This window comes from Nuphar pumila, chromosome 9 (assembly GCF_984573655.1).
Source record: "Nuphar pumila chromosome 9, dmNupPumi1.hap1.1, whole genome shotgun sequence".
NCBI classification, from domain to species: domain Eukaryota; kingdom Viridiplantae; phylum Streptophyta; class Magnoliopsida; order Nymphaeales; family Nymphaeaceae; genus Nuphar; species Nuphar pumila.
The window spans coordinates 114,211,893-114,283,981 of record NC_143257.1 but is presented as its reverse complement, the minus strand read 5'-3'; the positions used below and the strand labels follow the sequence as shown (position 1 = coordinate 114,283,981).

Here is a 72,089-nt window from a genome sequence, read left to right as displayed (position 1 = left end):
TGAAAAAGTTCTCTACAAACAATAAAAAATTCAACTCTGACCATCAAATGAAATTTTTTTTGTAGCCTCTGTAACAAACAGACAAAGTTGGATTTTCGTAAGATGGAACCAATTTAGGAACTGGTTACCAATTACTTGCATAAACTATATATTGGAATGCGTGCTTTTATGAATGGATGTTAGACTGTATATGCATTGTTAAGAACCAAATTTTCTATAAGAAATAATGTGCCCATTCATGAGGCTTGAAATGAATGCTATGTGAATGAATGTACTTGCATATATGGCCTTTTGTTGCTTAAGGGACCAAGGTGTTCGTATTGCGAATTAATGGCAATATGAATGGATTGTTTATGTTGCATTTTTCTCTTATGTGACTGTCATGATGATCATATTGATAATGATGATGATGTAAATGTAATGGATGCATGCAATGTTTAAGAATTCTATCATTACATTTATGCATATGCGCATATGATTGACAAGAATGAAGCATGAGCATGAATTTGAATATAATGTTTTAAATATACATCCATTGGCCCCACAGTGGCCGCCCTTATATGGATTCATATACGGTGTTGCATGTAAATGACTTAATTTAAGAAGTAAAACATGTAACACTAAAATATGGGCTTGCAAGGAGAGGGCAAGTGGTACTTACGGCTTCATGGGAATAAGTTTTGAGCATAGAAGGTTGCTCTTTCCAACCATGAAGATAGGGAAAACCCTTTGCAATAGACTGCAGCGTGGAGGAAAGAAACTCATGAGTGAAAATCTGACGCATCGGCATGATGGTGTTGAAAGCATTTTCTCGATATGCTCATCGCCCACCCGTAGGACTGGTGAAAGGTGTCTGATTAGGCCAAAACTACCAATGTATGAAAACACCGTCTGCGCCACGGCCCTGATCTAGGTATAAGCCTGTGTTTGTACCCAAAGGGCTAAGAAGCAAAACCTAAATGTATGTGCATTAGATAGGAATCACATGCATTATCTAAGAATGAAAAGTTAATTAAATATAAGAATTGACTCATGCATAAGATCAGCTTCTGCAGTGGTAAGCGCACGCATTTTTAATTATTCATGTATTTTTTTATTTATGTTTGAGTGAATGACTGTTTGGAGTTAGTTTTACAAATATATGCTTACTTGAGATATTAGCAAAATATGTTTAATTTTGTCGTATTTACTTTTGTTAAATGCATGAAAATTTAAAGTAATTCTTGCTTATTGGTTTCAATTTATCTGTTTTCTATAGATCTACCCTACTGAGACAAGTGTTGTCTAACCCTATGAATTTTAATATTTTCAGGAAGTAAGTGAGCTCATATGCGATGACAGGAGGTTGCGACGGAGACCAAGCCATACCTTTCCCAAACCTCCAAGTGTTTTGGATTGAGAGCAATTTTAATTGCTCAAAACTCTGATAATTAATTTGATTTGTTAAATGAACTTTATTATTAATGTTGAGATATAATTAGACTTTTATCCATTTATATTTGTTCATTTATTTTAAACTTAATGCATGTGTGGATGTAATTGTAAACAAAAATGTAATGCGTCAAGTTTTGTCTTGTTTGATTTCTCCGCTGTAATTTTATAAAAGAATTTAAAACTATTTCAAAAAAAAATCATGAATTTTGAGATACAAAATTTAGGGTGTTACAACTTTAATGGCTGCCACACTTACACGTTTTCAAAGGTTTCTCTCTGGGGTTGTGGGTTAGAGAAGAAAAATAGATAAGGGAGAAAATAGGAGAAATATGAGAGGAGAGAGAAAATTAGAGAGAGATGGAATAGGAGAGCATGTGGAGACCCTCTCACCCCTTCTATCCATTCTAATTGAGACGCTCTCTCCCCAAAATTGTGTGGATTGGGAGAGAGTCCCCAAGCTTTTTAAAACTTTGTGTTGTATCCCTATTTTACTTCTTAATTAAATTTTTTTTTAATTTCCTACTTTAACTTTTACTAACCAACTAACTTAATTAATTAAAAGGGCTAGAGAGTTGGGGAAGTCCCACCCTTTTTTCATAATTAATTGTTTTTTACTTAATTAATTAGCTTCAAGTGAGTCCCACCTAGGGCCATCCCACCCTATGAGTCTGATCTATTTGAGATTGGATCAAATGACCGAATCAAATCCGGTCCAAACTCCTTAATTAAAAGTTCAAACCCAAAAGCTAATCAAAACCTATATTGGATCCGGTTAATATTGTTTAGATCCATCTCTAATATATCCAAAATCTATTATAAAAATATCAATGATCCAATTATAACTTAAATTTAAGATTTACACACATGTATTAGACATAAAAATTGCATCTTTATTTATTTTAAATTATGAAAAAATTGTAAGTGTTACATTGGGGGTAAATGGTGTGATTGGATATAAGATCTTCTTGAAGCCTCTTCCATGGAAATTAGTGTTAACGGTGTTTGGGGGAATTTTTTTAGCATGCATAGAGGCTTGAGGTAAGGGGACCCACTCTCCCCTCTACTTTTCATTATTGTGATGGAAGCACTCACCTAAAACAAACAAAATTTTTAGAATTTATAGTTGCTTCTTCAATGTGTCTTTGAAGTTTTGTGCCTTAAGATAAATGCTAGCAAGAGTCAGCTGGTGGTTTTCAATGATGATGGACACTTAGCTATCCTAGGATCTATTATTTTTGGTTGCCCCATTGGTACTCTTTCCCTTGATTATCTTAGACTTCCATTGCATTGGATAGACAATGGGTTGGTGTTGAAGGAAAGATAAATGCCATGATACATTCTTACTCTGGAATATCAATCTTTATCTCCATCAACGAGGGTGATGCTAGTGAGGCATGTTCTCGTTAGTGTCGTGATAATGCATGAAATGCATATCATTTTATCATAAATTTATGTATTTATATGTGGTTTTATGGCCTAAATATCTATGTTTGTGATGTTTTAGGTGCAAAGAGGCTTCGATTCAAATTTCACTCCAAACCGAGCTAAAATAAAAGAGGTAGTGCTATCTCAAGGTAATGGGATCAATTTTTGAGGAAATTTATATCCAAATCTGACCCAAAGCTTTCGCCATGGACCTTGGATCAAATCCATACTCGAACCCATTCAAGATCTGAAAATCCAAGGTGAGAAAAAATGGAATCACCCTCAAAGATGGCACCTAGAGGTAAGTTGTAATTTTAATAAGTTGAAGGTGGTTCTTGAAAATAGCCTGAACTAAGTGTTGTTTTAGGAAATAAGTAAAATATTTCATTTTAAAAGGAAGCTATAGCAACCCTAAGAGCCATCCAGCAACCATGGAAGTCGTGCCCTCCTCTTCCATCTTCTTCTTTCACATTTTCTTCTCCCTCCTCTTCTTCTTCCTCTCCATCGGCTTTCTCTCCTTGTTTTCTTTTTCTTTTTGGTTTCCTCCATGATTCTCTTATATAATCTTTGTGTTCTTCATGTTTTCTCTATTCTTCTTGTTGTATTTTGTGTATAATCTTTGTAGGTACAATCCCTTGGAGCTTCAAATCGGAGTTGGCATGAAAAAAGCCAATTACCTTCAGCAAATCCCTTGGTGGCCGATAACTCCCATCTAGCAATCGTCGGTCATCTTTTCTTCTCCACTGGGCTTCCCCTTTGTAGATTTGGCTCTGGGGCATATGCAGCAAGAGGACATCGATGTTGCAGCAAGGGAGAACGTGGGTACATATTTTTGAGGAAGGTGGACTGCTTTTTCTTCCTAAAACTCGTCGGACAACCCTTGAGATAAGTCTTCTCATCCATTTCTTATAGTTAGGCATGGAATAGGTTTAATTAGATTAGGTGTGTAGTTCATAGTTAGTTTGTTAAATCAATTTATTAATTAAGTTGTTTTCTAATATTTTAGGAATTTTATTGAGATTGATTAGAATTAAGGTAAAAAAAATGAGATTTAATTGAATAGCGTCAATCGGGCATTAGCGTGTAATTCGGTTTTGTCGTGCCTTGTTTCATTTTGATTGTTTATTGATTAATTTCAATATTAGTTAGATTGAATTTTAGTTTTATTCTTGTTGTTCTATGTTAGATTCTTCCATTCATCATCATTTTAGGTTTGATTTAGTCGATCTTAGTCGAGTTCTTGCTTAAGTTAGTGTTAGGTAATTATATCGTGCGGTTTAGTTTTTTTTTGTATTTTTAATTAGTTTCTAGCAGTTTGTTATCAAGTTTATTGATTGTCTCTTAGCTTAGAATTGATTTTAGTATAGTATGCATTATGCATTATGATTAGTAGTTGATTTATTTTAATTAGTCTTTAATTGCCTTATCATTAGAAATAGTTAAGAACAGATATCGATAAAGTCAATTTTGTGTTTAGCTCATCATTTCATGTGAGTTTTTGTAGAGTTTCATCTAGGGACAAGGCGGGCACATAATTAGAGGCTATTGGCTAGGTCTATGATAAATTTTGAGAAGTTTTTTATCTGTTTTGACCTTACCCATCCTCTATCCAAAGTTGACAGGTTCTGTCGAGTTCAGGTTTTCTCGATTTGCAAATCAGGTAGAATAGCTTAAGTTTTTCCCTTGTTTTCGGGTGTTGCTTTGTGTTTATTCGACATAGTGGTGTTGGTTAGGTCTGATACGTGTGTGTGTTTTGTTTTTTGACAAAAAAATAGAGGTGTTTTTTTTTTGTTTTTTTTAGTTGTGACCATTAGTACAATCTCATTGTTTTTGCTTTTGTTTTTGGGTAGTGTTAAATTAGATAGATTTATTGTTGATTATTTGATTAGTTGATGCTTTCCTTTCAGTTGTTTTCAAACTTAGTTAGGTCTAATTTGTTGAGTTTTTAATTGTTTAGTTCCACTGGCTGTTTGGTTATTTTGATAATAGTCTTGCTCGTATAGGTATAATTGTGTTATTTTGTTTCGCAGGTAGTTTCTCTTAGAGGTTGCTACTTATGGAGGAGGATATCTATCATTGCCTCTTTAATTGAGCACGAAGAGATAAAGTCTCGAGCTTAGTTTAGGAATTGATTTCATTTTAATTGTGTCTACTTTTATTGCATTATAGTTGAAGAGATAGTGTAATTCTTTTACTTTCTTTTGAAGTATTAACAAAGTGAGGTTTTTAAGTGAAATATTATGCCTTATTTCTTGTTCCTTGAGAACACGATCTGACTTGCTACTCTACATGAGTGCAATGATTGGTTTTAAATTTATTATTTGGTGTGCAGTTCTTGTTTAAAAATAATCATTTGCAAAATCGCACCATATTGCCTCTCATTTTATTCAAATTTTCTAGATTCCCAAAAAGGTTGAATAGGGTGCTACAACATTTTATATGGGTAGGTAGAAATGAGAACAAGTTGCACCTTATAGCTTGGGAAAATATTTCATGCCCAAAGGAGTTAGGTGGCTTGGGTATAAAAGAAATCAGAGATAGAATTAGGCATTTCTTTTTAAATGATTGTGAATGTTGACTAGGGAAGATAAAAATTGGACTCATTAAGGCTAAATATGATATCATGGGTATGCCTTGGGGTGGGGATGGGAACACAAATGGTGTCCCTCTCCCAATATGTTCAATCATTAGATGGGTTTGATACAAACCTTGGAATTAGTAGCTTGCACAAAAGAAAGAGATAAAAGTATTCTTTTTAAAGAAAAAAAGTCTTATTGTTGTAGTGCCAAAAATTAACAGGTGCAAATTATAAGAGTGATAAGAAATCACCCTCATGTAAGAAGCACTACAACAACATAGCACAAGCAATTGCAGAAATAAAAGACCAAAAACAAACAAAAAAAACTTTGTGAAGATCGAAAGCAATATAGAGAATAAAGAAACAGAAAACGCTATCAAAACTAAAACATTGCTTTGTTCCTTCCAATCCAGTCTAGTGCCTTCCCTGGCCATTTCTGTCGAGCTCTAGAAGAAATTTTTTATCTCAACTGGTCATGAATTGCGTTGTGATCAGTAAGAATGTGAAAATCTACAATGGTTCCTTTCATTCTAAATAAGATACCAAGCATAGTACGCCCACACCCACCAAACACATTTCCATTTTCTGCCACAACCATCAAGTTGTGATGCAACAACAACGTCCCTAAAGAAGTTGAACTGGTTCCAACACATTTTGAAGTCCCCCCATGCTAGGTTAAGCAAAGCCCTAAAGTATGCACATTCCCAAAATAAGTGGGATATAGTTTTCTCCTCCTCTTTGCAAAGGATACACATGTTAGCGATGTGAACACTATGTTGCTGAAGTCTTGAGTCGGTGTAAACTCTACCAAGAAGAATCTAACATGCCATAAGGGAGGCTCGTAAAGGTAGGCCACTTCTCCATAGTGCCTTCCTAAGAAACCAAGGTGCAATTGGACTGGACAAGAGCACGTAGAAGGAGCTTGTGCTAAAAATACTTTTGCTACAAAGTGTCCATATGGATGCATCCTCCTTGTCAAGTGCCAACGTATAATTAACTTGAGTGATAAGGGTTGTCCATTGAGCAAATGTAAATTCTGATGGGCTTCTATGAAGAGTTAAGTCCTATGATACTTGAGGTCAGGACCAAACTTTTACTACCCAAGCATACATGCTTCTAGAAGCTGCATAAAGGCAAGGAAAGGCATCTCTAAGTCACCCATGTTGCCACCATGTGTCCTGCCAAAAGTGAGTAGAGTTGTCATTCTCGACCACAACTTGGACACCTAGAAAAAATCATCAAGGGACACAACCCACCATTTCCAAATTCTCGAGCCCTTTTTTCATGCTTGATTTTTGGACCAATTAGAGGGACATCCATGTAGAGCATACTTCTCTATAAAAAAAATGGCCAGCATGCCCGCTTTTTTATAAATCGCCCATAGCCATTTTGCCAAGAGGGCTTTGTTGATTTTAAGCATGCTATGAATCCCCAAACCACCAAGATCAAGTGGTTTTGAAATCAATTACCAACTCACCAAAGAGTTAAATGAGCCCTTTAATTTACCCGATTAAATGAATCTTTGAAATAGTCTAGTAAGCCTCTTTTTCACCTTGCTTAGAATCTTAAAAATCTGCATATAGTGTAGGAGCATTGAGGTGATATTGAACCTAATCAAAGAAATGTGAAAGCAAGCTTGTGGCACAAATTTGGATTTTTTTTATGACCCTATCCTCTAGGTGTGTTCAATGAAGTTCTCTAGTGACACCAAAATGAAGTGAAAGGTCAAGGTACTTCATGGGCAAGGATCCCGCTTCACATTCAAAGCATGAAGTAGCCATCATTTGTATCTCACCTGAATGATCATTCAAGACCAATATTTGACTTTTAGCGCCATTTATGTGCAAGCTGGAGATATAAGCGAAACTTCGAAAGCGAATCCAAAGAACCCAAAAGTTAAGTTCTGAAGCTTCGCTAAACACCAAGAAATCATCGATAAAAAGAATGAAAAATGGATACACTTTTCAAGACCTTGCAACCCATGAATTTACCATTTGCCACCGTTGAAGAGATCATAATCTTTGAAAACATTCAAACATCAGCGAATTTACAATAGTTGCACGATACCTCAATCATTTGTCTCCCGGACAAGACTATGTGGGAGAGTGGGCTTCCAATAAGGAGATCTGTCACAGATTGGTTAGTTTTGTGGAATAGGTTGATTAAGGATCAGAACTTCAAAAAGAGAGGTTTCCATTTGCCGAGTATATACATCTTATGTATAGTTTGTGAAGAACATTTATTCTAGGAATGCAGTTTTATACAGCAACTCTTCAAAATTACATGGAAATTCCTAGCATGAGTGTTGGGTAACCTAAAAAGTTGATGGAAGTAAAGAATCATACCATGATTCATATAGTAATTCATGCCACATCAAAGGTAATCAGTATGCTAAGAATAGTAGTTGTGATAATCAACAAAAAGGCGATAATTCAAGAAAAGAAAGTCAACGCACTAATTTTGGAAGTTGTTAAAATGATAGTTCTCAATATAATTATCAATATTGTTTTGATAACAATGGAAAGATAGAGGCACCGATCTTCAATCCTAAATTCATGGAGATCCCTGTTGAAATGGTTGTAAAGAGATCTCTAAATATTGTAATAGCTTAAATAGCATAGTGTGTCTCACTGCTTAAGATTTGTAAAGAGCTACTGTGAATGTAGGTGTATTAACACCGAACCACGTTAAATTTTCTCCCCTTTTCTTTTTTTTTATGGTATGAGAGTGTTGATCTAAAGGGGTTTCACCTCTTGTTCAGTCTTTCTCATAGTCAAGGATCCTTCGTATTCAATTCTAGTGGCTTCAGTCGAACAAGGATTGGGTGCTTCAGGATCTGGAATTACTGGTCAGTCTTCATCCAAATATCCTTACCCCTTCAACTTGACTTTTGGAAACTTTGTTACTTTAAAACTGAACCATTCAAATTTTTTATTATGGCAAATACAATTGCTTGGCCTCATTGAAAGCCAAGACATGATTGGTTTCATCAATAGAGAGTATCATATGCCTCTATTTACCACAACCAAAGAAACTGAGAATGTCCCAAATCCAGACTTTACTGCCTGGAAGAAGTCTGATAAACTTCTTAGAGGATGGATAATCGGGACTCTATCTGAAGAAGTCCTTGGTCTTGTAGTAGGTTTACAAACCTCCAAAGATGGATGGCATGCTCTCGTGACTGCCTTCGCTCATGAGTCACAGGAACGAGAATTCTTGTTAACTCAAAAGCTTCAACTCCATAGGAAAAAAGGGATGTCTATGGTTGATTATATTAAGGAATTCAAAAGTATATGTGATGAACTCACTGCCATAGGGAAGCCTATATCAGATCATAACAAAGTTTTTTGGATTTTGAATGGGTTGGGAAATGGTTATGAAGCATTCATTACAACAATGCTCAAACCACCAACACCAAGCTACAATGAGCTTGTTGCACTTTTATAAAGTCATGAAACGATAAGGGCCTTACATGCTAGTGAGAGTGGAATGAACTATAACATGGCATTCTCAGCTCAACGTGATCAGAGATCACGGTATAACAATCGATGGTAGCAACACCAATTCAATTCTTCAAGTCGTGGTTTTAATCAAGCGAGTAATTCAGCCAGCCGAAATAACCAGAATAAATCAGATCAGAGGCAAGGAAATCAGTCGTCTACTAATCCACATAAAGGAGTTGTCTGTCAGATATGCAATAAGTCGAATCATATAGTGTTAAACTGTTGGCACCAGTTCAATCAGGCATACCAAACATATGACATTCTGAAAGCTCTAGCAGCCATGAAGATTGTTGATGGCCAGGACCAGACCTGGTTTCCAGACACAAGAGGGACAAATCATTTGACAAGCGATTCAGGTAATCTTTTAAATCCTTCTCGATACTCTGGCAATGATAAGATTATGGTTATTACCCACACTGGAACTGCCAAAATCAAAACAAAACATCATGATCTTACCTTGAAAAATGTTTTGGTAGTTTCAAAAATCAAGAAGAATTTGATTTTCATCAGTCAATTAACTTCTGATATGTCGTATTCTATTGAGTTCAATGCTAATGGGTTTGTTGTCAAGGATCAGATATCAAAGAGGATGGTGGCTATAGGAAGTAGAGTGGGAGATCTTTATGGTCTTCAGACTCAGCAGCGTGCAGCATATTTCTCTTCTCGATTCATGTCTACAAATTATGAAGGATGGCACAATAGGTTAGGGCATACACATGCCAAAGTAATAATTTTTTTGAAGAAGAATAAGAGAATAACTATTTCTGCTAAAACCTCTATTTCTTCTATCTATGGTAGCTGCCAAATGGGCAAAATGTGTTGATTACCGTTTATTGATATTGATGAACATTCAAGTATTCCCTTTGAAAGAATTCATTGTGATTTGTGGGGGGGGGCGCCGATCATTTCAAACCAAAAGTTTCATTTTTATACTATTTTTGTTGATGAATGTATGCAGTATCTATGGTTCTACCCTCTCAAATATAAGTCTGAGTTGTTTGTCAAGTTTGTTGAATTTCACAAACTTCTTAAAAATCAATTTGAAGGACGCATAAAAATATTTCAAACTGATGAAGGGAGTGAATTCAATAGTATTATGCTAAGAGATTACTTGAAAAATCAAGGAATAATTCATCACAAAGCTTGCCTTAAGACTTCTGAACAAAATGGGATGGCAGAAAGATGACATAGATCTATCACTGAGTCGGGGCTTACACTTATGTTTCACAGTTCTTTACCTATTCATTTTTGGGTAGAGGCCTTCAAGACTGTTGTATGGTTGATTAATCGGTTGCCTACTCCAACCATTAACATGCAGTCACCATTCCAAAAATTATTTGGCAAGGTTCCTGACTATTCTTGTTTAAGGACTTTTGGTTGTAAATGTTTCCCTTTTCTTGGAGAATATACTCAAACTAAATTTCAACCAAAAAGTCTTCCATGTGTTTTTCTGGGTTATGGAGATGAACATAAGGGATATCGTTGTTTGTATCCTCCCACTGGTCATGTTTATCTCTCACGACATGTGTTTGACGAACAAATTTTTCCATTCAAAGAGCTCAAAAAATTGTTTGCCACCACGACAACTCAAGATTTAATTAGCTTTCAAGAGAGCCTTGACGTCACACATATGGATGAACCTTTACCTCTTTCTACACTTGAGCTGGTGATTCCTTCAGCCGAATCTCAACAATTAGTTGACTGTCATACTATGGTAGAAGACCCTGAGCCCGAACATGATATTGGATATACTACGGCTATCCAAGCCTCTAAGACCGAGCAAGTTAGTGGATCTACTCCGGATATAGATGAGCATGTGATTACTTCATCTGATGAGCATGGTGGTGAGTCGACCTCGCCAGGTGAATCGAGCAATCTCCATCACATGACCACCAGGTCTAAGGCTGGCATTATAAAACCAAACCCAAAATATTTTCTGGCGAAAACTATTTCGAGAGAACCTCAATCCCTCAAAGCTGCCCTCCAACATCCAGGATGGGTCCATGCCATGAGAGAAGAGATACAAGCTCTTCATATAAACAACACATGGGATTTGGTGCCATATTCTAAAGATATGAATGTTATACGAAGTAAATGGGTTTTTAAGACAAAGCTTCATAGTGATGGATTTTTGGAACGCCTTAAAGCCCGTTTGGTTGCCAAAGGCTTTGAACAAATTCCTGGTTTAGATTTTTTTGAAACGTTTCCCCCTGTAGTCAAGCCAGCTACTATCAGGATTGTATTATCTTTAGCCCTTCATAATCATTGGAACATTCTTCAGTTAGATGTTAAGAATGCTTTTCTACATGGAAATCTTCAAGAATCAGTTTATTTGGAGCAACCTTCAGGTTTTCAGGACCCGGCTAAACCTCACCATGTTTGCAGGCTCAACAAAGCTCTTTATGGCTTAAAACAAGCTCCACGAGCCTGGTATGATCGGTTTGGCTCTTTTCTCCTTTCATTAGGATTCTTTGCCAGCACTGCAAATCCTTCATTTTTTATCTGCAAAACCTCCAATGGTATGCTTATACTCTTACTTTATGTTGATAATATTATTCTTACTGGAGATAACACTAACATGATGAAAAGATTTATTATTCAAATAAGTTCAAAATTTGCCATGAAAGACTTGGGATTTCTGCACTGTTTTTTGGGAATTCAAGTTCATTACATTGGCAACTACTTGCTCCTTAATCAGCGGTAGTATGCTTATGAATTATTGAAAAAAGTGTCTCTTCTCAATGTCAAACCAATCCCTACTCCCATGGTATCTAATATCAGATCCCAGACTAAATCTGATGAGAGATTTCATGATCCCACCTTCTACAGGAGCCTCGTGGGAGGATTACAGTATCTCACTATGACTCGTCATGATCTTCTTTTAGTGTAAATCATGCCAACCAATTTATGCAGCAGCCATTTAGAGCCCATTTTGCCATGGTTAAGCAAATTTTACATTATGTGCATGGGACAATTAATTTTGGCATTCAGATTACTGCTCAGTCCTCCTTGGATCTATATGCTTTTTCAGACGCTGATTGGGTCCGGTGTCTGCTATCTCGTCGATCCACCACTGGCTTCTGCACTTTCCTTGGTGTTAATCCCGTGTTCTGGAGTGCCAAGAAACAAACATATGTTGCTCGATCAAGCACTGAGGCAGAATATCGTGCTATGGCATCTGCCACCACTGAACTTATGTGGCTCACCTTTATTCTTAGAGATCTTGGGTTGTACCTCTCCTCAAGTCCGAATCAAGCCTACCTTGCATTCACGCATGAAGCATGTCGAGCTCGACTATCATTTTGTTCGCGAGAAAGTGGCATTGGGATCCTTAATCACTTGCTATACCCCTTCCTCAAAACAACTTGCTGATTTGTCCACAAAGGCTCTTCCTCGCCACCAGCTTGAGGATCTATGCAACAAACTTGGACTTTGGATTAACTCCCCATCCAGTTTGAGGGGCCATGATGGAAGTAAAGAATCAGATCAGAATTCATATAGTAATTGACGTCATATCAAAGGTAATCAGTATGCTAAGAATGGTAGTTGTGATAATCAACGAAAAGGTGATAATTCAAGAAAAGGAAGTCAGCGCACTAATTCTGGAAGTTGCAAAATGATAGTTCTCAAGATAATTATCAATATTGTTTTGATAACAATGGAAAGATAGAGGCACCGATCTTCAATCCTAAAATCATGGAGATCCCTGTTGAAAACTGTTGTAAAGAGATTTCTAAATATTGTAATAGCTTAAATAGCATAGTGCGTCTCACTGCTTAAGATTTGCAGAGAGCTACTGTGGATGTAGGTGTATTAACACCGAACCACCCACGTTAAATTTTCTCTCCTTTTCTTTCTTTTTAAAAGTTTGCGACAATTGATCATTGCTAGGCATATGAGTAAAATGGGCAGGAAATGGAGCTGTGTGGCCGTGTTGGCTGCTTATTTATTTCTTGACAGTGAATTTGGATTGAGAGAAATAACAGAATTTTTAGAGAGGAATTTTAGCCTGGTGGGAAACCAAATCAGTTGGAACTCAAAGCTCGTTTATCTCTAAAGTGGCCTACGGTGGGGCCACAACTTTTCCACGATATTGCGTTTATTTCCTTTTAATGTCATACTATTTCTGGATATATTCCTTTATTGGATTTCTGTGAGGAGTGATAATACCTCATCACTTCCTTTATGTATGAGATAATTCTTTCAATCAATTTAATTATATTTTTCTTTCAAAAAAAAATACAGAACTACTGAAGCAAAGATCTTGGAGTATCCAAATTGCTCAAAGTTGAATAACAAAAGACCATGACTACCGCATTATGCATGCTTTTTTTCACTTTTGAATGGTAAGTTTGATGGTGTATACACACTGCATTTTTTTTTTAACATTTGAATGGTCTGACTGAGTATTTTCTACAGTGTCATACAGGTTGCTTGCAGTCAGGTGTACTTGTACATTCACGACCACTCACACATGGGGTGACATGACCCTTACTGTGCATTTAGGAGCTTAAACTTTGTCGTATAGATAGACATAGGCATGCTATCTCCCTCCAACAAAAGAGAGAGAGAGAGAGAGAGAGAGAGAGAGAGAGAGAGAGAGAGAATTCTAATGCTACACCTGATGCATGTTACATCATTTTAGATGGTGCTGTTACGGACACTGCAATCTAGAACCAAAGACTATAAATATAAATACATATATGTGTAGTAAGATGATTTGATTACTTGCACCTATAATGAGACGGGTAGCTCGCGGCTCAGCTCAGCTCAATCCGTCAAAGGCTTGATCAGGCTTGTAACTGAGTTCAGAAACCAAAAGTACAAGCCACGATCAATCTGACCACATAGATGCGTTCATCATAATTTGTTCGATAAGGATCAAATCTTGGATCACATTATTCCTATATAAAAATATGACCTTTTAATTCATGAAATTTTAGTGGTTTGTGGGCTGTTGATTTTTTAAGCCCCTAAAAGATATGCTTATATGTCACAATTACATGATTCAAAACTCATTTCCTACTAAACAAGTCCTGTAGATCACAACTATAAGGTAAGATTTACAAAAGAAATCTGAAGAAAAAAAACTGATTTATTTCATGGCTTCGATAGCACCAAATATTAACTCATATATAGGTTAAAATTTGCGACCCTCGTGGGTAAGGAACCATTTAATAAAAAGTTGTAGTATTTTTTATTTTTTTAATGTTATTTGCACATCTGACCCTCTAGATGTGATTTACATGTTTGGGTTAGTAGAAATTGGTACTTAGATCATGTTATTTTGTTGTTTATGTAAGATTTTGAAAGAGTGGAAAAATCAATAGCCTATAACGTACTAAATTATCAACCTTCATAAAATCACATTTCTTCATTGAAAAAATACTAAGCAAGAGTTGATTCCTACTATTTTGACCATATAAACACATCCATGGGGTTAGATTTGCTCAAACAGCCTTATAGTTTGAGTTCCATCTAGGAGGTTGAGGGTACCCTATATATATATATATATATATATATATATATATATATATATATATATATATATATATATATATATATATATATATATATTGCCTACTAATGAGCTAAAAATCATAGGTGCAAGTTGTATCAACTCAATCTAACCACAGGTGTTCAGCATGGTTTGTTTGCTAAGGATCAAGCCTTAATTCATGCTTTTCTGATGTAAAAATATGATCTTTTGAGTTATGAAATTTTGGCACATTGTAGGTCATTGATTTTTGGACCCCTTTAAGAATTTAATTGTCATAATCACATGATTCAAAACAAGTTTCTTACTAAACAAACCATGTAAATCATATCCATAACACTTGATCTATAAAATAAAATAAAAATGAAGAAAAAAGTGATTTCTATTAATTAGTTTTGTACCTTCATTAGTAACCAATATTTACCCATATATATATATATATATATATATATATATATATATATATATATATATATATATATATATATAAAGAGAGAGAGAGAAATGGGTAGGTGTGAAATTGATATGTGCTAAATAATGTGTTAAATGGGTTTTTCTGCCCTTTCAGTATTTTTTTCGCAGTTTTGACCCCATAAATATGTTGGGCATGGTCAATTTATGAGGAATCCACACCTGGATTACGTGTTTTTGATGAAAAAAAATGATATTTTGAGCCTCAAAAATTTACAAAGATTTTGGACCATTGATTTTTTTAACCTTATAAAAACTCACTCATGTATCGGAATCTAACACTTCAAAAGTTGATTCCTGTAAAATCAAGTACATAGATCACATCTGTATGGTTAGAATTTAAAAATAAGACAAAAAGAACCCTGAAAACTCATTTAGCACGTATCATTTTGCACCTACCCATTACTATATATATATGTATATATATATATCGTATGCTATGGTGCAGAGTAGATGGTTAGGATGTCTCTTGAAAACATGAGGTCAGATACTCAAATCCTATGTAAATTATCTATCTCAGTACAAGTTCAGGCTTGGCTCAACTCATTAAGAGCTTGAGCTTAATGACCCCAGGTCGAATATATAGGCCAAGCCTTTTTAGTTCGGCTTGCTTGCTTGCCTACTTGTCAGACATGGACATTAGATCTATGCAAATCGACAATGTGCCATCATAAGTTATTATGGTTCAATACCACAATAAATTAACACAGCTCTTTTTTTGTTTGGATTATCAAGCTAGGGTTAGGCAGACCCTTACCAGTTACAAAAGCAATTTAGTTGAATATCTTGACTGGAAGGAAACCAGTATGGGGTTTGTCCTTCCACACCACATCACAATCCAGGACCCCTAACCTTTCAAGATTGAATGGGACAGTGTTACACTCTTTAGGAATCCACTTGCATAGACAATATTGCTTATTTGCAAAGTAGTTGATAACATGCTCTTCAATTCTGGCTTGATGCAATTAACACAACTTTTACACACACACAAAAAAAAAAATCTTGTTTTTGAAGTATGACACCATATGTTTGTTTACTATAGTAGATTTAAATTAAACTCAATGTACCATAAGTGTCGATTTTCAATATGGTAAAATATCAACAGCTCAATATTCATGAGAATAAGCATGGTTTAAAAATTGACCAAAACATAGTGCTAGAGGAAATTTAACATACGAAAATAGTAATAGAACTTGTTTAACATGAACCAAAGGTTAGTTTTTGCATTTGGGGATTAGATCAATAATGTGCAGCATAAGTTACCATGTGTGTGTGCACGCACTCTTGCTTGTATAAATCTAACCTCCGAATGTTAGGTCTAATCATGCAAATGTATTTAACATGGTTTATTTGCTATGTTAGGAGGCTTTATAACATCCAATACACCACAAGACTCTTTGAGAGAAAAATCAATGGCTCGCAATTCATGAAGAATGGTTTAAAATGTTATAAAACATCATACTTGTGTCAACCTTAACACAGAAAAATAATAAATAAAGTGTGCTAGCTGCTACGTAATCTAAAGGTTAGATTTTGCTTTTGGAGTTAGATCCATGCAAATCAAGTGTACCATAACTTTATGGTGGTTTGGTATATATATATATATTGGCTACTAATGAAGGTACGGAACTAATGAGCTAGAAATCATAGGTGCATGTTGTATCGACTCAATCTAACCACATAGATGTGTTGAATCAAGCCTTGGATAGTGTTTTTCGGATGTAGAAATGTGATCTTTTGAGTTATAAAATTTTGTCATAATCACATGATTCAAAACAAGTTTCCTACTAAAACAAACCATGTAGATCACATCCGTAACACTTGATCTACAAAAAAAATGGAGATTTTTGAAGAAAAAATGATTTCTACACATTAGTTCCGTCCCTTCATTAGTAGCCAATATTAACCTATATATGTATATGAAGGGGCAATTATGTAACTCTATAAAATTCTAATGGAACTGTCTAGTCGTCGTCCTTCACCGAAAATTCAGCTTACGTGTTGGTGTTTTGTTTTATACAATGAGAGAGGGGGGGGGGGTTAAAAGTACACAAGAAAACACGACAGTAAGCTTTTCTTTTCTCTCCATTTTGCAGAACTGGCCATGACCACTGCAGGTAACCATTTACTGCACAGAAATTACATGGTACTGTGAGCCACCCTGAACAAACGCCAGCTCCCTCTCTCTCTCTCTCTCTCTCTCTCTCTCTCTCTCTCTCTCTCTCTCTCTCTCTCTCTCTCTCTCTTTCTCTCTCTCTCTCTCTCTGACCATCAGTTCAGAGGGCTAGCTGTGACAAAAGGAATGGAATGAACGTGTAATGGGTTGTCGAAGTCTGAGTGGTTGGAAGAAATAGGATATCGTTTGTATTTTTCTCAGCCATAATTGCACCATGTCTGAGACTACAGTGGCCGTCCTCCATTTTGGCTTTTCTCTTTTCAACCATATTATGTGTCTACTTGGCCAAATGCAGTAAAATCTCTCTCTCTCTCTCTCTCTCTCTCTCTCTCTCTCTCTCTCTATATATATATATATATATATATATATATATATATATATATATATATATATATATATATATATGTATATCGAAATAGAGCGTGGCACTCTTCAGGACACACTTCTTCGTCTCATTGATCCTTGGCTCCCTGTGGAGGAAGCGCTTCCCTTGGTCAATAAGTAACTGTATAATTTCCTGCTGTATGAAGTTGGGAGACGAATGAATTAATTTCTCCGTTATGGACACTGAGGATAAATACAAGATTTGTGTATATCCCACCGTTCATGGGATTGGTTACAAGGAAAATATAAAGAAAAAAAAGTATACAAAAATGAATATGGTAACAGGAGGTAAGAATCTATCGTGATCAAATGTAGCAATTATCCCACGATAATCGTGGATCTGGATCCAAGATAGATTCATGATACTCTCCCTCAAGTTGGCGAGTGAAGGTCCGTAACTCAACTTGGATATAAGGAATGCGAATTGATTCCTTAAGGCTTTAGTGAATACTCTGACAGTTGCAAGTGGGTGGACACATGCTCAGTATGATTATTCTTGCTTGAACCTTTTCTCAAACAACTAATTCGATAATAAAATACCGTATTGGAAGAAGTGTGAATTGTTGATTGACTATCACAATACAATTTCATTGAACCTTTATGATTGTAACCAAGATCTGTCAACAGAGTCTTTAGCCAAATGAGTTCACAAGTGGCAGCTGTCATATCCCAATATTCAGCCTCAGCAAAAGATCGTGATATCGTTGTATGCTTCTTGCTTCAACAGAAAGTGGGTTGTGACCCAAAAAGGTGAAATATTCAATTATCGATCATCGTGTCATGGGTGCAACTTGCCCAATTTGAACCGCATATGCCTTTAACTCTAGCTCAGTGTTAGTTAATAGAAGAATCCCTTTCCCAGGAGAGGACTTCAAATATTTAAGAACACGTAGGGCAACCTCATAATGCGGAAGGACTTGGGGTAGCCAGGTCACCCACAGGAATATTCCTGAGTCAAAGAAAATACATCATAGACATGTCTGATACGAGCTTACTTAGAGAAAAATCAAACGATTTTCCCATGGATCAAAAGTTGCATCTTACGGTGATGCCCATGAAGATCCTACGAAATATTGTGGTTTGCTGGGGTGTCTCATATACCTGACAGTCACACAACCTTATATTGTGTATTCCATCCATATTTTCAGCCAACTCATGCAAATCAATGAAATTTCATTTTCCAAAATGTCATCAATGTATATCAATATAATAAGAAATTTGGGGTTGGTCCGTCTGGTAAAGTGGGTGAAATCGGTATTACACTGTACAAAGTTTGCTTCTTTCAAGGCCGATGACAGTTTGTTGAACCAATTCCTGGACATTTGTTTGAGTCCATAAATGGACTTGTTCAGTCAGCATACCCGATGCTCCCCCTTAGAATAAAACCCGGGAAGAAGTTGCATGTATACCTCTTGATGGAGGTCTCTATGGAGGAAGGCATTATTGATGTCTAACTGAGAGACCGACCATCCACGAATTGAGGTAAGAGCTAATAGGCATAGCATAGTAGTCAATTTGGTCACAGGTACGAATGTCTCGTGATAATCGAACCCTTCTATCTAAGTATAGCCCTTAGCCACAGGATGCACCTTGCAGCGTTTAGTGGATCCATATTGTCAATGTTTCACTCTATAGACTCACTTACATCCAATGAGACGTTTGTCCAGACGCAAGGGCATGAGAGTCCAAGTGTCGTTAGCTTTTAAGGCTCCAATTTCAATCAACATTGCATCTTGCCAATGAGAATATTGCACAACATCATTAAAACTTCACGGTACATCATTAGAGAGAAGAGCAGACAAAAAAGTGACATGGGAAGATAAAATTTTAGATAAAGGTATGAGCTTGGCTATGGGATGTGATGTACCTGAAAAATGCCGACCAGAGATAATTAGTGAACCTTGAGTGGGCTGGGTTTCCACAAGGGTGCAAACATAGTCCATGAGGTAGGTTGGTTTAGAACAATGCCTAGTTGAATAATGCAAGGGAGCAAAACTAGTTGGGTCTGGATCAGCGTTGATAGTGGGAGGATTGGTGGACGCACTGTCAGAAGTTTGGATTGGGCCATTGGGACCAGCTGGAGGTGGAGATGCGGGTTGGATGCACACAGGTTCTTAGATGGAAGGAATGACGAGATGAGTGTCATTCTTTTCTACGAGACAATCCAAAGGTTGGGGCCAAGGTGGGCACATTTGTCTCAAGTGTCTTATTATGAAAAAAAATAAGCTTCATGAAAAATGGCATCCCAACTTGTAAATAGGGTATGGTTTTCAAGGTCATAGACTCGATACCCTTTCTATTTAAATGAATAACCAACAAATACACAACGCCTAGATCTATATGCAAATTTGTCATGAGATGGAGAGTGGTTCCGAGCATAACATAAATAACCAAAAGTGCAAAGATGTTTGTATTCAGGTTTAGTTTGAAACAAAGCCTCGAGGGGAGATTTGTTTTGCAACACTAAAGTAGGTATATGATTGATTAAATATGTTGTTGTGAGGATCCACTCTCTCCAAAATGAGATGGGTAAATTAGCTTGAAATCGCAACACGTGCAACTTCAAAATGATGCCTATGCTTGCATTCAATTCGTAAATTTTGTTGAGGTGTTCTCACACAAGGTCCTTGATGATATATCCCATTTTGATGGAAATATGTTTTCATATTTTTATGCCATGCATTCAACCCCATTATCAGTCTAAAAATGTTAGACTTTGCTTTTATATTGGGTCTTAACTATAGTACAGAACTTGCATAGAAGTTAAAATGTTTCAGACAAACCTCATGAGATAAACTCATGTACTTCGTACAAAATCATCAACAATAGTTAAAAAATAATATGCACTTGTGACGTTGTGGCATACCCACCTCAGATATCACAATAAACAAGAGCAAATGCTTCAGTATTAACACTGGAACTAATTGAAAATGGCAGTCTAGTCAATTTGGCTTTATGACAAGCATCACAAAAAATCATGGAATGAAAGCAAATTTCTACATTATTTTTATTTAAAAGAAAAATGTGGTCATGAGATGGATATCCAATCATGGGTTGTGCTTAAATGAAATGGTAAAGCCTATCTTGTAGTTCACCCACTCCAATTGGCTTCTGCATTGAAAGGTCCTGAAAGACACAAAAGATAAAAAAGAAAATGACATTGTAGCTCATGTAGTTGGTCAGATTTCCAACGAAAAGCAAGTTGCATCAAAAATTTGGAATATATAAAACATTAGTCAGGATGATGCAATGAGAAATACAAGTGTTGCCCACATGGCTGTCCAACGCATCTTGTGTTTTTGATTGATCATGATAATGACCCATCAACGAACACGAGTTTGTTATGTGCACTCAAGGTCATGTGCATTGCCTGTCTTCAGGTCGAATACTGTCACCGGTTAATGGTGATGAGACTAGCATCGCTCCCGACTTGTCTAAATGATGCAAATAGAATAAAAATCCAATCATCTTCTCCCTAACAAATTCATTGTTGTTGTCTGCCATGGATCAAAATCAAGAAGAATGATTTGAAGTTGGAGACATGGCAGCACGACCGCAGCAGCTGAAGATATGGCAACAACAGTGCCTCTACGAGCCGAGTAGACACGATAACAGTTAGTGTTGCGACAACAACAACGCCTTCACAAGTTAGGCATTCTGGTGTGAAATAACGATCACAAGGGGTCACCAAAATATGGATCGACTTCCTTGCTCTATTACCATATGAAGTTGGGAGACAAATGAATTAATTTCTCCATTATTGACACTAAGGTTAAATACGGGATTTGTGTATATCTCACCATTTGTGGGATTGGTTACAAGAAAAGTATACAAAAATGAATATGGTAACAGGAGGAAAGAATCTATCGTGATCTATCATGACCAAATGTAGCAATTATCCCACGATAATCGTTGATCTGGATCCTAGATAGATTCATGATATGCTGGAATTATTGAAAACCAAATTGGATTTACAAACTTCAAATTGGGTTTAATGAACAACCCTTCTCTACCATGTCACAAAGAGAGAGGTACAACCCTGTAGGTGGCCAAAATTAATATTTCGGAAAACCGAGATCACAAACTTAGAGGCATGTTTATAAGATCGATATCTTTAGAAGTTCATTTGCTCCACTTCAGGATTTTCAAAGATGCAAAACTAGGTTTGTATGTGAGTGAGTCCCAAAGATACAATTAGGTTTAGACCTCAAGAGTATTACTGCTTCGCAAGACCAGGTGACCTCTCTCACACACGAACTTGCAAGCCAAACGAGAGCCAAAATGATAGAAAGTTTGAGAATCAAAAAATCTAATAATAAAAAGATAAAAAATAAAGGGTTTTTATCAATTATGGCTAACAACATTTTGGGTGATAAATGCGATTGAATTGACATAAATCCAACGTTTAAAAATATGCGAAAATGACCATGAACAATCATTTACCTTTAACCAACGTCAAGGACCTTCAAAACCTTTCAACAATCATAAAGGCTCGTAAACCCTTTAAATACTCTCAAACATGTCAAATTAAAGTGAGAAACTGAAAGTCAAAGTTGGTTCAGTCAAAAAGTCAAGGTGGGCTTGGTTTAATCAAAACAGACCTAGGTGCCTCTGAACAAAGTGCATCATCAAAGTGCCTCACACACACACATACGTATGTGCAATTGGCACGTTCGTTCATATGTGTTGTGTAGCAATGTTCGTAAGCCACTCTAAGACACAAGGGTTTTCAAAGTATTAAAAATAAAGAAAAGACTATTTAAACCACAAAAAAATCCTCTCCCTCTTAAATATGAGACCAAACACTTTTCAAAGGTATTTTACTAGAAAACAATAAATGAATCAAATCTCTATAAAGAGCAAGTGATATGTACATTCTCATCTTTGAAAATAGTTTATTTTAAAACTTTTTTCAATATATTCGACTGGGGGTGGACATCCTGCCCGTCTCACGCCAGCCTGATTCAGGGTCAGCCCTTAAAAGCCTGACAGACCTTACATAAACCCAAGCCCACTAAAAGCCACACTCGACTCCTATCAGGCCAGACCATTTCAAGTCGAGTACTACGGTTGGTAAATGAGGCTAAAAATAGAACAAAGCAAGTTCGGGCTTGGCTCATTTACTAGTGGACCGAGCTCGTGACTTAGCTCATGTTCATGTTTAGTTGACCCGAGCTCAAGCTCTGCTCGGCTCTTAATGAGGTGAGCCGAACACGAGCTGGATCATGTAAAAAGTTTTCATGATATTTATATATAAAATACATAATATATATTACACTTAAAGTATATAATTTTTTATGTATTAAACTTAATAGTTCATATTTTGTATGTACATTTTTCATGCGTCCCTTTCTTTATATATATTCATTATTCTCTTTATATATTACTCTTAAAATATATCACTCATAAAAAAAATTTGTCTATAGCTCACCTGAGTTGAGCCAAAACTTAACATCGTGTGTTCTGGCTCAAGTCATTTGAGCTAAATGAGCTGCTCGTGGCTCGGCTCAGCAGCTATATGAACCAAAACGAGTTCATGATGAGTTGAATCGAACGGAGTTGTGAGCTGTTCAATTCATTTACCAGCCCTATTAGGTACCCAGGCCGATGTCCACGCTTACATGCAAGTTCAAAAAAATTTGTAAAATAGGACTTGATTTTTTTTTGTAATCAATAAAAATTATTATTTTACATTTTACTATATAAAATATATTGTTGTTAAAACATTGTGTACAACTACTAAAAGGAATTAAAATTTTTAAAATAATGTCCATGCAGTTACCTCTACGTGTCAGTCTGTCCAGGTCATGCCACCAAGGACACATGCCTAAAATGGACCCTATTTTTTTTGGGTGCTTCTATTGTGGTAGATCTAATCTCCAAAAGCATAATCTAAACCTTAGATCATCTTTAACATATTATATTTACTATTTTTACGTAAGATTTGACTCCAAGATGATGTTTTATAGCATTTTTAAACCACTTTTATTTTCATAAATTGAAAGCCATTGATTTTTCACTATCTCAAAAACTGAATCTTGTGATGTAATATACATGATCAAACCTTCTAGGATGGTAAATGAACAGTGTTAGACACATCTATATGGTTAGATCTAACATGTTTGTACTACCATATGGTATAGGTGTCATGGTACAGAATTAAATATATTTTCCCATTTTTTCTTTTGCCTTTTTTGGGGAGTTGTGGTTCAAGACTTCACGTAATGGGAAAAGAAAAAACAATTGAAAGAAGATATGGCACGTGTCCCTAAGAGTCCAAGATGTGTCCCTAAGAGTCCATGGGAATATGACATCCATAACGATTGAATTGCTTGGACATAGAAGTCTAACGTGCATTAAGGTGGATTGATTGGATTCCAGATGTGCATCAAATGGTTGCTTCCTCAACGGTTAAAAATTCATGGAACCCACCAATTTGAAACGTCCAAATCGTCTCATGTCATCAAGGTTTGATTGTTGCAATTAAAGATGAATATTGTCTTGAATATCTAATTAAAGATGAATATAGTCGATATAGGCTTCATGAATGAGAGAGAGAAAAAGGTTAAAAATTGAACAAAACTACGGAAAGTGTCTTTTTCAAAATCTATATTTGATCTACTAATAAATATGCTACCCCCTCCCCATTTCAGAGTCTCCAAACATCATTTGAATTTTTTATTAATGGAAGTAAATGATGAGTAATCATTTCAGAATTGAGGCACCCACAGCAATACATATATGGTTGATATTTGGTGCTATTGAAAGCACGGAATTATACGAAACTATTGAGTTGAACATCACAAATTCAGGCTTTATCGACTCAATCTGAGCACATAGATGTGTTCAAGATGGTCTGTTTGCTAAGGATCAAACCTTGGATCGTGTTCGTGTTATTTTGATTCAAAAATATGGTATTTTGGGTCATGAAATTTTAGTGCATTGTGATAGTTTGTTTTTTAAGCTATTAAAAAAACCTGCTTGTGTCGCAATTAGATTATTCAAAACTCATTTCCCAATAAACAAAACTTGTAGATCACATTCATAGGATTTAATCTACAGAAGAAATCTATGACCTATGATTTCCAGCTCAATTGTTTCATATAATTCCGTGCCTTCAATTGCACCAAATTATATATATATATATATATATATATATATATATATATATATATATATATATATATATATATATATAGAGAGAGAGAGAGAGAGAGAGAGAGAGAGAGAGAGAGAGATAAGTTGAAAGATGAACCAACTTGACCTTGTGACTTCCATCCATTTCAAAATTACCAGGTTAATAGTGAATTGCTAAATCATCATTATGATTTTACAACCACCACAGAATTGCTAACCCTTTTGTCAGTTCTGCAACCAGAACTTTTAACTTGTAGAATCTGCCCACTTAATTTAATACAGAACCAACCCCCTTAAATAATCTGGACCAATTGTCAAAGTTCTTAATCAGACAGAATTTATGTTGAAATTATAAGATGAGCCATCTCTCTCTGTCTCAATTAATAGAAACTGGCCATCTCTCTCTGTCTCAATTAATAGAAACCCTTAGCTCTCGATACAAAGGTAACTGTTTAGATTGAAAGCTGACCTCTCTCTCTCTCTCTCTCTCTCTCTCTCTCTCTCTCTCTCTCTCTCTTGTATACACATCAGCCCCATTGATCTAGGTCATCTTCAATTAATAATTGCCAAATTACCAAATCTAAGTTCACTAACCATAAAAATCAGTTTGGGATTTGGATGTCAGTACCTTCCATCAATGCACGAAATCAGGTAACGTTACAGTATCCTGGATGGGATGTGGCTGTCTTGCACTTATCTTTTAGGTTAACTGTCCTTATCTGAGAAGCCAAATGGCACCTCCCTCTAATTTGAAGAAGACTCCATCATTTGCCTTAAAAGCAAACAACTGATGCAAGGACAATCCTTTTGACCTGGTAGCCAACTAAAATTAAATCTTGTGTACTAAAATTAGAAAAGCTATTAGTATATAAGGTAGGCATTACTGGGAAGTAATCTTCATACAAATAAACAAATCCGCTATTTAATATAACAGAAAATCACCCTGTTGTGCGGCAAAAATGACGTGTTTTAAAAAATCTTTCGCAGTTTATCAAATTCATCGAATGGACAATACCACATATTCTCATTTTTTTTTACACTTTTACCCCTCACAAATGCGAATTTTTTATTTTCGCTCATCATGACGCTAAAATAATACCCACTGAACTCATCAACAAAATTACATCGGAGTTGCGATATTTCAAAAAAGATTGCAAAATTCATGATGAGTTTCACATGAAGGATTGGGAAATTTTGAAATATTTGTGAAAGATTGATATTGCAAAATTGCAATGAGTATCGCACATCGTGTTGTAAAAATATATGTAAGTGTTGCGGATGTCCGTAATTTGCAAAAATTCAAAAGAGTATCACACGATGTATTGCGAAATTAAAAAAAATTGCGAAAGTTCGATATTATAAAAAAATTTATTCACATAGCACCTGTATTGCAAAATTCATTTTTCATGCAAATTTTTGTCTCATATAAATGTGTGTTTATGTCTTTTTTTCTATTTTGCATTTGGAAAGAGCGGTAACCCTAATCTTCCTCCCTCTAGAACCCCAACCCTTTCGGCGATTCTTATGAACGTTGCTCACTCCACCTCATGCGAGGTCGTAGTATCCTTCTCTTCTACTTCTCTGGTTAGTTATTAAGGTGAGTTTCATACAATGTATCTATTGTTTTGTTATTATTATTTTTTCTTTATAATGTAGTTTTCTCTTTTTTTTATTTGGTTATTGTTGTGGACTTATTATTTATGTTTTACTTTTGTGGGTGTTACTTTATGTAAACATGTAATATTTGTCACCAAATTTATCGTTTAGGGTTTACAATCTTTAGGAATTTTCACATATAGTTACTTATTTTTATCTATTAGTTGTCAATATTCGGTGGTTTTGCCAATGTTTGTTTATGAGTATTTGATGCATTTTGAAAGTAGTTCATGACATGTTGTTTTGTATATAATATTTTTTCAATTAAATGCTCAATTTTTTATTATCTATAAAGTATAATGTCTGCTATTGAAATCATAAGTAGATCATGATGTCTAAACGCGATGCAAGAAAAGGAGTCAATGACCAGTCACCCGACATAATTGTGTTGACTGAAACTGAAAAGGTTGTTCCGACGAAGCCAAAATATAGTGAAGTTCTATTATTTTTCAAAGAAACTTTGTTGGTCAGTGAAGTAAGTATATTACAAGTTTTTTTAAATGTGATTGCTTGTTCTAATCGTATGTAGATTCTTTTAAAAATAACATAAATATATTTACCTATTTGATTCAGTACCTAGAAAGATTCATAGTGAGACTTATTAGTTTTCATATCAAAAAAATGGCAGAAAGACGTGATGAGCCGAAGACCATTTACATGACCATGTACTTTTTTGTGAGTCTACAAAGCAATGTTTCTCTTTTTTTCTAATAAAAACTAATCAATAAACATTGAAATTTACAGCAAATGCTCAAAACTCCCCTATATCGAGATGCATGCACATGTTTGGAGCCTGATCATGTATCGTATCTATTCTATGAATGTGACAAGGTATATGCTTACATAACATAAAAATTGAACTACACAACTACCTTAAAATCGATTTATGTTGCAAATCTTGATTCTTATAAACTGAAGGAATTATCACTGGGTTTTTTGAGAGATGAATATGGAAGTGAAGGAGTTAAGGTTATATAATTCGATAGAAACTGTAAAACATGTTGATAGAAATGCCGTAGACATGGTACATAATGTTATTACATATTCAATATTGTGCTTCTTTTGTTCAAGAACTCATTCAATTTAATGTTGTGTTACAGGTTTTTTAGGATGGATTGATTACGATATTTACGTAGAATGATCGACCACTATTATGCAAGATATTCCTAAGCAATCAAACTGGTAATTACTTTTGTACATATTTGTTAACTCATTTTTGTATATGTTTGTTTACTTGGTATATAAATGTTGCAGGTATGATTGTGAAATATGTCTTTTTGTATATGCAATACTTGAGATTAGGCGAACCATTAAATTTTACACAGATACATCATGCTACTGATCGTGTTTTATTTTTTTTCTATGATATTTGTCGCATGTTTACCGAGTAACCTTTATTCATTATCATGTAACTACAATTAGGCGTCGAATGATAAAGTTGTATAAATGTGAAAGAAAGATTGTCTGTGAGGAGTGAAAGAAAATGAGGGATGAGCTTGCGATAATGAAAGTTGAAGAGTCTAAGTCGAAAGATGCACTTGCGCTTATGGATGTAGAGACTGCATTAGAGAATGAGGTGCTGAATGAAGATGAGAGTTTACAGGAACTGTGGACACTCATGGGTATTGTTTATTGATAGTTATGTATATAATAGTGACTTTATAATTTTGACGGGTGAATAATGAATAAATTTTATAAAATTTATATCGACTATGAATGTGATGTATTGACTAAATTTTATGTGGATGACTATGTGAATTTTACACTATGAATGTAGACAGGGTATTATGTATTGACTATGGATGTAAAAAATTGTATATAAAATTTAAAATTTATGTGGATGACTACAGATTTTTTACTATGAATGCGGATGATGGCAGATTTTTTACTATGCAACATTGAGAATTTCGCACGTACCTTTCAAATTTCCTTTCTGATTTAAAAAAAATGAACAAAAATTTGGAATACCTTGCAAAATTCTTTCTTGATACGAAAAATCACCCATTACAATTTATTCTATTCAAAAAACAAGAATCAAATAACTTTATTCTTTGATATATACACAATTAATTCTCCTCAAAAAACATAAATCAAACAACTTTATTTCTTGCTATATACACAATTAATTCTTCTCAAAAAACAAAAATTGAACAACTTCATTCATTGTTATATACACAATTCATTCTCCTCAAAATAAAAGAATCGAACAACTTCATTTCATGATTTATACATAATTAATTCATAAACAACTTCATCACATCACACACGCACACATTCATTAATTTATACATAACATAACAAAGTTCAATTAATATACATAATAAAATTCAATAATATATAAAGTTTAATTAATATACATAATAAAATTTAATAATATATAAAGTTTAATGATGTACACCACAAAATTAATTGTCAAGCTATAAATCATTGTTCATATCGCTTTAGGTGGTCTTGTAGCTCCTTATTGTAATTTTCCAAATGAGTGATAAGACCACCTTGATAGTTAATCATCTCCCTCAGTGACAATTTTTTTTATTAAACAGTTATTTCTTCTCTTAAATGCTCTTGTGAAGAGTGGCAAGTAGCACTTGTTGTAGCCCCAACTTCCTCCTCGATGTGGACCTTATCTTCCTCTTCATCATTGTGTACATCGGCCATGAATTTGCTATTGATGTCTTTTTCACTATCGTACCAGACTTCCATTTCATATTCAAACAAAGTGGGGTAATCATTCTTCTTATCCTTTATTGTGCTATGAAATATTTTACTAACTACTCCAGGGCGACAGGGTGTTCGTTAAACAAAACCAAATTGTCGAACCACTCGGTTGGCTAGTTGTTGATCAACTTCGTTCATGTTGTACAACCAAATGTCGCTCCTTGCTATGTCTTTCACGTGCATAACCATATCATTATTGTCATCATCTACCGCATCTACGTAGGGGCACCACGTTACCTAAAACATAACAAAGATCATGAATACCTCCAACAAAAGAATAAACACCTCCAACATGTTATTTAAATAAAACTTACATATGCTTTGGTGATGTTCTATAATTATGCTATGTAAGGCACCCTATTGATATTAGGACCCAACCATTTTCGATCATTTCTATCATCTTTGTCATGTGTTTATCTCCATATTGCAACACGTGAAAATTCAGGAAAAGAGTTACATCTCAAGAGCCTTATAATGGATATGTGCTCCCATATTCAAACCTATAAGGACCAATACAAGAATTATTTTTACATCAATAATTTATAGATAATGAATGCAAAAAAATATCAAATATGAAATATGAAAGAATGAATATCTCTAACAAAACCAACATGCTTGCCAGTACACGAGTGTGCTTTGTGCCAAAAGAATCGATGCACGCGGGGTGGTGGAGGCTGATGTGGTTGTTTTACTCACATGCACATATTCAATAGTTATAGCATTTTCATTGATTAAAATGCAAGTACACAAACAAACAAATAAACACATGGCTATGCATAGCATGCATGATGCATATGCATAAACTAGTGATAATTATATGGAGTGTGGAATAAACATGATTTAGTAGATTAAGAACATGTAGATTATTCGATCAACAAAAAAATTTAAAGAATATGAAATCAAAAAATGGATGGTCTAATCAATATTTTCATGTGTCAATGTTGACTCCAAGACTTTTTGTTGTTGTTTATGAAAGACAACTCGAAGATGTTGTTCATAAATTATGCTTACACACACATACACAAAAACATCATGTGGTTCCTCAATGCTTACACACACACAAAAACATCAAGTCGCAGTATCTATGCTTATAAACATCACAAAAAGTGGCAGTATCTATGCTTACACACAAACAAACATTAAGTGGCTGTCAATAATTATTTAATGTAAAATTGATAATGAATATACAAAATAAATATAGAAAAGTATATGTCCCTCGACACCAGACATTGTTTGTTGTTGCGACATCTTACTCGATGCACGCACTCTTATCAAAGGAGGAGGAGGAGGAATTGCTTATGCACTATGTAGCCTAGCCCAACTCTCCTCTACCTCTGGGCCCTCATTCCTCTATCAGACCCATAATCACATCTACTGCCTTAGGACCCTCCACAATTGCCCCAACCCCAACCTCACTCTCCTTCATATTTGGGCCCCTACTCTCCTTCAATTTGTGCACAACATGACTGCCTCCATCTCCATCTTGATGCTACCACTACAAGTAGCTACATTAACATCTTGTTCAAGCTGGGTATTGAGGTTAGCAACAACCTTACCGTCAGCTAATGGCTTAAATTTTTTTACCAATGAGTTTTCATCTCCTTCCTTTGATGCTTCCAGGATGGGAGACAAATATTTGGCCGCAATATCAACTTTTCTTGCAGAATCAGTATGCCTTGTGGGTCAATTTGAAAATTTTAGCAGGTGATTTGTTGAAAATGCATACAACTGCTTGGATAGCAAAAGGGCTACAACCATAATTCAAACAAGCAACAAAGACATAATTTTGTATATTCAAAATGGGACAAATGAACACAAAAATAACAGTAGTGTAGTAAAATCGGCAATGCAGTAGAAATGCAGTAAAATGTCTAAAATCGAGGGAGGTAACTGACAACGCAGTAAAGAAATTTTCACAATAAAATAGACAATGCAACAGAAACAATAGTAACACAATAGAAATGCAGAAACAAAAACAACATACAACTGGTGTTTTCAAGTATAAACAAAATAGAGTAAACTTACATGCAATATTCTACCCACCGCCACCAACTGAAACCCACATGAAAATGTCCAAAAAACTGAAAAAAAAATAGTTAAATTGCATAATATACATGCAAAAACAAGCCAGTTTAGGGACGTAACTAACATATACAACCAATTTAAAAAAAACTATTTTTACCGAAAAAAGAACAATGAAAAACTATTCACCGAAAAACCTAGTTGTCGATAATGTTACTGAAAAAAAACTTGGTTGAGGGACGCCGATGAAGTCATTGTTGATGGTTTTACCAGAATGTTTGTAGGAGATTCACCAAAAAAATCACCAGAGGGGTCTGAAATTTGGGCTTTTTCACCACTGATGAACCGTCGTCAATGAAAGATATTCGCAGTCGCTATCCACCAGAATATTCACACGACTGTCATCAAAAGATCGTCAAAAGGATTAGAGACAACTGATTAGGGACCACAAGAACCCTGGGGTTGCAAAAATAGGGCATTCGGGTGCATAAAAGGGGTTGAGAAACGAGTCATCATTTATATGCGAATGAATTTAACAATAAAACTGAATTTCTCAATACCGATGCGAATAAGAACTTTCGCAGTATTGGACTTTCACAGACTTTTCATAATTTCGCAATACATCGTGCAATACTCTTTCAAAATTTTGCAAATTATGGACTTTCGCAACACTTGAAGGTATTTTCGCAACACGATGTGTGATACTCATCGCAATTTCGCAATTTTGGACTTTCGCATGTATTTCAGAATTTCACAATACTTCATATGATACTCATTCATAATTTCATACGGTACGGACTTCTGCAATTGTGAAACGGATGTTTGCAACGTGCCTTGTGATACTCGTCCGTAATTTCACAATTTTTTTAGAATTTTGCAATCGTTTTTGAAATATCGCAACCTCATATGTGATTTTGTTGACGTGTTTCATGGGTGTATTATTTTAATGGCATGGTGCGCAAAAAATTGAAAATTCTCATCTATGAAAGGTAAAAGCATCCATAAAAAATGGAAACTTGCTGTATTGTCCATTCGATGGATTTGATAAATTGTGAGGTATTTTTGAAAATGCATCATTTTTGCTGCATAGTAGTCATTTTCCATTAATATAAGGATTAGGTATTCAAGGGAGAGAATTTTTCACATAAACAAATCCCCATTTTGCTCAATTGGAAAAAGACCCCAAGCTTCAGGATGATTTCTCTTCTTGTTTTTTTTGTCAAATGCAATAATTCTGTCATTTAGGGCTTTCTCACTTGGGATGAAACATTCCCATGGGAAAGATGTAGTGAGGCCTGCTCATTAATAAATGTAAAAACAGTTTTCCTATCAAAACAGTGTCACATGTCGCCACGTGGGGAAGCACTTTCTCTCATTGGTGTCCCCTTTCATGGTGGAAAAGTGATAGGGATGCAGATGGGTCGGATCCGGAACAGCTAAATAGATGGGGAGTCAGATCCGGAACAGCCAAAAAAATGCAAAACCGCCATCCTGGATCCAACCCATTTGCATCCCTTAAAAGTGCCTTTCTGCGGCTGGGTGTGTAACACACGCCTCCTTAAGGACTCACTATTTTTCAAGGAGCTTATAGTCCTCCAAAAATATCAGGAAACTCCTTGCAATTCTCAAAAATCAACTGCCCGAATGTATCATTCTAATAAAAAACTTAGGACCTTGCCAGGCCTTGATCAAGCTTTAAAACATGGATCCAAAGTGGGACAGATCCAGCTGGACATAAGCAGATCCCCACCAGGTCCAACCGGATCGGATCAGCGTCTTGGCTCACATCCGACCAAAAAAGGTTAAAAGTTCTCATTTTTTTTTTCTATTTGTGTGTGTGTGTGTGCAGGCACATGTAAAGCACTAATTGAACACAGATCTGAATTCATCGAACTTGCAAGTTCAGGTGGTGTCCTTTACCTGGCCTGGACCCAACAAGACCAGGATCCATCCAAATTCGTCTCGCCGGATCCACCACTAGAAATGTGGGAGTGTTAAGGGCCAGACCTGGTCTAGACAACCTTATGCAAACACTGTTTAGTAATACAGACTTTATTGATATTGAATATTGGTAAACAAAAGAGTTCTTGGCCTTAACTGTGCATGAGAGACATTTGCTAAAGCTAAAAGTATGCAAAGAATTAACATGAGCTGAAGCCAAAGTTTTGCCACAAGTCAGGAAGCTTTGCTTGCTACAAGCTCGTCTCCTTAGGCACGCTGATCTCCAAGAAGTATAGGCTGTTCATTATCAAAATAAAGTGAAAACAAGTGAGCGCAGCAGTGAACTTTTCCACAAGCATAAGAATCCAATTTTAATTACTTCACGGAATAAGAACAAACAAACCGATTTAAGCAAATAAAAGCCCCTGTTTAACAGGTTGATGATGGACAATAGAATATTAGTGCAAACTTGCAACACGGATAGGAATTGGGATGGGTTGGAGCGGCATTTGAATCGTCTAGTAGCTTGGTTGTGAGCATTGACAAAGTGCAGGTTTACACACAAATAGGCAACCACAAGCACTTGGCAACAAAATTCAATTTAGTCAAATAAACCAAATTGTCAAGACGAATAAGATAGTTGGACTGAATAGAGCAGCACTATCTTAAAGTGAACTAAACTATCAAGCCAAATAAGATAGTTGGACTGGGTAGAGTTGCAGTATTCTCCAGCTTCACTACCAAAAGAGAGGAAAAAGAAAAGAACCAAATTGTGTGTCCTAGCTCATGAACAATCTATACAAGTCTTCCCAAGCTCTGAGACAAGATTAAGCCAAACCTAAGATCATCCAAACCCATAGAACACTTGCTCCATTCACCTCGGTCCATAGAAAACATGAACAAATCTGCCATGCCAATGCAGCTCCCAGCTCAGGCTTGGTCTGCATTGAATGGTTTTGGCTGGACGCTGAGCAGGTTCACTTGGGTTGGATCAAAGGAAACAGCATTTTCAACATCAAATGTTGTCTTACAAGACATAAATGACAACTCAAACACAGTTGAGTAATACCAACTTGAGCACCCTGATCCATGTAATATCTTAGTTTTATAGAAAGCTTGACTTGAATCCAAGTGCATGTGCCAACTCCAAACTTGACTGGTGTCAGGTCAAGTTGCATAAGTACCGGATCAGGTGACCATATCTTACAATAGATACAGCATCAAGATGCATGAAGTACTTCAACTACTGCACAAGAAGAAAAAACTAGTGTGGATAGCCCCACTAATATGAAATACCTGGCAGACATGGCAGCCATTCCTAGGAAAACAGCCTTAACAGCTTGTTTCTGACCTGCATAATCAAATGCCAGGGGAAGCATCTCATGCAAGGTAAGAAAAGCCATCACTCCCCCGACTGCCAAGAAACAAACACAGCATGTATTCATTAGTATCAACCTTCAATAAAAGGCATCTCATTGTCAACCTCAATGGAGTAACATCAAATACCTGATCCAAGTAACCCCTCCAAAATTTCTGGTGACAGGCTGCTTGGGAACAGATAAGCTGCAAAATATCCATAATTAAAATAAGTGATTCTGTAAGCAAAAAGACAGGCTGCTTGGGAATAGATAAGCTGCAAAATATCCATAAACAAAATGAATCTGTAAGCATAGACTCAAAAGAAGACAAAAACCATGCAGAAAACTGTAAGGATCCAGAACATATAAACATATATCACCTTAGATCATTTCTAAGCTTTGTGAAAAAGGGAGAGCAACACTAAGTTCCCTAAAATTTTAATCTGAAACATATCACTGAAAGATCTTTTCAATATATGCAGAGTTTCAGAACATATTTTCTGCACATTTTAGAATATGTAGAATGCTGTAAGCTGGTTGCCTAAAAACCAAAAGGGACCATCAACTGAATATGCATGGCACCCCTGAAGAAAAGGATGAAATGTTGGAAGGATCCAGATCCAAAAGAAAAAGGTGATTCCTTCATGTAGCCCGAAGCAACAGTGAAGGTTCCCTGGTCATGGGCATGGATAGATAAGGACACAACAAAACAAGGGGTAGCAAATGATGTTCAAAAAACAGTTTCTTTGCATAACAAGAAGCACAATAAGTTTATAATTTATGATAAAATGCATGTACTTAAAGAATGCAAAATGAATCATTGATGGCATCTAAAAACACAAAACCATCTTTTTATGATAAAATGCATGCACTTATAGAATGCAAAATTAAAAAATGATGACATTCAAACCACAAAACCATCTAGTTGCATAAATTTATATATTAATCCCAATAAAGCATGTTAAAAGAAAATTTATGATAGTCAACACAAAAACTAAAACATCTACTTATGCCCTAAAATAGGTCATTTCTATTTTTCATTAAAAAAGAAAAAAAATGTCCCTTGAAGTTTTCTCAAGTATTGGCATTAGTCTCAAAAAACCACAGAGAAAAAGAAAAATGTTTCAAGGATAAGAAACTTTAAAAGTTTACTTTTCTATTTCATGTACTGCAACAGCATGATGATCTTATCGAGATAAATTCAGTTTAAAGGACAATTCAAAATCTTAAAAGAATTTCTCTTCCGATTTTTTTTAAAAAGAACCATGTTCTTTTTCAAAAATATTGCAAGATTTTTGTGATATGTGATGGAGCCTTCCGCAGCTAAAAGTATTTTCAGCTCTAAAAGGATGAGAAATATGCAAACTGGCACCAATTAATATATCTGGGGTTAGATCTCCACTGTGGTAGTTGAATAGTTGTGGCAACCTAAATTACTAGAAAACCGAGGTGAAAAAAGTCCAAAACATAGGTGATAAACAAGCCCAAACAGGTGGTCAAATGGCTTGGGTCCTGTGTAGCCGACAAGGATATGATCACAGATTTGCATCTGTTTATATGGGACCAAACACTTAATCTAGTAAATAATTTTTTTTAAACTCCTTACTGAAAGTATTTGACAGAGGAATTAGCAAACCAAAGAATTTTGCCTACAAAGGATGGGAAATACCCAAAATGCCATTTCTAGTATTATCCATGTATCAGCTTAGTAGATATGGGAACCACGTTGATTCACTAGTCTAAGCAGATCAAATAGCTTAGGGTTCACTGAATGTGACATCTATGTTAATATGTACATGTATGTATGTATATGTATATATATATATATATATATATATATTGTGTGTATAGGTATTTATACATTTAAATATGTATAAATCATAGTCACCTATATCATTCAAGGTAATTTCTTGGTGAGGGTTTTTCTCGGAGATATTTTCAAAAGGTGAAAAATCTAAGGAAAATCTTGGAAACTTAAAAATTTTTAAAAATGTAAATATTAGTAAGAAAGAATAGGTTTTCTATTATTATTCTTACAAAAATATAAAGAAACAAGTTTTAAGAGTATTTAAATTACAAAAAGAAACAAAAATGGGAAAATTAACTGAAAATATATAAAAATAAGTTTTTTTAATTGCAAAAATATTGTGATATTATCGTGATATTATCACAATATTTTTGTTTTAGTGATATTGTGATAAGAAAGGTGTTTCTCTCAAGTACATTAGTATAATTAAAGATATGTACGAAGGAGTAGTAACCAATGTCGACACTTGTGGAGGGGTGACAACCAATTTTCCTATAACGGTTGGGTTACATCAAGGATCTGCATTAAGCCCTTTCCTATTTGCTATAGTGATGGATGAGCTTACGAGATCAATTCAATAAAATGTGTCGTGGTGTATATTGTTTGCTGATGATATTGTTTTGATTGATGAGTCTAGAGTTGGGGTTAATGCTAAGTTAGAATTATGGAGACAGACATTGGAAGCAAGAGGTTTTAGGTTGAGTAAGAGTAAGACAGAATATATAGAATGTCGGTTTAGTAAGCAACGAAGTAGTGATAGGAGTGTAGTGAAGCTTGGTGAGCAAGAAATACCGGTGGATGACTGTTTCAAATATTTGGGATCTATTATTCAAAAGTATGGAGAAATTGATGGAGATGTAAATTATAGGATAAAGGTTGGGTGGATGAAATGGAAAAGTGCAACTGGAGTGTTGTGCGATCGTAGAATGCCATTGCGGTTGAAGGGAAAGTTTTATAGGACGACAATTAGGCCTGTTTTACTATATGGTACGGAATGTTGGGCTGCCAAGAGATATCATATTCAAAAAATGAGTGTAGCTGAGATGCGTATGCTTAAATGGATGTGTGAAAATACAATAAAAGATAAGATTCGAAACAAGGAGATACGTAAGAAGGTAGGCGTTGCATCCATTGAAAATAAGATGAGAGAGAATCGTTTACGGTGGTTTGGACATATTCGGCAAAGGCCTAATGATGCTCCAGTTAGAAGGATGGAGAAATGAAAAATATATTAGTTAAAAGAGGTCGGGGTAGGCCTAAGAAGACTTGGATGGAGATGATAGGAAAGGATATGAATGCTTTGAACCTCACCGAGAGCATGGCATTGGATAGAAATTATTGGAGGAGAAGGATTCATGTGGAATGTTAATATATATATATATATATATATATATATATATATATATATATATATATATATATATATATATATATATATATCATATACTTATATATATATATACATCCGTATATATATAAGTATATGTATACATATATGTATATATATACATATTCTATTCTATTGAAATACCCGATAGGGGTATTCTTGTAATTCAGTCAATGTACTTTTTTATTTTTATTTTTTATCTTTTTTCTTTTTCCCTTTTACTTTTTCCTTTTTTTGTTTTTTATTTTCTTTCTTTAGGATGACCACAAGGGGGGGCCCTCTTGTAGTCGTTGGGGCCCCAACGGTCAGATTTCTGACCATTGGAGCTCCCAACGACTACAAGGGAGCCCCCTTGTAGTCTCTTCTTTAGTGCCTCCCTCCTCTATAAATAGAGGAGGTGTTCTCCTTCTTATGTATGGGTTTTATACCCCTCTCTTCCTTTCTTCAATAATATCCAACTTATGACTTTAAGTCATTTCCATATTTGAGAGTTTTTGTGTGTGCACATTCGGTGTTTGTGTTCTTGGCTCTAGTGGTCACTCTTGAAGAGTGACACTTGCTCTATTGGTGCTTCCGCCTCTTTTCATTACATGGTATCAGAGCTCGGTTGGTGATTGGCCTTTTCTTTGGAACGTGTGACTCATTTTTTGAAGAAAGGAAGGACTTGTTGGTGCCGATGGAACGTGACTCTAAAGTGGAGCTTTCTTTTAAGCTAAATGGGTTCAACTATCTCATGTGGGCCTCCGCTATGGAAAATCATCTTAGAGGTAAGAAACTTTGGGGTTTTGTTATGGGAACTACTCCCGAACCCTCTCTTGTTCTCCCCAAGATCGAAAATGAAGTTGAAAAGGCTTTAGATGGCGATGAGCGCATCAAAGCTATTAATGATCATCAATCCAAAATTGAGGATTGGGAAAGTAACCATGCCAAAATCTTGGCATGGTTTATGAACAATGTTGACCTTAAAAATTGTGCTAATATAGCCAAATTTAGAAGGGCCAATGAGGCTTGGTTTTTCCTTAAGGGTATGTATACCCAAAAGGATCTTGCTCGACAATTTTTTTGTCAAGAAAAAATCCGTTCCACCAAACAAATGGACATGAGTGTCCGGGACTATTTTAGCTCTTTAACTCCCCTTTGGGATGAACTTGCTCTTCTTGAGCCTAAGTGGGTGGCTCCGGAAGATATTGAATTAAGGAGGGAACAAATTGAAAAAGAACATTTCTTTCAATTTCTTCATGGTCTTCGCTCGGAGTTTGAACAAGTAAGGGCATCTCTTCTCCATAGAAGCAAAGCCTTACCTATTGAAGATGCCCTCGCCGAGATATGTCAAGAAGAAACTCGACTTGGCTTAAGCATCAAGAGTGATGAAGTTTTGGCCGTTACTAGGCTCGGATCAAATGTTAAAGCGTATAGACCTCCCCATTTTAACAAAAATAATAATGGGCCTAGAAGGGGAATAATATGCCATTATTGTAATGAACCGGGTCACATTAGACCGGCTTGTCCAAAACTCAAAGGAAAGGTTGCCGCGGTTGGGGAAACTTCTCCGAAGAAGGAAGAAAGTACCAAAGAAGGAGATATCAAAGAAACTCTAAATCACATCTCCGAAGTTCTCCAACATCTTCTCAAGACTTCTCCTTCAACATCCGGGGCCGCCATTGCCTACTCTTCATCTCCTCCAGGTATGTGGATACTAGACTCCAGTGCTTCTTTTCATATGACATCTCATAAAAATTCTCTTTCAAATATTTTTTCCGAACCTATATCTTCTTGTGTGTCAACGGCCGATGGTACATCACTAAAAATTGAAAGTATTGGATCACTTGATTTTAAAAAAAAATTTGTTCCTAAAGTAAGAATCATTCCTAAAATAAATTTAAATCTTTTTTCCGTATCTCAAATCACCGATCATGGATGCCAAGTCTCTTTCTCACCTAAGGATTGCACCGTGCAGGATCTCCAGTCAAGGAAGCTGATTGGGCAAGGCCATAGAAGGGGTGACCTCTACTTTATGGATTTTTTTACTCTTCCATCTAAGTCATCGTGCAATCTTGTAAAAGACAAAAGTATTGGAATATGGCATGAGAGACTTGGCCATCCAAATTTTGTAAAAATGTCTCTTTTTCCGTTTTTGAACAATACTTGTAAAGACAATCACATGACTTGTAAAGATTGCATTTTTGGAAAATCTAAAGCTATTCCATTTCCACAAAGAAGTTACTTTACCACTCGGCCATTTGAACTTATTTATTCCGATGTGTGGGGACCTTCCCCTATTTTGTCTAAAGGAGGTTTTTCGTATTATGTGGTATTTATTGATGATTTTACTCGATTCACGTGGATTTACTTCCTAAGTCGCAAATCCGAAGTTTTCTCCTTCTTTAAAGAATTTCATGCAATGGTCAAAAACCAATTTTTGGGAAATCTATCTATTCTTAGATCCGATTCGGGAGGCGAATATATGTCCAATGATTTTCAAAACTATTTGAAAGAAAATGGAATTTTCCACCAACGTTCTTGCCCCAACACTCCGCAACAAAATGGACTTGCGGAAAGAAAGCATAGGCACATAATAGAGACTACAAGAACGTTATTAATCTCAAGAAACATTCCAAAATCCTTTTGGGCCGAAGCGGTTCTAACCTCTACATATCTTATTAATAGAACTCCTTCGTCCTCTTTGAAAAATCTCTCTCCATTTGAAAAACTTTACAATATGTCTCCCGATTATAAAAGACTAAGAATTTTTGGATGTAAATGTTTTGTTTTAACTCACAAGAATGATAAACTTTCTCCTAGGGCTATTGAATGTATTTTTTTAGGATATGGCGAAAAACAAAAAGGGTATCGATGTTTTGACATACTTAAAAACAAGCTTTATATCTCTAAAGATGTCACATTCCTTGAAGAGGAAAGTGGTTTTTCGCACCAACCGAATGAAAATATTGATTATTCATTCTTATTTGACTTATTGCCTAAAGAAAACATCATAGATGATCATATTGATCCTAATGAATCCCTTAGTGAAGATCTTGTTGAACATCCAAGCGATGATCAAAACTTAGAAGAAAATGTTTCAAGACAAATTCAAGTCTACTCTAGAAGGAATGAAAGGAATCCTCCTTGTGCCCTTGAAAAATTTTCCCAAAATGAGTCCATCGAAGAGACCTCTCAAAGAAGATCAAATCGAATTTCCAAAATACCAAATAGATTTGTTTCTTATGATTCTTTTTCGCCTAACTTTCGAGCATGCCTACTTGCTCTTCACTCTTTTCATGAACCATCTCATTACAATGATGCTAAGCAATATGCTCATTGGAATGAAGCTATGCAACTTGAACTTAATGCTCTTAAAAGGGCACAAACTTGGGAAATCATTGATCCTCCCAATGGCAAGAAACCCATTGGATATAGATGGGTTTTTAAAGTAAAAACTAAGAGTGATGGTTCATTGGAAAGATATAAGGCTAGGTTGGTAGCCAAGGGATATGCCCAAGAGTATGGGGTAGATTATGATGAAACCTTTGCCCCCGTTGCTCGAATGACTAGTGTTCGATCCCTTATTGCTATAGCCGCAGTTAAAAAGTGGTCAATCTTTCAACTTGATGTCAAAAATGCCTTTTTGAATGGTAATTTAAATGAAGAAGTATATATGGAACTGCCTCCAGGTATGGATTTAAATGGAAAAATTTTGAAATTAAAAAAGGCTTTATATGGTCTTAAGCAAGCACCTAAAGCTTGGTATGATAGGTTTAGTAACGTATTAATAAATTTAGGATTTTCTTCTTGTTATACTGACACTGCTCTTTTTGTTAAAAGGACAGGTGACTCCATTATTATGCTTCTGTTGTATGTTGATGATATGATCATTACTGGGAATGACAAAAAGGGAGTAAATGATGTAAAGTCCATGTTAAAAGAAACTTTTGATATGTCTGACCTTGGTTATTTGAGATATTTTTTAGGGATTGAAGTGGCTTATTCCCCACGAGGATACATCTTATCTCAGATGAAATTAGCTGCAGAAATTTGTGCCAAATCAGGAATATCTGATGAAAAGAAAGTTGAGACTCCCGAAGTCATTAATGCAAAACTGAGACTTGAAGATGGTGTTCTTCTTGAGGATCCAACCCCCTACCGTCAATTAATCGGATCTCTCACCTATCTATCCATCACGCGTCCAGACATAGCTCATGCGGTTCATGCAGTAAGCCAGTTTCAGCATGCACCTACTTCGGTTCATATGGCAGCCGTATTGAGAATTGTCAGATATATCAAAAATACTATATCAAAGGGACTCTTCTTATCCTCTTCCTCCTCTCTTGACTTAACTGTTTTTACTGATGCTGACTGGGGAGGAAATCCCAATGATCGTATCTCAATAACGGATCTTTGTATTTTTTTAGGTGAATCCCTCATTTCGTGGAGATGCAAGAAGCAGCAGAAGGTTTCACTGTCATCCACTGAAGCTGAATATCGGGCCATGGCAATGACAACTATGGAAATCGTATGGCTCAAAAGTCTCCTTGCTGACATGGGCGTCCCCATTTCCACTCCCACCAAGCTCTGCTGTGACAACAAAAGTGCGATTTACATTGCTAGTAATCACACCTTTCATGAGCGGACCAAGCATATTGAAATGGACTGCCATTATGTTCGGGACGAATACCTCAGAGGGACTATCTCATTACCATATGTTACTTCAGAGCATCAACTAGCTGACTTCTTCACCAAGGCGCTCCCAACTCCACGATTCATGTTTCTCCTTAGCAAACTTTCGGTCTTCTCCCCGTAAAGTTTGAGGGGCGTGTTAAAATATATATATATATATTTATTTATTTATTTATTTATATATATATACATATACTTATATATATATATACATCCGTATATATATAAGTATATGTATACATATATGTATATATATACATATTCTATTCTATTGAAATACCCGATAGGGGTATTCTTGTAATTCAGTCAATGTACTTTTTTATTTTTATTTTTTATCTTTTTTCTTTTTCCCTTTTACTTTTTCCTTTTTTTGTTTTTTATTTTCTTTCTTTAGGATGACCACAAGGGGGCCCACTCTTGTAGTCGTTGGGGCCCCAACGGTCAGATTTCTGACCGTTGGAGCTCCCAACGACTACAAGGGAGCCCCCTTGTAGTCTCTTCTTTAGTGCCTCCCTCCTCTATAAATAGAGGAGGTGTTCTCCTTCTTATGTATGGGTTTTATACCCCTCTCTTCCTTTCTTCAATAATATCCAACTTATGACTTTAAGCCATTTCCATATTTGAGAGTTTTTGTGTGTGCACATTCGGTGTTTGTGTTCTTGGCTCTAGTGGTCACTCTTGAAGAGTGACACTTGCTCTATTGGTGCTTCCGCCTCTTTTCATTACAGTGGAAGACCCACAATGATTTTCTTTTTTGGTTCATATCGCCGACCCCAATTGTTTTGGGATGAAGGTGTAGTTGTAGTTGTTGTTGTTGTTGTTGTTGTTGTTGTTGTTGTTGTTGTTGTTGTTGTTGTTGTTGTTGTTGTTGTTGTTGTTGTTGTTGTTGTTGTTGTTGTTGATATTTTAAAAATTATTGGCTACCTTAAAATATCGGTATTTCTCGTGACATTTTCAAAATATCGCCGATATTGATGACAATGATATAAATACATATATATATCTATGTATATAATATGTTTACATATTTAAGGGTAGTATTTTTGTATATAGGTAAAACTCTTTTTTGTATTTTTTATTTTTATTTTTCTGTTTTTAATTTGTATTTTGCTGGTTTGGACAGTTGGTTGACTAGCCGTTAGAGCTAGTCTAATGGCTAGTCAATATAGCCATTAGACTAGTCTACAGGCGCTCTTGTATATATTGAATGGGATCTCCCCATTCCTCATTAATGCATTTTTTGTTCATTTTATGAGTGATTAATAAACAATATTTTTTATTTTGTGAGTGTTCTCTTGCCCTTAGTGGCTTGTGCTATTGACCTTATTGGCTTGTGTTTATGTCCTTAGTGGCTTTGTGTGTGAATCTTTCCTACTTCATTACAATCTAGTGCATACATATGCAGGAGACCCGTTCATGTTGATGAAAACTATTTCAAAACATATGGCATGAAGGATAATTATCCACACAAAAGATTATTTTATTAAGTGAACATATCTTGTTACTGTAAGATACATGCATAACAAGGTGTATAATATGACCTAAATAAGGTCCATCTACAGATGCAGCATATCTTGAGGTGTCCTATCAGCCGGTCATCCAATTCACATTCCACACCAAATGTAACAAAATGCATAAAACATTTGTATGCACACACCTCATTCTTGTAGGTTTAGATCCATCTAGATTATGTAGAATATCTTGTCTTGTCCTACAGCTAGCCGTCCAATTAACTTTCCATATCAAGATGTAACAACAGCATTGATGTGGGCTAGTTGCAAATAAAATCTTTCTTACCCGAAAAAAGATGAGGCTGACCCATATATTACCCTCTTAGACACCAAAGCCCTCTGTCATAGCAGACCTTTCTGTAGGTTAGCCTCCCTAGGCTACTAAAAGTATATAGGTTTTTCCACAATGATAAAGCTCCAGACCATCATTTTCAGTCTTCGGATATGTAGAGCTTGAAAATAACTTCAAAAAAAATCACTCATTACCCAAAGCAGACATCTGAATGTTGATATGTCCCTATGGGGTTTCCACAGCCTTTGGCCAAGCTGATGGCCACCAAGTGTCCAGTTAATGCACAGAATAGAATGTAGCAAAGCCAAGTCAAACTCAAGTTTCATCATATAATAAGCAGTCTCTTTCATCCACTATTTTCTGAACAGCTAACAGATATTTACAATCCAATGATGTTGATATATGGTGCATAGCCACATTGATGAACTGTAAAGCAAGATGGATATATGTCATGTCCAAAAATGTATTAGGCTTGTGGTGAGCACCAATATATCAGCAAAGGAAAATACCAAAATGAGACATAGTTACAGAGAAAGAAACTTCCTCTACATCAGAAGGATTTTCATAGACAAATAAAACAACTAAGATCTGCATAATCATCCACATACCTACAAGGATCACCCCTAGAGGCTCAGCGAGACCAGAAAGTGCTGCTAATTTGAATGCCTGCCACTTGCTGTGCTATGATGGCAGCACCAATAAAGAAGCAATCGTTAGATGCCTCAACACCCAGAAAGAATGAAGTGTTTACTGACCAAGAAATGCTATGCATTAAATATGGAACTGCTACTCAGGCATATTCCTGGCCTTTGAATTGACCATATAATTAGGAATCATTGTATATTGAAGAAACTGTGGTATTATCCCCCACAACATTACTGCTAGCTACCTGGGGCTATAAAATATTTACTGTTAAATTGAAAATAGTTGAAGAGGTTATCCGTCATCTATGCTAATACAATGTCTGGTCCCATTCTGTGATCTTCTCAACCAACTGATCAACTGGACAGTTCTTGGCTGATGGACGGGACAAAATTATATTTTCTTAGCATGTCACTCAAATGGTCATGTGTTTTGCCTCATGAAGCAAACAACTGTCATTTTGGCAAAAGAACTAAAATCAACAAATCAAGCCCACTAAAGTAGGTTTCTTTGATCAGGGCATAACTGAATTAGGTTTCTTCAAAAAAGCTCCACTACTGTTTGAACATCTCAAGTGAAAAACAATTTAAATCCAGAATACTACATAAACTTACAGAGCTAGTTATCCAAAAAAAAATTGCACCAATGCCGAGAAGAAAGGCTTCTAAAAAGAAACGTGCAGTCATTTGCGAGATTCATAAACCTGGGTATTTATGCTGATTCATGAAACCTTTGATTTTTCACAAAGTTTTATATTAAGCCCACTAAAGTAGTATTCCTTAGAAAACTAACATTAAAAGTTAAGTTAATTAATTTCAATATATTTATCTGGTTAGAAGGCACTTTTATTCAATATGTAACAAATTGGACCACTCCTCCGAAATGACCCATTAGTTGACACCAGAGAAGTTACCTTTCCGTAGCAAAATAAATAGGAAGTGCAACAGCAACACCCTGCAGAAAGAATATATAAATTGCTATATGTGAAAGAATAAAAGAATATTTTTTCTACATATGTATATTATAGATTGAACAGGCAGGTAATATTTAATCAAGTGTGTGCTAAAAGTTTATAGCCATTGAGAATAAGTCAAAGACATCGAAGGGACCAATCAATTTTAAAAATCACAGGCATTGAAATTTTATGCATCAGCATGTATCCTGTTAGAGTTGATGAGAATACTAGCTAATTTTTCAAGGGTATTTTGGCTCATAGTTTTAGCACAGCATTTTTCAGGGTTATTTTGGATTAGCCAACCTGCCTGTTGACATGCCAGAACCATCAAGCCTGGCCAATCAATTTGACCAGATGGCCTGATCCGTGGGATAGGCCAACAGACCTAATTGGGCTGCACTGAGCTGGGCAGCCTGTGATCCGCAAGCCACCCGACCTGTTGTCAACCACTACTCAAAGGGCTCAAAATAAGTGAACTGAATCTTGTTCCTTTGGACTAATTAACTGTCTACTCAAGCTAAGTTAGAAGATACCCAAAATCTTTTACTAATCAAGATGAAGAAGGTCCCCACATGCCATTTTTATAAGTTTGCAACAAATAGCTACCACCAAATCTAAACATGACTCATGGTTGAGACTTAACATATGCAAGAAAATATCGAAAGATAGCAAACAACTCAAAATAGCTATGCACAGAAAATCAATGCATATCAGGAACTCATGTCAATGCAATTCAAGTACTAATGTGTCCATCCCCCTTTGAAAATGTAATTTTAATTATTGACAGAACATAACAATTGGATAAAGAATTGTTGATTTTGTTTCAAGATTGGAAACCTTTTCAGGCAAGTACTATTGTTACAAAGAAACGACCTATAAGGCACAGTTGCAACTCAGAGACAATGCAATAAAATATGTGAGAAGTTGATGCACAATCATTCATTTTTACACTTTAAACCAGTGTCGGTACGATATGATACACACTCGTATCGTGCTACGAGTGTGTATCATACTCGTATCGGGTGTATCGTACGATACGCTCCTGTATCATGTCATATCGTACGACACAAGTGTGGCGCACTTAAAAAAGACCCAAAATTATTTTTTAAGTTTTGGGTTTTAAAGGCCGCTTGAGGGCCGACTTCTCACTTTGTGTAGAGGTTGTTAGAAGGAAACTCATATACCCTAAGAGCTATGAGATCGATTTGGGGGCCGATTTCTACTCAAGTAAGAGGGCTTTTGCGATTTTCTAAAGAGTGCATTTCCACCCATTTTTTCCACTCAAGGAAGTGGGTTAAGGTGAAAAATCTTTATTCTTTGCTTCTTATTGAGTGTTATTGGGAGAATATGGCATCGGAAGATTAAAAATAAAATGCAACTATTGCCAAAATACTTTTTTGGGTGGTATCTCTTGGGTGAAGCATCATTTAGCCGGGACACATCATAATGTTGCCTCTTTCAAGTCAAGGCAATTGTCAAATGCCGCGAAATGACAATGTCAGCAATTACTTGATGGTCTGATAAAAAAAAAGACAAGAAAGAGAGATGAATGAGGTAGAAATGGGGTATGTGGACCCTGGGAGGATGTGTATGACGAAGATAAGCTCCTTACTTCTGATCCTACAGCCCCTAGCATAGGATCAGAAGTAGGCAGTTATGCAGCGAAGGGGAAAAGTGTTGTTGGTGCTGATGTTATTGTTGAACTAGAAGAATTTAAAGAAATTCAAAGAAGAATTTTGCAAAAATGCAAAGAAGGACTTTCAACCATTGTTCCAAATTCTGAAGATGATGATGATGACCCACTTGCCAAAAAATAACATAAAATAAAGAGATCATCGCGCGGCAATTGGATGCAACACTGAGAAAATATTGTCTTAATATTTAGCAAATAGGCTCTAGAAGATAGTTTAGTTTTAGGATTTTTATAGTTTAGAACTTTATAGATGAAGATTGGCATATAAGACGTTGGTTCAATGCAAAGTTGTCAGTCGGGGAAGCGGGAGTGGGAAGCGATGCGGGAAGCGGAAGCGGAAAGCGGACTTCCAAAATTTTAGGAAGCGGAAAGTGATGGACGACTTAGAAGCGAACCAGAAATCGTTTCAGAAGCGAACAGGAAGTGAGGGAGAAGCTAAAAAAAATAAAAAAGTAAGAAAAATAAAAAAAAACACAAAAAAATAAGAGAAAGGAAGGGGGATGCGCGCTTCCCCTAAATTGGGAAGCATGCTTCCCCGCACGTTTTGGAAGTGCCATGTTTCGCACTTCCGAAACGCACTTCCCTATATAGTATGGCGCTTCTGGTAACCCTGGTTCAATGTAATGTTTTTAGTTATCATGAACTCTTAGTAGTTTAGTTATGACTTATGACATTTTAGTATGACTTGGATGTCAATTTAATATTGTTAGTTAAGACTTTAATTGTGTCTAAAATTTAAATTATGTACTAGTTGCCTTTTATTTACATTATCAGTTATCAATTGCACGGTTTGTTATTAATTTTAGCAGAAAGGGGAGAAGAAGAAGATGATGATGATGATGATTATTGAGGTTTTATATAATATTTTGTTTTTGTTTTTGTTTATGTAATATGAAAGTATGAGTCTTATGACATGTTCTTAATTGCAAGAGTCTTATGTAGCTCATAGAGCCATAAATGCTTCATATGTGATTTTATGGTTGTATTTTGTATAATTTAGCATGGTTTCATGTGTTATGATTTTTTTTAAAATTTTTGCTAATTTTTCCACATTTTTCTTGATTTTTTTTTTTGAATTTTGAAAAAAAAATTATTAAAAATTTACGATACGTTTACGATATAATACAAGCTAATTTTCGTCTGACCGATACAGGTAACGATATGATACTTACAACCTTGCTTTAAACACACATGCATGCAGCCAACATGCATGTGTGCACCAAAAAAATGATGCATACACATCCAAACACATGCACATGCACACAAATGCATGGATGCATAGATGTTTGCACACAAAGCACAAGCAAACATACAACCACAGCCACCCACCCACATGCATGCATGCAGAGAGAAACAGAGATATTAAATAAGATGAATGTTTTCTATGGAACTTCCTAAGATAAGTTTATGCATATATGGCAGATTTGCAGGAAGCTGACATAACTGCATTTGTTCTCTACCTTCAGGCAAAAAAGAAGGTACATAGCCTGGTGTACTATAATGTTTTTAGCAATGGGTCCTTCTGACATCAGCTAATAGCCACTTATGACCACAATGTAATACAGCATTGATATTCATAATCTAGGAAACATCAATCTCAACTTTGGAAAAACAACAGATAGTAAATCAATTTTATATTGTTCAATGTTCCTAACTAGTTTCATCTAACTGTGTTTTCCTAGAAGAGATATGGGAATAAAACATGTTGAATGAGTGGAATTCTGATCATTAGTTAAATTAAACTTGTTCAAGAAGTCAAAAGTGTTAAGGCCACCATTATCACACCAAAATTCCCCATTGCTTAGCGATTTTCAAAATCTAAAAGCAAAATTCAATTTAAACGGTTTAGGAAGAAAATTCCTAAGAATTAAGAAAAAAAATGATTCAGAAACAAGCCAGCTTCACCCAATCCAACAGATAAGTTGCATAATAATAAAGTTATGCATGTATGTGAGTGGGCGTGCGTGCATGATATACACACAATATATATTATAAATATATGCATGTGGGTGTATGTGTGCGACAATGAAATTCACATGACTAGGAACAAATGGGCATCCTCAAAATACTAAAATAATGTAGTGTTTAATAATATTTAGTCAACCAATCATGACTTCATATTAACTAAATTATGAAAAGCTTAAGATCATATAATTATGAAAATTACCTCTGGGATGTTGTGCAATGCAATAGCCAGTGCCAAGTTAAGGCCAACACGAAGTCCCTGTCCTCAGTAACAAGCAGAAACACAAAGGAGGCAAAAAATATAAATAATAGACTGTAAAAAAATATGGGTTCCACAGAAGTTTTATTTCCTCAATGTACAATTAGAAAACTGAAAAAAGAAGGTTTATCCATTAAGTATTTCAGACGAAAGAATTTGGCCTACTAATGTTCTTTCCTGTCATTAAAGTTTTTCAGAAAGCTATTTTCTCATCATTCAAGTTCATCATGCTTTTGGTTCACTGATCCTTCTCTTTATAAATATGATGCTAGCCTCCTTCATTCAACTATCCTTGATTGCAATCATGATATAACACCAATTCTGACAAACAAATGACTAAAGGAAGAACATATTTCCAGCCCGGAAGAAGATGGTAGACTCAGAGAACATCTTGCATGTCTTACTTCACTATACAAGGACATCATATTTCAAATGAATCGAGTAAAGAAGGCTCCAACACATTGTGCACATGCATGGGTTAAAAATGCATTCTTCAATATTTCAAAACTATGCCAACAATGAACTGATCTAGTGATCTATCTCTAAGCTTCTTGATCTTCTTCTAGTTTACAGTATTTTCTGATTTCTAATCGGCAGTCAATCCTAAATATTAGATTCTTAGTCTATTTTGTGTTTTCAAGTGAAAATTTTGAGTTTTTCAGAGTAGGCAAAAGAAAGGATCATGGCAGATTGTATAGAGTAGCAGAAATAGTTTATAACCACAGGAAAATTTATGATTTCTTCAATTATATTGTTGCAAGCATTTATAAATGTTTTCATTGGAACAAGCCAAGAAAATTCATTTGCTATGTCACATGGATACGGGTGTGGATATGGGGATTCGGTGATTTTTATGAAGTTTCCAATGTGACTAGTATAGAAGAATATGGAACAGGATGCAAAATTGAGTTTCCATGTTACATAGTTCATTTGTGGTAAAAAATAATAATAATAATAATAACAAACGGTAAGGATGAGCTAACCTAATGTGGGTGCTGCTTCTACAGGCAGGAGATGCATATATCATGAATTCATGATGTGATTGATGTCTTTTTGAGTTAACCAGGATGTGGCTTATCCAGGGAGTTGAGACATATATCATGTTGTCTTTTTGAGTCATAGAGTGAATATAGGACAGTTCCTAGCCTCCTAATGTGACTTATCCAGGTAGATGATGCATATATCATAATGTCTTTTTGACTCATAGAGTGAACAAAGGACAATTCCTAGCTTCCTATTTAAAGTTCTAATTAATTCTTCCATGCCAAATGTATTACAGTGCAAAAAGAAACTATGATCTTGATAACTTATAACAAAACCTAATGGGATGATACAAAGCTTATACCACAACCTAATGGGATGATACAAAGCTGTTTGCATATAAGCCAAAGACATCGTAATGGGACAAAACAAAACAAAGATATAAGAACGGGTTACTGGAAAAGGCTATAATCAGGAGCCCATTTGGATTACTGGCAGCCTTTTAGTTCATAGATGATCATCTTAAGAACCCTGTTTCTGCTTTTATTGTTAGAGATAGAACTACACCAAATATGCAAGTAATGCTTATCTAAATGTATATCATAATGAAAAAGTATATTTGTATCCACCTTCTGGACAATTAGTACCTTCTGGTTCAGCTCCTAGATATACCCTTTAGCAGGCTCTTTCAGCATGGTTTGAGTGGCTTAGTCTGATTTTTGCAGGCTCCTCTTCTTGTCAATTAGATACTGTTATATCCTCCTTGTGGCCATCTATTTCCTCAAATGAAGTGTTCTTATTAGCTTATCATGAACTTCAAGCCATATGATGATTACCATTCTGGTGCAACTGAATACAAAGATGAAAATTCAGATGATAGGACACTCATAATTGCCATATCATAGCTGCAACAAGTTGACTATTTTTCTATCTATACATCACACAGTCCACTGTATTAGTCAGTTTCAGCATTGCCCTACATCTCATATGGCTTCACTGCCAATACTCAGAATGCTTTTCTCAGAGTCTATGTCACCTGGGTACGGGTACAGGTACGGGTACGGAGGGTATGACACGGCAATTCCGAAAAATGTGGTTACGGGGACACGGCTAAATATATACTGAAAATTATATATTATATATCCAAAATATATATTATATATTGAAAATATAATATATAATATATAATATAGGACACAACAAATGCCGTGTCCAGGTACCAGTACCCATGTCAACTACGGCACCCTAAGTGCTGTGTCACGGTAACATAGCTCAGAGTGTTTTTCCTCTCATCATGGAGCTATTGGTTACTTATTGCTAATTGGAAGGGTGAGGATTTTGACTGGCGATATACAGGAATTCTTTCTCTTTGGGTGATTCTTCATTTTCATCAAGATATGAAAGCAAGAGTATCTCTCTCTCCTCTAGTGACACTGAATGCCATAGTATGTCCATTTTTTGACATTTATACCAAGATTGAGAAAATTTGTTGTTATGTGGAGTTCTTTCTGATGGAGTCATCACTTTACCCTCTATATAGGCTAAGCTTCAGTTAGTGGATTCTTTCACTAAGACACTACCCCACTCAGAACTTCAGGCAGTCCAATTTATATCACTAAGAGTTTGGAGTTTTAGTGTGCACACGTTGTGCTTGTCAGATATTGCAGGTACACTTCTTTTGCCTGTTTTCCCTGCTTGTAGTCTAAATGTTCTTCCTATTCCTGTCGCTTGTGATTGTCAGAATTGCAGGTACACTTTTCTTTGCCTGTATTCTGAATGTTCTTCCTATTCCTGTCACCCCAGTCCATTTTAAATCTTCTACCCTGTTCACTGTCTGCCTTGTATATTGTGTTCATTGCTTTCTCATGAGTTAATCAAACCTGTAGTTATTAAGTGGCAAATGTTTCTCAAGATGTCAGAGCAATCATGCCCCAACACCCACAAACCCCAACCCTGCCCCAGTCCCCACCCCGCTCCAGCTCACAAGACAGGACTGCAAACCCTTCTCCTCATTGACCTTTAAAACTGTAGTCACTTATGCATAGTCCCCCTTCTATGGCTTACCGTGTAATATGTGCACGATAATTTGTTGAACTAAAAGATGTTAAAATTGTGCTTCTAATATATATTCATATGTGTGTGTGTGTGTGTCTATATATATATATATATATATATATATATATATATATATATATATATATATATATATATATATATATAAAAACTGAAATACTCATCAGGGGTATTTCGGTCATTTTACTTTGTAATAAAGGTCAACCCCACATTGTACTTATTTTTTGTTTTTTGATGTCATCGATTGGGACAGCTCCAACTAGTTGTTGGAGCTGCTCCCAACCGTCACAAATGTAACCGTTGGGAGCAGCCCAACAGCTAGTTGGGTTGCTCCCTATCCTTTCTCTTGTTATAAATAGGGGTTCACCTCTTGTATCTTTTTCATGCTTTCTCAAGCATTGTGTAATACAAAGGCTATTATTTTTACTCTCTTGGCCTTTGTTGTGGGTGTTGTGGATTGATCCATAAGTGATTTTTTTGTACATTGGTTGTGTTCTTGTAAGCCCATAAGAGGCTCTTGTTTGCTTTTGTTCATATTTCAATACATGGTATCAAAGCCTTGGTGCTCTTAGGTTGTGATTCATTCAAAAAGGCCAAGAGGAGGACCGTGAAATTGGTGGAGCATCGGTTAATGGGATCATTGCATTGGAAAGCACACCATCAAAGTTCTCTTCAACAAATTCTTGCTGTCTTCTTTTTCTATCTCTCTCTCTCTCATTATTGTAAAAATGGAGGATGAAAGAGAAATGGTTGTCTTCATTCCCGTAACACTCAATGATACTAACTATGTGATGTGGGCATCCATAGTAAAACATAAAATATGGAAAAAGGGTCTATGGGGTTTGGTTAATGGCACCGAAAGAGAGACTAAACTTATACTTAACAAGATGGAAATGGAAAGGAAGTGGCTCTTTAAGGAGAAAAGATGTCTAAGGCCGTCACCGAATATGAAAAAAAATAGAAAGAATAGAGGATAGATCATTCAAAGATAATTCGAAGGCTCATCAATAGTGTTGGTATAAAAAATGCTCTAGCTTAACAAAATTTGATTTTGCTAGTAATGCATGGAAGTATCTTAAAGATATGTATAGTTTCAAGGATATAGCTCAAAAATATATACTATATAATATATATCTATATAGTATATATATACATATAGACATTTATACGTTAAAAGATAATATGTTAGTTACAAAATAAATATTTCAGACAAAAATGAGAAAAATGAAAAGCTAGTTTGACTCAACAGGTAATTCTTGAAACAGAAGGCTGATCCTTCAATTTTTTAAAAGTAGTTTATTTGTATCTACTTTTGCATCTCAAAGATGATGTCACTTTTACCCTCCATTGTACAGTTGGTTGCTTATTACTACTTAAGAGCATAGATGTCCTTTTCCATGTCATTTTATTTTATGGTAATACATCCATATTCAATGATGCAATAGGAAAAAACTTTCTACTTGCTGGTTGTTAAAATATACACTGTGTATGGATCTGGATCCAGATCCATACGCATGGCATGTTAAATGAAACACATGTCAAATTGGCTTCATTAATGGCATCCTTGTAATATCTCTGATATTACAAGGATCATTGTATACCTGTTTATTTTATATATCCTAGGGTTTGGAGGTCGAACCCTAATGTGTGTGCCGCCCCAGCCGATTGTGCATCTCTCTCTCTCTCTCTCTCTCTCTCTCTCTCTCTCTCTCTCTCTCTCTCTCTCTCTCTCTCTCTACTTTCCTGTGCATAAGTTGAACCCTTCATACGAAATTTGATATGGTATCAGAGCTCAAGGGTTGCAGAATCCTATTAGAGGCTGTGTTCAGCGAGATCTGAAGAAACAGCCGTGTTCAGCGAGATCTGAAGAAACAAGTTTATTTGGCTCCTCTTCCTTCCTTTTCTATTCTCCTCTCTGGTAACAGGTTCGTCTCTTAACTCGTCTCTTGTTCTCCTCTTTGAGTAATCCAATCTTTCTCTGCAACTCGTCTCTTATTCTCGATTCTTAACGTGATATCCCATCGTTTGCTACTCATAAACAGGTTCGTCTGCAATTTTTTTTATTATTCTTGTTCAACGACTGTCAGTCATCAACGACTGCAGCCATCAACGACTGTCAGTCATCAGTCTTTGATTTCCACTCTTAACGTATGTCAGTGTTTATTCATTCTTTGGTTCTAAAAAAAAAAATTTGGTGTCCCTTGTGCAACGCTTATAGTCAGATTGTAACAGTTTACAATCTCGATTCTGAATCTGCAAAAAAAAAAGGTTATTTCTAGATATTCGTAGCACAGGTACATGTCTTGTTGAAGTTCTCCTGATTAATTAAGTGATCTCAAACCTCTTTGTTTCTATCCATTCGTTTTGTTTGTTTATTCATTGTCCCATTGATATGGATTACTCATCGTCATCCGGTCCCTCTGCAAATTTCTTGAGTCAGCTCGTTACAGAAAAACTTACTCATTCTAATTTTTTGACTTGGAAGAGGCAAATCCTCCCTTTTATACGGAGTCAGGATCTCGATGAACATCTGGATGGTTTAGTTCCTATACCACAACGGCTTATTTTGCAGGAAACCAAGGATGAGAAGGGTGACACAATTACCATTTCTATTAAGAATCCAGAGTATACAGCTTGGAGGAAGCGGGATCAGTCTTGTTAGAATGAAACCCTATTATCGACAGTGAGAGAGGGGGAAGAGAGAGAGAAAGAGATAGAGAGATATTCCAGTGGAAAGAGGGTTCAGTCCATCGTGACTGCCCTCTCATTCTATTTATATTAAAAGTGTAAAACACTAGGGTACGAAAATACCCCTTTACAAAGTGTTAATTTACAATACATGAATCTGGATCTGGATCTAGACCCCATCCATTACATAAATGGATCGGGTCAGACATACACAATGAACAAAACAATGCCTTCTTTTCAGCCTCCCTCAAGTTGTGCATGGTGTTGGACCATGAACAACTTGTTCTTCAAAAACCAAAATCTATCCTTTGTTAACCCTTTAGTGAGGATATCAACAACTTGTTCTTTAGTTGGCACATACATAGGCTCAATCTCTTTGTCTTCAACCTTTTTCCTAATAAAATGCTGATCTATTTCAATGTGCTTTGCTCGACTATGGTGAATGGGATTGAATGACATGTTGATGGCACTTTGATTGTCACACAATAATAGTGACCGAGCAATCGGTTCTCCCATTTCTGTCAGAAGATGTCGTATCCATGTACCCTCGGCCGTCGCAGTGGCCATTGATCTGTATTCAGCCTCAGTGCTTGATCTAGCAACCGCCTTTTGTTTTCTACTGCTCCAGGATACCAAGTTTGGCCCAATGAAGCTGCAGTAACCGGATACTGATCGTCGTTCGTCTGGATCTCTCGCCCAATCAGCATCAGCATAAGTGACGATCTCATGGCCCCCGCCTGGATCTAATTCTTCCTTGCCTTTGTATACCAGCCCATCACCCACTGTACCCTTTAGGTAGCGAAGTATACATTTGACTGCCTCCATATGTGGCACACGAGGTTCATGCATAAACTGGGATACCTGATTAACCGAATATACTATGTTGGGTCTAGTAAAAGTCAGGTATTGCAACATGCCAACTAAACTGCGATACTTAGTGGGATCTGCATATATATCCCCTTCTTGTGAACTCAATTTCTGATGAATGACACTTGGAGTTGTTAACGGCTTACAATCTGTCATGCCTGCTCTGCCGAGAATGTCCAACGTATATTTGTGTTGAGTAAGGGTAAGTGCATCATTTTTGTTATCAACTTCTACTCCAAGAAAATATCGCAGCTCTCCCAGATCTTTCATCTTAAATCTCTGATTTAATAACTTCTTCACCTGCTCAATGTGACTTTTACAATTCCATGTGATGATGATGTCATCTACATATATCAACAAAAGAGTAGTAATTCCTTGTTCATTGTGAATAAATAATGAGTGATCCAGAAGAGACCGAGAGAAGCCATGCTGTTGTATTTCTAGAGAAAAACTGTCGAACCAGGAACGAGAAACTTGTTTCAAACCATAGAGTGCTCTCTTTAGTTTACATACATATTTTTTGGCGTCTCGTTCTGCATATCCAGTGGGTTGTTCCATGTAGACCTCTTCCTTTAAATCCCCGTGCAAAAAAGCATTTTTTACATCCAGCTGGCTCAATGTCCATCCATGTTTAATGGCTAGATTCAACACAATGCGAATGGTCCCCATCTTAACTACAGGGCTAAAAGTTTCATCAAAGTCTTGGCCTTCCTCTTGTATGAATCCCTTGGCTACAAGTCGAGCCTTGTACCTCTCAATGCTCCCATCTGGTTTATATTTTATCTTGTACACCCATTTTGACCCAACAACATTTCTGTTCAGTGGTCTAGGCATAATCTCCCATGTCCCACATTCATGTAAGGCCTCCATTTCTTCATTCATTGCTTCTACCCATCTTCTAGAGCTCGCAGCTTGATAGAACATGAGAGGCTCATCCTCTTTGCTTATGGATGTCAAGAATAACTGAAAATCTAATGAAAAATTTTTATAACTTACCCACCTGTCAAGCGGATGTCGAATCCGTGAAGATCTTCTCATATCCATTTGCTGCGAAACGGATGATCCAGATGGATTTGTATTCGTACAAGGAATGAATGAGGGCTCTTTCTCTCGCCGGGTGTACACAATACCCTTGTACCTTGTTGACTCCAAGTCATATGTGACAGTTTCCTCCGTTTGAGTATCATTGGCTGAATCCTCATGTGGCTCATTGTGACTGCAATTTTCTGGACAGTCTACTGTACCATTGGAGAAAAGTTCTGAATTTAACCATGGGTAGTATACCTCAATGTTGGAGCTTGAGTTATCAGTATCTACCATAGTTGAATTAGTATCCTGATCAGCAAAGTTCATTTCATCGAAAATAACATTCCTTGATATTTTGACACGCTTACTCAGGGGATCATAACACGTGTACCCTTTGTAATCTTCTGCATATCCTATAAACCTGCATTTCAAAGCCTTATCTTGGAACTTGTGCCTGAGTGAGCTATCAATGTGCACATAACAAACAGACTCAAACACACGTAATTCATGATAATCAGGTTGTATGCCAAAAAGAGAAAAGTATGGTGACTTATTTTCTAAGATACTCATGGGCAAGCGATTTATCACATGAACTGTGGAGTGGAAGGCCTCAGTCCATAATGATACAGGGAGATTGCTCTCGTGCATCATGCTCATGGCAGTCTCAACAATATGTCGATGCTTCATCTCAGCAATCTCATTTTGTTGAGGTGTATGAGGGCAAGACACTCTTCTCTTTATCCCATTATGTTGAAGAAAATTAACAAAATCACTCGAGGAGAATTCACCTCCTCCATCACACTGGAAATTAAGAATGTTGGTAGAGAAATGATTTTGAACAAAAGAGTGAAATTTCTGGAATAACCCAAAGACTTCTGATTTGTGCTTCATAAAAAATATCCAAGTATAACGTGAGTAACTATCAATGAAAATAAGATAGTATTTACTGGCAGAAGAGGAAGTAATTGGAGCAGGACCCCAGACATCTGAACAAATGACCTCAAATGGCCTTGAAGCTCTTTTATTAATGGAAGCAAAAGGTAAAGCATGACTCTTACATAGATGACAACTAGAACATTTTGTATCAACGACTTCTGAACTCAGACTGGACTTAGGAATAAGATTATTCATGACAAGTTTTTCAATGAAATGACGACCACAATGGCCAAGACGACTATGCCAAAGTCTTGGCTTATTACTTTCAGAAACAATAAATATAAAATCAGAATCAAAAACTTGACATTAGTGAGGCTTCAAGGATGAATACTTGGAATGAATGGAGGAAGGATCTTCTTGAGAGATGTACATGTTGCCCCATCGTTTTCCTTCAGCGAATGTCCTCCTCGTGCGAAGATCCTTGACATAAACAGAAGAGGGAGTAAATTCGACTGAAGCATTAGCATCATCAACAAGTTTTGAGACAGAAACAATGTTCTTTTGAATATTAGGAGCATGGATGACATTTGGAAGTTTAAGAGAGGACTTTGACATATGTATAATGGCATTTCCAGTATGTGAGATGGCATGATGAGATCCATCTCCTGTGACTATGCTATTCTTTCCAACATAAGGTGTAAGAGTGAAGAGTTTACCTACATCACCTGTAACATGAGTAGCTGCTCCGGAGTCAACATACCAAATTCATTTGTCATTTTGCTTCATATTCAATCCTGCCAAGGCTGCCAACAACAACTCTTTTACTTTTCCATCCTTTCTAGCCTCTGTTTGTGGAGCTTTCCCTTTGTTTTGAGGATTAAACCAACAATTTGCTTTAATGTGCCCTTTCTTGTTGCATAAGAAGCAGGTGGGAATGGGTCTTTGTCCCTGGATATTGGGTGTTGGAAGTATGCCACGACCTCCATAGTTATTTCTCCCTTGTCCTCCTTTTCCTTGAAAAGAACTTCCTCTTCCTCGACCATAACTCATTCTCATAGCCAGCACATCTTGTGTTCCGGAATTCCCATGAGAGACTTCAGAGGAACCGTTCAGATTCATCTCATATTGCAATAATTTCGCACGAAGATCTTCAAACTTTGGAAGTTTTGGTAAACATAGTAAGGTTGTCGTCATAACATGATGGTCTGGCCCCAATCCACTCAAGGTTTGTTGTAATTTATCTTTTTCACTAACAAGACACCCAACAACGGCCAACTGATCTGTGATGCCTTTCATTTTATTCAGGTATTCCATAATAGACATGGAATCTTTCTTCAGCATTTGAAACTCTCGCTTAAGAAACATAATTCTTGCCTCAGAAATTTGTGAATATGTTTGAACTAACGTATCCCATAGTTCTTTTGCCGAACAATCATCAGGAAGAGCAATAAGGACCTCCTGTGAGAGAGTGGAGGTGATGTATGCCACTAGCGATTGATTCCTTTTCATCCAGGCAACATATTCTGGATTCTTGTGAAGAACAACAGATTGTTCTCCTTTATCGTCGGTTTTTTCTTGCGAAAGGAATTCTGGAGGTGGTGGAATCGATTCATCCAGATGACCAGAGAGGTCCTGACTCTTTATAAACGGGATGATCTGTCTTTTCCAGGTTAAGAAGTTGTAGTTATTCAGTTTTTCAGAGACTAGTTGGCCGAGAAAACTTGAGGAAAGACATGAATTCCCATGAGTAAAATCTATTTGATGAATATGTTTGAACTGACACTTAGGTATGAAAAACAAAACACTGCTCAGCTAATATATGTAGATGACAGAGCACTCAACCAGTGAGAATACACGGCTGACAGATGACAGAAATATTTTCAGATGAGGGAAAACAGATGTCAACAGAGAGAGTAACAGTGATTAGCAGGGGACATTCGGCAGGCACTTCTTTTCAGAACCAACGAAAACAGAAAACAGCAGGGATTAATCAAAAGAAAATCACAGATTAACAGAAAGGGAAACACAGTGATCTGAAATGAAAAACAGATTCACGTTTAGCAAGGGACATTCGGCAGGCACTTCTTTTCAGAACCAACGAAAACAGAAAACAGCAAGGATTAACAAAAGGAAAACCACAGATTAGCAGAAAAGAAAACACAGTGATCTGAAACCATGTAATGAAAAACGGATTCACGATGGGAAGGAGTTACAAAAAAAAAAAGGAAAGAGGAAACCTGTTATCGTAAAACCGAGGTCAACCAGCCTCGTTTAGATCCACACAGATTGTCAAGAAGAAACCGAGGTTAGAAACCGAGATCAACCAGCCTCGTTTAGATGTTCCATGTGCCTTACGTTCCCAGATTCACGTTGATGGGCAGAAAACGAGTCAGCCCACACAGATCCACGCACCTGTGCCTTTCGTTTCCGGATTCACGCTGTGATTCTCACACAGCTTTACGTTGCTTTGAGATCCACAATACCACGCAGATTCACGCTGGGTCTTTCTTCACACAGATTCAAAGCTGATAGATCCACGCTGCTGACGCTGATGGATTCACGTAGATTCACGCTGCGGTTCACTCCCAGATTTCTGCTTTGATACCATGTTAGAATGAAACCCTATTATCGACAGTGAGAGAGGGGGAAGAGAGAGAGAAAGAGATAGAGAGATATTCCAGTGGAAAGAGGGTTCAGTCCATCGTGACTGCCCTCTCATTCTATTTATATTAAAAGTGTAAAACACTAGGGTACGAAAATACCCCTTTACAAAGTGTTAATTTACAATACATGAATCTGGATCTGGATCTGGATCTGGACCCGATCCATTACATATACACAATGAACAAAACGATGCCTTCTTTTCAAGTCTTTGGTTGCTTATATTACGTCAACACTCTCTCAAGAAGTGTTGGTTACTCTTTCAGATGATTGCACTGCGGCGGATCTGTGGAGTAAGCTGTCTCAGACATACTCTCAGATATCAGAAGCCCGAATCATGTACTTAAAAAATGAATTTCAAAGTTTGAAGAAAGGCTCCATGACAGTCATGGAATACATAGGCCGCTTGAAGAGTATTACTGATCAATTGGCGGTTATTGGAAGTGCTATTGCAGATAAAGATAAAGTTCAACAACTTCTTAATGGATTGGGTCCTGATTTTGACATGTTTACCACAGCTTTATCATGCCTTCCTCACTTGCCTACTTTTGACGACCTTCAAGCGAAACTTCTCCAGCATGAGATGATTATGAAACAACGGGCAGAAGGAAATGAATCAGCTCGTCCTCATTCAGTTTTGGCCATGGACACTTCTGTAGGTTTTGGACAAGGGAATGGAGGGCATCAAGGAGGCAGAGGTCGCGGACGTTTTGGGCAGGGAGGACGTGGTATCTTGCCTACACCTAATATTTCAGGGGGTTTTAATACAGGGAATCAGAGAAGAGTGCCCACTTGTTTCTTATGTAACAAAAGAGGACATGTAAAAGTTGATTGTTGGTTCAATCTACAGAATAGAGGTAAAATAAACAAAATTGAGAATAAATCAGCTACTACTGTGGACACAAAAGTGCCATCCTCTTCCACAGATGTGCAATAACTTTTGTTGTCAGCATTGTCACAGATGACGATTAAGCAAAATGAACAAGGCGAATGGTATGTTGATTCAGGTGCCGCCACACATGTTACGGGTAATGCGGGTAAGTTATCTCACTTATTGCCTTATTTTAAAAAACGTAGTATAGTTACGGGAGATGGAACTTATCACTCTATTAGTCATACTAGCAATGCACATATCCCTATGTCAAAGTCCTCACTTCACTTGTCCAATGTCCTTCTTGCTCCTAATATTAAAAAGAACATTATTTTGTAGCTTAACTTGTTGACGATATGAATTCTTCCGTCGAATTTACTCCCTCTTCTGTTTATGTTAAGGATCTACGAACGAAGGAGACGTTTGCTAAGGGGGAGCGACAAGGAAACATGTACGTCTTCAAGGAGATTCCTTCAGTGTCTTCGTCTTCAGTCCCAGTCCTCCAGTTGAAGTCGTCTAAGCATTCTTCAGTGTCTTCGCCTTCAGAGTCTTTGTTTTTTCCTTCATTGGAAATTTTTAATTCATCTCATTGTAATAAGTCAGATATTTGGCATAGTTGTTTGGGACATTGTAGTCGAGGTTTCGTTGAAAACCTTGTATCTGATGGTCTCCTTCCAGAGTCAAGTTTATGTTTATTTCTGATAATAATAATAAATGTTCTTCATGCGAACTCTGCAAAAGTCATGTTCTTCCTTTTCATATTATAAATAAAAGAGTTTCAAAGCCATTTGAGATTATTTGTTCTGCTGTTTGGGGACTCGCACCTATTCCTTCTCTTTCTGGCAGTCGTTACTATGTTATCCTTATTGATTCCTATTCCCGTTATACTTGGATATATTTCTTAAAACACAAGCATGAAGTTTTCCAAATATTTCGGGAACTCCATTCGATGGTCAAAACAAAGTTTGCTTGTGATATTGTGCATTTACAATGTGATGGTGGAGGAGAGTATTCATCGAACGAGTTTATTGCCTTTCTTCGGGATAAAAGAATAAGTCGGCAGGTTTCTTGCCCTCATACTCCTCAAAAAAATGGGGTTGCGGAGAGGAAACACAGGCATATTGTCGAGAGCGCGATGAGCATGTTACATGATAGCAATATGCCCGTTAGTCTCTGGACAGAAGTTTTTCACACATCTGTTCATATCATAAATCGTCTTCCTATAGCACTTTTGGATCGAAAATCTCCCTATTATACTTTATTTGGGCAACATCCCACTTACGATGAGTTGCGTGTTTTTGGTTGTGTATGTTATGTACATATTGATTCATCTTGCGAAATAAGTTTCAGGACAAGGCTGTCAAGTGCAGATTTGTTGGGTATGCAGATGAATACAAAGGTTATTGATGCTATGACCCTACTACAAAACGTATCAGGACCTCCAGAAATGTTGTCTTTGACGAACGAAATTTTGAGGTCAATGACTCTGCAGTGTTGTCATCTCGAGAATTAGAATTATATGATCCATGGATGAGTGCAGATCTTTTTGCTAATACAGGAGAAACATGTCAGACAAATTGTCCTTCCTTCGGCTTGAGTAGGAAGTTACATGACCCACAGATGCATGTTGAATTATCTCCAGTTGAGTCTCCAGTTGAGCCACCCCCAGTAGAACGCTTCTCTGGACAGATATACACTAGACGGGACAAAAATACAAAGCCGAGGAATGTGGGCAGCATCGCCACTGATCCAGCTCAAAGGCCGTCACGCATTAAGCATCCTATTCAACGATGGGTGAGTTATGAGACCTTCTCCCTTGATTTCCAGTTGTTTATGTCTCAGCTCACAAAACAGGATGAACCCACTTGTTTTAATCAAGCTCTTCAATCCCGTCATCAAACTGAAGCTATGAATGAAGAAATGGAAGCTCTTCATGACTGTCAGACTTGGGAAATAGTCCATCGGCCAGAAGGAAAGAATGTAGTTGGCTCAAAATGGGTTTATAAAACAAAGTATAAGCCTGAAGGAAGTATTGACAGATATAAGGCACGACTTGTTGCTCAAGGATTCACACAACAATATGGTGAAGACTACGATGAAACTTTTAGTCCCGTAGTCAAAATGGGTATTATTCGTGTCATCATATCCCTAGCAGTCAATCGAGGTTGGAGCCTTAGCCAGATGGATGTTAAAAATGCATTTTTGCATGGAACTTTAAAGGAAGAAGTGTATATGGAACAACCTCCTGGTTATGCCGAGAAGGATCCTACTGCCTGGGTGTGCAAACTAAGGAAATCTCTGTATGGGTTGAAACAGGCGTCCCGTTCCTGGTTTGAAAGTTTCTCTATGCAAATTCAGAGTTATGGTTTTAGAAAATGCTCTCTGGATCACTCACTCTTTATTTACCAAAAGGCAGACATTGTTATACTTCTTCTTATATATGTTGATGACATTGTGATCACTGGGAGTTCAGATAATCATGTGCAAGACGTGAAGCAGTTTTTAATGAAAATTTTCAAGATGAAAGATTTAGGGGAGTTGAGGTACTTTCTTGGTGTGGAAGTTGACAGACAACAAGACACATTGACACTCATGCAACAAAAATACACTCTTGACCTTTTGGAAAGAGTCGGAATGACGAATTGCAAACCAGTCAGTACTCCTAGTGTATTACATCAAAGGCTGAGCTCTGAAGATGGTCATCCTTGTGTCAACCCTACAACGTATAGAAGTCTCGTGGGGATGTTACAGTACTTGACCTTTACCAGACCTGATATAGTTTATGTTGTGAATCAGGTATCCCAGTTTATGCATGCTCCAACGGAGGGTCATATGGAAGCTGTGAAGCGCATAATACGCTATTTAAAAGGAACTATAGGCGACGGACTTGTTTATCGCAAGAACGATAATCTGCATAGAGGACATGAACTCATCACTTATACAGACGCAAATTGGGCAGGGGATCCAGATGAGCGACGATCTGTCTCTGGATATTGTGTATATATTAGACACAATTTAGTGTCCTGGAGCAGCAGAAAACAAAAGGCAGTGGCACGATCGAGTACAGAGGCTGAATACAGATCGATGGTTGCAGGGACGGCAGAAGTCACATGGCTTAGACACTTATTGAGTGATCTTGGGGAGACAATTATTCGATCATTTCTTCTATGTGACAATCAAAGCGCAATCAACATTGCATGTAATCCTATTCAGCATAGCAGAACGAAGCACATTGAGATTGATCAACATTTTATACGGCAAAAAGTCGAGATGAAGGAGATAGAACTACGTCATGTTCGAACAGAAGATCAAGTGGCAGACCTGTTTACCAAGGGGTTAACAGGACGTCAATTTTGGCTATTGAAGAGCAAGTTGTACATGCTCCAAAATCACGTACAACTTGAGGGAGGGTGTTAAAATATACACTGCGTATGGATCTGGATCCAGATCCATACGCATGGCATGTTAAATGAAACACATGTCAAATTGGCTTCATTAATGGCATCCTTGTAATATCTCTGATATTACAAGGATCATTGTATACCTGTTTATTTTATATATCCTAGGGTTTGGAGGTCGAGCCCTAATGTGTGTGCCGCCCCAGCCGATTGTGCATCTCTCTCTCTCTCTCTCTCTCTCTCTCTCTCTCTCTCTCTCTCTCTACTTTCCTGTGCATAAGCTGAACCCTTCATACGAAATCTGATACTGGCATCCCTTCCCCCTAATCATGGACTCATCTTTTGGGAAGACCATCAATCCCTTGTACAGGAATCAAGCAGGTAAAGTGAGGAGATGAATATGTGTCACGTTAGATGCATATATACCATATAAGGAGTTTACCAGACTCTAGAGTTAGATGTCCGGTTGATCCGAAAAGTAGATAAATGTTGTGGCTAAGGACACCTACCTTATGATGTTCAGAGCACTTTGTCCAAAAAATCATGACATGCACCTCTTCAGTTCTATCATCATAGTACTGCCTTTCTTTGATATTTGTCAGGCTGAAATAACCTAATTGTGACTTATTCTAGCAATACACACTAGATATCTACTCCAGTTGTCCTAGAATGCTCGATGGTACTACTGGCAAGAATCAATTCTCCTCCATATTTGATGCATTTGAGTGCTTCTCTGTATTTGGTGCATATAAGCATCTAGATACTAGCATGATAGGCATATAGTTGCATAACAGCATACAGCATGTAATTCACGTTAATGATTTAAAAATTAAAATTGCAATTATGACAAAAAATAAAATGTCAAAATTAAGAAAAGGAAAATGGCAAATCATATGCCTATCTCCTGAAAACTCAAAACCTACACAAGTTCTGTTATAATTAAGTACTCTATAGATGCAACTGATCAACAATTTTCAGCTATTACACAAAATTTCATGCTTAATGATCACCATGTCAATTTAGTTCATCAGTTCGGTGAGTCAAAAGAATCAAAGTTTACGAGATTAAAAAGGTTATTGCATCCCATCTCCAAATATATGCATCGTGTTAATGCACAAACATCTCAAAAGTCAAAAATTGATATTTTTTCAGTTAGGTTTTTGTAATAGGTGGTGAAAGTCTTTCAATATGAAGAATTGCACACTGAGACAACTACTTTATCAGAAAGAAAAACAGTTAGGTTGTTATAATAGGTGGTGAAAGTATTGCAATATGAAGAATTGCACACTGAGACAACTCCTTTATCAGAAAGAAAATTTATCAGGCAACAGTGAAATTCATTCTTAAATAAAGGAGAGATCAATCCCTTGTTTAGGTTACTAGTTTCAAAATATGAGCATTCATCGTCTTTTCCTTACTAAAGCTTAGATATTGCAATCCCATCTGATGAAATAATAAGCATTTTCTCTCAAAAATTTTAATTTTCTCAAAAAAAAAAATTAATAAGCATTTAAAACACCTTAATTGATCCAAGGAAGACAGCCATTCCTTCAGGAAAGTTGTGCAAGCTTATGCCTGCAACTTGTAATACAAATGAAAACATCAGAGGCTTCTCCAAATTATACATCTCAGCACAATAGAAGAACAAGAATTAACTGAAAAAGTGAAAATGTAAGGTTCTAAGTGCATTAAGCATCTTCACAACATGAAATTAAATGTCATAAATATCTTCATCCGGAATGTGAAATTTCTAAGTAATGGAACAATCTAAAAAGCAATATCATAAGTATCCTTATGAAGTGTCAAACTTATGGGGAACAAAAAGCCATTACAACATCTACACCAACCACCCCCTAGGTGTGAGAATTGAAATGGTACCACTAGCCAAAATCTGGTGCGGAAGTCTAAATTCAGAGAAATAAGAAATCCTAACTTTTTAGATGGATACAGAAATCCATTCCCTATTATTCTACTTTGTTTCAATCAGTCTTTTCAGATAAAATATCTCCACTAAATTCTCATAAAGTTAACAGATGAAAAAATGACAGCAATATATGGATTGGTCAAGCCTTAAATCATTTTGTTGGATGTTTAAAATTTTAAATAGGATAAGACCCTACTTTCATGGCATGAATGTGAAGAGGTATTTATACCAATTGCTGTGACAATTCCACTAAAAAATACTTGGCGCTTGTGCTTCTTCATTAGGTCCTTCCCATCTCCATCGTCCTTCTATTTAAATGCATGAGCATCAGGAAACCTTTTGCTGACAGCAATTTCATTATTACATCAATGGTTTCTATAGATGAAATCACAAACCTGTTTGTTTTTCACATCCTCATTACTGGGAACAATTGTTGGTTCTGGGATGAAATTGACAACAAGAGCAAATAATATAACACCTGAAAAGAACTGCATAGATGCATCCATGTCAATTCAAGACATACTCTAATGATAAAGGGCAGCAAGAAGTACAGTATCAACCTAGTCAAATAAGTTAAATTCTAGAAGATAAAGAGGTAAGGATAAAACTACCATGGCATCAGCCTAGTAAAATAAGTTAATTCAGCAAGGTAATAGCTCACCCAAAGATTTCCTTTTAAGAAACCAATTGAATTTATGGCATTATGTGCCAAGTCCAAGAAGGAAATGCTCAGCATAAGACCAGCGGCAAAACCCTGGATAAAGAAACTCAGATGTTTGCATAACTGTGAACAGCCTTTCATCATAGAGGAGCTAAAATACACAAATAATGATGAAATACCTGCAGAAGACCCAGAATCTTCAGATTGGGAGCATGAGTGAGAATCACAAAAAGTGCCCCTGTTTCAGAAGCAGATGTTTGGATTATGTTCAGAAATACTAGATATCCTCTTCCTGTAGCACTTTCTCTGAACATGAATAAAACAGGAAAACTAAAACTAACTATATGTTTGCATATTGGAGTTCCAAGAAATTAAGAAGGAAGTTGCCAACATTTTTTTTTAACAAACAGTTATTTAGAAATACTGGAAGCATTTGTGATTTGACATGACTGAGCAAATAAAGACAATTACGGGCAAAATGGTTTAATCACACGATGCATGTTCAACTAATAGCTGCACCATTTTTATGCATTTCTGTCAATAAGACTCATAGTGCACATTCAACCACTTATGGATGTACCATTTTATCAATAAGGTCAATAACCTAGTCTTCATTGAGGATCTTCCAAGGTTCCTCCTCTTAAATTCACTGAATGTCATGGCAAAGGAGGTGTCTGACTGGAATTGTCATCTCTTGTTCATAACATGAAAATGTAAGCTGTAGAGTTCCTCTCAAATGCACCGACCTTAAAATTTTTGTGGTTTTTCCATATAAACTCAAATCATATGAATAAAGTTTTTACTTTCAGATTCTATATACTTCACCATATATGCTTCTTCCAAAATTTCACAACTACCTAAGAACACTTACAAATAAAAAAGCACACGTAAAGTTCATGAGTCCGATGTGAATATTTCCAGTTTCAAATTAAGTAGTACAATCATTACTAATCAACTCTTAAACAGTGTTTGTGTGCATCCAAAAGAAATATTAGAACAGACCATTTATACCATGCCATGGAAATGACATTTTATTAGCATCACTTATCAAAACTGGCTCTTTGCTTGAGATCAACTGTTGTGACATATCTTTTGTTATACCTTGACTGGATATACTCTGAAACTAGCTTAGCTCTATGCTAGTCACCAAAAACTTGGACCACTATACCATCATCAAGCCTCAACATCAAACGTACACTACATTTTTTTTCATTTCAAACATGAAATCATTTCTAGGTAAACAATATGCTTTACATCGACTAACAAAAATTCAACATCAGACAGGCAAACCCTTTTTTGAGATAGTCAAGCTATGTAATTCAATCCAAGATGTCACAGTTAAGATAGTGCGACTCTAACCAGCCCAGTTATGTTATTCAACTCAATCAGATCAATCTTTTGATGATTTGAAGGCAAAAGATACATGACACTACAACACAAAGGCCAACTGCTTGACTACTGTCATGAAAAAGGTAAGTAATCCAGTGAAAGTGTATGCGAAATTAACATATATATAATTTAAATCATGCATTTAAAAGAGTCTTGAGATAAGTAAAACACCCACATGAAATGTTTACAAGAAGTGAAAAAAGATGTAAGTGTACAATGATAATCAAATATTTGTTGGCAGAACTCTCGAAAGCATTAATCATGCACTTGCCCACACTAGCATGGGAACCTCATTTCCACACTGTTCTTTTGAAGCAAAGACTACAGGCATGACTTTATAATATTACATTTATGAAAGAAAATATGTATGATTTTGTGATACGCTCAATCAATAGTACACTTCCGTTCATAAACAGAATCCAATATGCATGGGTACACAATCTAACAGGAAGTTGCGTGAAAAAATATACTTGAGAAAACAGTTTTAGATGAGTTCAAACAAAGATTAAATGTGTTTTGAATACAAAACAGAAAATCAGAAAATAACACATAGTCATACTCCACATTTCAGGTTCATAAATGCAGACAAGGCTTTAATATCTTCAGGTGGGAGCAAGAGCTACAGCTGCCATTCAATGAGGATTGAAACTTAACATTCAGACTCAAGTATCCTAGCAAGATCATAAGCACTCTAAACTTTTGAAGGGATGAGGTGGATGCTGGTAAAGCACTGTTTGATATCGAGTCCTGTACTAAAAATTTGGCCATCCAACAAGTTTTCCTATTTAGAAGGAAGAAAGTCAGATTTGCTCACATTTTACATATTCTACAAAATATCAAGCATGGATAAAGCAAGCATTAGCATCCCCATAGAGAAACTTGGTGCATAGTTGCAAGAAGAGAATTCTGGCAATTCTATTACTATAAGATAACATACCCATTCCTCTTATTCATTTATTCAAGATTGGATCCTGGTGATGACAGGTTAGCAAGTGACTATGCTCTATCAAGCAATAGTTTTTTCGACATCTTTAATTATTGAATATAATCCTTGTTTTGTTGGAAACATCTGGCCCCAAATAAAGTGAATAGAAAAGAAAAACAATAAAATACCATAGGTGCATGGTCAATGCATAATATACCTCATCATCATCACCACCATCAAGCCTTATCCCAACTACCTCAATGCATCTCATTGAGAGATTTACATGAAGGAAACAACAATTACATGCAAACTATACATAATTGTCACATCATTGCAACTTGTAACCCAAATTTTAAGATATAGTTATTACCATATTATAACTACTTATCACAAGAACCAATTTGCAGGGTTCTTGTTTATAAACTGCCAGAGTTCTATGGGATCTTTTGATCTTTTTCAGTTCACATTTACAAGGCACATTGACCCATTACACTGCCAGTACAGATGGAATCAGAGCAATCTCCAGTGAATCAATTCAACGAGCTCGTGTATACCATGTCACCCATCCAACAAAGTTACGAATAGCTACAAGGCACATTGTTTGCTCTTTTTCAGTTCACCGTTACAAGGCACTTCGGCCCGTTATGTTGTCAGCTCAGATGGAATCAGAGCAATCTCCAATGAATCAATTCAACGAGCTTGTGTATACCTTTTCAGCCATCCAAAGAACTTGTTACAAACAGCTAATCCACAAATACAATTAGCTTTCACACTCGAGACTAACAGTATACCGTAACCATCCTATTTTTGTGATCCTCAAGAAACAATCCACTTATTAAGAAACCGAAAAGATTATGATGAACTTAGAGAACATGCATCAAAAAACAGCATTTCTCCTCAAACTTCCCCATGACAATTGTAATAAAATGTCATTTGGTCAATTGCAAACAAGCACCAATACAATAGTTATTGATGACACTACCATATGTTTCTTTCCAATTCCAAAGCATCAATAACAATCAAAACATAGGCCACAACAAACTCAGAGTTTAAAATTTAAGAAAAAAAGAAAGAAACCTTGCATATCAATGACTCCAAATGACTAAAAGAAAAATACATTATAGGAACCATAATTCCCACTTAATCACACTCCATGTAAAACTTCCTTCATTTGATTGGCAGAAGAGAATCGAAACAAGATTTCAATTCAAAAGATGAAAGAAACCCAACAACCACATACCTATACACGTACTGAATCCACCGACAAGGGATAGAGCGAGTGCCACCATGACCTTGGAGTCCATTTCGACGCCTTCTAGAAGATACCCAACTAAGAAAACCCCACAAACATCCAAGAAAAAGAGAGAACCCGAGAATTCAGGATGTGGGTAGGATGAATTTTAGAGAGAGAAACTCGACAGGGAGCCCGCTAATTCAATGGTTTTTTGGGTGCTTTATGATAACTCAGACTAATTGATAGTAAAAGAATTTAGGAAAGGCAGGCCAATCAAAATCTCCGATCGAAGGAACGAATTGAGTGCAGTCGTGGGCAGCTCAACTGCAGAGGAGAAGTTATTCTTGGCCTCTGCGCTTCGGTTTTCCCGTTACCTTCCCGTTTTCCGTGCGTTCAACTTAGTGTTGCTCTGTTCTGTAATATATTGTATATAATGATATATTTTATTATTATATAATTGACAGGGTTGATATTTTTTTATCTTTTGTTTTGATATGTTTTATTTTAAAAAGGGCTCCAAAGAGCGGGCATGTTTTTTCGGGGAACAAAATCAATCAAAAGTGACCACATCCACATGGTGAGAAAGGGTTCCTTTGTCCTCCAAACTGGACAAATGCGGGGTTTGACTCCTTGACTACTAACATTGACAAGTGTTGAATCATGTTTGGTTCTTGGTTTTAGGGTCAGTCTGGAAGCTGGGATTGGGGGAGAGAGACTGCATTTTGGAAAAGTGAGAACCAGGTAATTTTGTTTTCACGTGCTGCCAGGCGCAGTCCATGGGAAATGGAGAAAAAGTTGTTCCAATACACATGGGAATGTGCTTTCCCCATCTTTTGATGGGTTTTGTATTTCTCACCTTATAATAATATATTAAAGCTAAAGTAGGGGCGGTTATGTCAAAATATTCTTTTCGTTGGTAACGTTATGACAAGGTTGCAGACTTAATTGGAATGTCAAATTTTACTCTGACGTTACTGTTGTTTTGTGAGAATATTTGCTTACACCTAGGGGTGTCCGGGTCTAACCCTAT

General features: G+C 36.3%; 1 protein-coding gene across 2 annotated transcripts; it reads right to left on the bottom strand.

The window, feature by feature from the left end:
• Positions 1–33,035: 33,035 nt before the first annotated feature.
• On the bottom strand, positions 33,036–71,454 carry LOC149828941 (ZIP metal ion transporter family). Of its 2 annotated transcripts, none has more exons than XM_090017009.1 (12): positions 71,066–71,454; positions 67,691–67,749; positions 67,512–67,604; positions 67,246–67,338; positions 67,080–67,158; positions 66,446–66,507; positions 49,429–49,485; positions 45,527–45,567; positions 44,580–44,647; positions 34,449–34,505; positions 34,239–34,356; positions 33,036–33,239 (listed from the first exon to the last, which is right to left on the bottom strand). In XM_090017009.1, exons 1-12 carry the CDS (start codon positions 71,127–71,129, stop codon positions 33,194–33,196), a joined length of 837 nt encoding a protein of 278 aa, XP_089873135.1. In that variant the 5' UTR covers positions 71,130–71,454; the 3' UTR covers positions 33,036–33,193. The 2 variants fall into 2 exon arrangements, with proteins under 2 accessions (XP_089873135.1, XP_089873136.1); XM_090017010.1 differs by having other exon boundaries at positions 66,446–66,501.
• Between the last annotated feature and the right edge of the window lie 635 nt (positions 71,455–72,089).

What these genes read in the sequence shown, in the direction of transcription:
- LOC149828941 (XM_090017009.1), bottom strand. Translation starts at nt 71,129, where the DNA reads ATGGACTCCAAGGTCATGGTGGCACTCGCTCTATCCCTTGTCGGTGGA. An exon ending in TCTTCCTTGGATCAATTAAG is followed by an intron (nt 49,486 to 66,445) that starts GTGTTTTAAATG and finishes TACTGAGGACAG; the next exon opens with GGACTTCGTGTTGGCCTTAA. An exon ending in ATTTATTTTGCTACGGAAAG is followed by an intron (nt 44,648 to 45,526) that starts GTAACTTCTCTG and finishes ATCATAGCACAG; the next exon opens with CAAGTGGCAGGCATTCAAAT.